We start from the raw sequence: 59,777 nt of genomic DNA, 5'->3' as shown, positions 1-59,777 counted from the left end.
TAAATAGTATCAGAATCTAGACGTTCTAGAACTCTGCAGGCTTCCCCTAAGCTTGTAGACAGAGAAAAGAGCCTTTAAAGGAATATTCCATTTTCTTAAAAGAAAAATCCAGATAATTTACTCACCACCATGTCATCCAAAATGTTGATGTCTTTCTTTGTTCAGTCCAGAAGAAATTATGTTTTTTGAGGAAAACATTGCAGGATTTTTCTAATTTTAATGGACTTTAATAGAGCCCAACATTTAATACTTAACTCAACACTTAACAGTTTTTTTCAACGGAGTTTCAAAGGACTATAAACAATCCCAAATGAGGCATAAGGGTCTTATCTAGCGAAACGATTGTCATTTTTGACAAGAAAAATAAAAAATATATACTTTTAAACCACAACTTTTCGTCAAGGTCCAGTCCAGCGCGACCTAACGTAAATGCGTAGTGACGTAGGGAGGTCACGTGTTACATATATAAAACGCACATTTGCGAACCATTTTAAACAATAAACTGACACAAAGACATTAATTAGTATCAGTTGACATACCACAACGTAGGAACGGTCCTCTTTCTCCACACTTGTAAACACTGGGAAAGAGTTTTGCGTTCGTCTTCTGTGACCTCTTGACGTCATGACGTATTGTGGTGACGTAGTGGGGTCAGCTGGCGCATCACGACCGGATCTACATGACGAGAAGTAGTGCTTTAAAAGTGTATATTTGTTATTTTTATTGTCAAAAATGACAATCGTTTTGCTAGAAAAGACCCTTATGCCTCGTTTGGGATTGTTTATAGTCCTTTGAAACTCCGTTGAAAAAAACTGTTAAGTGTTGAGTTAAGTATTAAATGTTGGGCTCTATTAAATTAAAGTCCATTAAAATTAGAAAAATCCTGCAATGTTTTCCACAGATCTCTGTGTCACAGATCATCTCCCCCCAAACACTGAAATATTTATTTCTCCTGATGATAAAATCATTATGGTTTGAAGTCTTATGCTGCATTGTGATGTGTGAATATTAGACACAAATTACCACCTTGTAATTGTATTTTCAGATGTGTAAATGTGGCCTAATCTGCCATCACAGCTGTTGATGTTAAACTGATGTGTAATAAACAGTCGTGCTATAAAAGAGGATCATTTAGTGACTGCTGATGGTCTTTTACATGATACATTTTTAACGCTAATATGTACAATGTGAAACCTTATTAATAACAAGACGTAATTGTCAAAGTTTGACTTTCATGTTGAATGATGAAGATCATAAAACCCCAATCTCCTAAATGGTGGACACATGTGTTAGCACCACAAATGTCATGGGTTTGGCAGGGAACACATATACAGATAAGTTGCTTTGGATAAAAGTGTTTGCCAAATGCAAAATATCTTAAGGGCTTTTAAAATGTGTTTTAAAGTAAACATCTTTGCTTGATTGTAATAATATCCTTTGTAAATGATTATAGGTTCTCACTGCTGCTATTATAATCAGACTATTTAAACTTTAAAAGGCAGATGTGTTAATGTCACACACAGACGAAGAGCAGCACAGTTTAGGTCTAATTTAACTAAAGAATCTCCTTCCGTGTCTTCAGGCCACGATCTGACAGTTAAAGAGATTATATCCCATCACGCCATTACAATCCCAGAGTCAATCAGTTCAATCAAACTACCCATTCAGCTGCAAATGAGGGTCGTAAAAGACATCTTGTGGAAATGATGATGGAGGAATTGTGTGGCAGAATGTGAGGCTGTGTGATAAAAGAGATAATTCATAAGGCTATATGCTTACACGGCCCGATGCAACATATTTTTGTGAAGAACTAATGTGCTATAAATATCCATCTATTGCATTTAATATTTTGGCGCTTTTGTCATTTTAGTATTGATCATTAGTATTTCTAGTAGTTTGAGACAGGAAATCTTCCAAATAAAGTTGATTTCAGAATGACCAGCAAGTGTTCACCATTAATGACTCAATCATCACTTCATTATCTTATTAACTTCAACACTGATTCAGTGTCACTTAAATGACGATCTGGGTGTGGATTATACATATAACATGGGGATTTTTGTTTACACAACAAGGTTTTCATCTGAAACTGGTAAAGTTTTTATGTGGATTGACTGTTCGTTTATACGACACTGAGGTTTTGGGGTCCTTAAAACGCAAATCTTCAAAGATGGGTTTTAAAATGCTAGTAAATTAATTAAAACGCAAATGTGATAATGGTGACATCATGCGCATGTGTTAATTTAGTCTACAGGCATATGCCAGTGCCTACAGTGGCAGTATATAAAAACAACAGGTGTCTATGGCATGTCCTTATTTAGACCATAAATTGTGTGTATATGTCAGTGGGCAATCGATGGAGCATGGATTTTTATTACGTGTTAGTAGTCGGTTTGGTAATAACACAATTATTTGTTTGTGTGTGTGTGTCTGTGTGTGTTTGCTGCTCAATGATTTATGGAGAAGAAGTCCACAGTGGCTTTAACACAGTGATTCCCAGAGACCTCCATATGAAACAGTCATTACAGTAAAAGCAAACATATTTACTTTACAGCCCAAGGCAAGGAGTTTAATTTGTACAATCTTTCTTTATGTTTCTTCTTTAACTCCTTCTCTTCATCTTATCACAAGCAATAGTGATATACACATACAGTGGGCCATATAAACTCTTTCATTATGAACAAATGTACATTCAAATGAACTAGGACTCCAAACATAGCAAACTCCATAATGTATTACAGACACGATTTAGTACGCTGTTAAACAAGCTGAACAACATCAAACCTGCCAAACTTATCTTTTTCATTTCAACAACTCAAGCTTTACATTTAAAAATGGTTGGCAACATTTTTAATACTGACCATAATGCATCATTAACAGGAATGTAATTGGATTTAAAGTAAACAAACCCGTTTCGTCTAAACATGGAAAGATTAGGCATGTAATTTTCCATAAGTAATGATTCTTACAGTCGCTCTGAATGCTGTCTGAGGTTTTCCATAATCCCACAAGCCTTCCTGGCTCACGAGGGAACCATAAGGAAACATTCCTGAACAATCTCAGTTGAGTTATTTGAGGGCAGCTTTGTGTGTTGAATGGCACTCCAGGGTAGCTGATGCATGTATGTGAGATTAAACCCAGTATACTGTTAGATTGTCTGCTTTACAAATGACTTTCAAAGTTTACAATGAATTCGACACATGTATCAAAATGTTTTTCCATAATACAGTCTATTATGTCATATGAAACTTGAAGCACATCCATATTTATCACGAGCATCTGATGATGGTTGACTGACAGCACTGGTAGCCGGTCTCTCATCTGAAGATCTGACTGCTCCTGAGGTCGAAGGTTCTGTGGAAGTGGATCTGAATTATGGATGTTCTGTCACATGGTTCAAAGTTTATTCCCTTCTGCTTTATATGAGTGTGAGAGGTTTTGGTGAGCAACTCGTTGAAAGCGGATTTTACTGCAAGGTGGGTAACTAAAACCAAGAGACTCTTACCTAACCCCAACCCTAACCTAACCCTAACCCTAGTGGCATTTACTCTACAACCCAGCATCTCTATTCTGTTGGAAAGATATTGGTGATGAAGAGCTTTAATATGGTTACTGGTTTTAAGCAACAATTTTGTAAGCTTTTCAAGCAGTAACAGCCGCCAATAATGCTATTTTTGTTGGGTAATTACTAGGGGTGTCAATTGGAAATTTCATTGCAATACGATACCATCGATCATCTCCGCCAACGATGCGATATTTGTCAAAACAACAAACATTTTGTGGCTATTTTAATTTAATTTATAGATACTTTAATATTACGTGCCTCGTTAAGCAGTTACATTTTTAATAACTCACAAATGCAACCAAAATATATAACATTAACATTTAATTAAACTCTTTAAAAAAAAGGAACAATATCTGTCCCAATTGGGACATTTACTGTACAAAAACAAACTACGCAAAAATACACTTTATAGCGAAAAATAAATAATGAGGGAAAAAATGTCACATTAAATCAAGCTCATGATGGCAACAGTAATGGTCTTTAGTGTTTTGTCTGGTACTGGCAAAGTTTTCTGTTTGTTCAATCCATTTTGCAAATACAAAATATTTCCAAACCCACGATTTGCGTCCAATAGCAATCACAACGTCTTCTGTCTCTTTTGCTGTGTTTTCGTGGGTACAACCGCTTTGATGCTGCATTGCATTCACTTGCTGACACTAGCACACGAAAATAAACAAAAATGCACGATTGAACAGAAATGCGTAGATGGACGTTACGTCAAGGAATGAGGACGCAAAGAGTGTCAAAATAAAGGTACCTCATATCAATATTTTATGTGTGGCATCAATGCATCGTATTGTAAAAATAAAGTAATCTATGCATCGATCCGTATCGATGTATTGTTACACCCCTAGTAGTTACCAGTTATGGTGAATGAAGTTCAACTTTAAAGCTTACTAGATAACATTTCACAATTGTTCCCTGTTTTGCCATGATGATTTCAAGATCTTGAACGTAATTTCATCTCCATTCATCATTCATACTAGTGTTGAAAAAGCCGTCAACTCTCAACCTCAGTGACGATATCATTTCATCAACATGTGGAGATCCTTCAGACCCTGGTTTCCGTTATCAATTCTTTAAGCGGGCGCTCTTCCAGGCAAACATCTTCCGTCAGAGAGCTGCAGTTACTGCCGCCCTCCTCTGGCCCGGAGGTCAACTGCAGCCTGACCCGGCTCTGGCTCGCCCCGTTCTGAAGGGCGGTCACCAGACGCTGGGACTCTGCAGAGGGCGGAGCTGAATTCACCAGTTCTGGGGTGTCAGGACATTCATGTGCCATGGCCAGAGCGATACTGCCACTCTTGGCCTGGTGTGTCTGGCTGTGGGTGTGGCGGTATTCTTCCTCAATGTCGTGCCCGAGTTTCCACCTCTTCCACTTTTTCAACATCTCACTCTGAACCTTTATGAAATAATTTAGGGATTAAAGTTTATTTACACTAACATAATGTGCTGAAAATTCACATCAAAATTATTCATATTGGAAATCAAACTTTCATGTTCCTTCTAATCGGATTATAACAAACTGTGGGTCACCACCTGATGTCTACCTTAACATTCAAAAGTTGTGAAGCTGCTATAATTCAGAACAGTGGTTCCCAACTTTTTAGCCCCCCCCCCAAATACATATTCAACAGTCTGAGCCCCCTCAACCTCTACATTTATCTTTCCATTTGATTTTGCCATCACGCCGACATGAATGTTGAGATGGAGTGAGTGATATTACCTTATCTTGGAATTGTAAGCATATGATTATGTAAGTAAAATATTTTTTAGAAAATTAATTTTGGAACATTTTATGCAGATTTATTTGAGCACAAAGCATATCGTATCCTTCACCCCCCCCCCAAATGTACTCTTGTGCCCGGAGGGAAACAACTGCTTCAGGACATGTCGCTGTGATTTTTGTGGTGATTTTAAGCCATTTGTCCCAAATATCTAGGGAAAAATGTAAATATCCCTCACCTCTTTGTTGACAAAGCAGTACAGGATGGCCACGAGAAGACCCTGCGATTTCAAACAAAACACAAGACTTCAAAAATCCTCATGGTAAGCTCATATGACGCTAAGATCTTACTAAAATATATAATTATATATCAAAATATATCACTCTCACTACGGTCAACATCGTAGGTTAAGACTGAAATGATGTGAATGCTAATGTGAAGCTGGTGGGCTTCGCTGGACCTCTGACCTGGAAGGAGCTGAAGAGGAGGTCGTAGAAGAGGCGGATGAGCCTCAGTAGAGATTCCTTTGGCACGGACTCATCGATGACGAAAGTGAAGAGGATGGCGTGAATTCCCAGCAGCGGGATGAGGGTGAGAGTGGACTTCGCCAACCTTTAAATAAAAAGAGAGGGAGAGAATCGCTAAATGAAAGATCGGCGTCTGTCCTCCAGATGAGGATGAGAGGATCAAGTTTTTACCTGAATTTATAATCAGTGTATCTCATCTGATGGGCCTTCAGCTTGGACATCAGAATCTTTATTATACGAATGAATATGAAGAAGTTAATCTATACACGAGAGAAAGAGAGAGAGAGATAGTTTGAGTAAGTACTGTGTGTATTACATTATATCAGTTCACCTGTTATGTGAATCTTTTATTTGTCTCATGGGCACATGAAAACTGATTTTAAAAGACTTGATGTTTTTGCCACTTTGGCACCACAACGGCATTAGAGTTTCACAGTTTTGTTTTATTATGTCCCTGCAGCAGTATGTCTGTTTGTGAGCTCGCTGTACAAATGCTCAGTGACATGCTGAGTTCATAAAGCCTTTCTGAGCCTGCGGCATTCACAGTACGTGCCTTACAATATGACAGCAGAAAACCTTAGAAACACACACACACATACATACACGCAATTGATTTTGTATTTGGATTAGATGCAGCTGCATGATTTTGTTATTTTGGATGAATCAAATGAGATCAATATCTCTTACCAGATATGCAAACAGAATCGGGGAGCGGATTATCCACCAATAACCCATGTTAATATTTCTCTCCCAGCATCTGTATGTGATACAGAGAAATAAAGAGTGTTTAACTTGCGTGTTTAAAGTCAACATCAATATGCATTTGAAACAGAAAATGTGGGTTGTTATCTTTCTGAAAATGACTGGATGTTATAAAGTAATTTGAAAGTCATTTCAGAACCGAAGAAAGTTATTACATTTACACAAACCTGATTTAATTTGAATGATAAATCATGTGCAATAAAACCAGAAAAGTGCATTAGGTAAATTAAGTCCTTTTTAATTTCGTTCACTTTAAAATGCTTCACCATGTCCTTTACTTAGATTATTGTGGATTCAGGTGTCTTTACGTGTTACCATGGTAACAAGGTGATTAATTTCTTTGTGAATAGAGTTTGTCTCATAAATACACCGTGTATATGAGTCATCTTATTAGATTTCTCAGGTACGTAAGTAGATTATTTTTACATTTTATTTCTGACAAGTAAACAGTTTAACATACTGTTTGCAAGTCCTCAAATAATAGGGATGAATTTGCCAGAGCTTTTTGAGGTTAATCGACCGCGTTCCATATTCAGACTCAACCCTGACTGTTATTTGTCAATGAAAAATGAAGTAATTTTGCCAGAGACCTTTTGATAGCATGATTATTTATAAATGAATTCATCCGGGGCGGCACAGTTTGTACAGCACAGTCATAAATGCTCAACAAGTACCTAGTTATTTACTTAGCTATCTTTAAAAGACGACGTTTGCTAAATATAAAATAAACGTGTACAACATTTAAGAGCTGTGAGTCAACCAGTCTATCTCACTTCCTTTTAAACAGAACAGGAAAACTATTGTTAGGGGAAATCAGCAGGTTAAGTGGGTCATAAAAATGATAGATTTACACCTGTTTCTATAGATCCTTCACAAACACTTTTAATACTGTATACTCAATCAGGATTTGATATGCTGGTTGTCTTTTATAGACCTGCATTGTACATTTGTGAGAGATCTGAAAACATGGTGTCTTTATACACCAAAAATTCTTACGTTAACTGTCCTTTAAGAAAACTGTACAGATTATAGCATCTGCAGTAAGGAGTTTAAATGCAAAACACTCTAAGTGCATTTTGTCACTCCTTTGGACAAGACATAGGAAACAGTTGCAAAATCACTCCAAACATTTCATACTGTATAAACAGTGGCCCCAACACTTGTTTTAGCAACACTTAAGATCTTTGCACACTAACGTCCGACATTTTTGCGTTTTTTTTTTTCGTATTCGTCAACCTAAAAATTTGTTATGCGTAGAATACGCACACTTTGTCAGATATGTTGCGAAAAAATGCGCAAAAAATTATCATCTGCAATCTCTTTCTTTTATTTTTTCATAAAGTTCATAAAGTGCTTTGTGCTGCGAGACAAAGTGGATTAAACTTGTCAGACGCTATTGTGTAATTCGGCGTTCGCTTGTGCGGTCTTGAATAGTCAAAACACCTCACGAAATTCTTACTACAGATGCGGAAAATGCAGAAAATTGAACCTGATCCGATTTGTTTAAGGCAGACTAAAGTTTTGGGAGCCGTGTGTAAGCATGATTGGCTCAACATGTGGTCGTATTTTTTTACGTGCAAAGATTTCGTATGTGTTTTTTAAAGCACTTGTACGGTGGCCCTGAATGGTCAAAACACCTCTCGAAATGCTTACGACAGATGCGAAAAATGCAGAAAATTGAACCTGATCCGATTTATTTAAGACAGATGAAAGTTTCAGAGGCAGCATGTAAATGACGTATTTATTTTTTAACAGAGAATTTCTGACCCAATTTGAAAATATCTTATTACGTATTTATTTAATTGTTATTCATTATTTAAAGATAGTTCACAAAAAGACATTTGTTAGGGTTGAACTATAAAATATTTGTAATGTCAAATTATAAACTACACCTGTGTGAACTTGAGAGCAACTAAAATCACCAGCTGGTTAAAATTCTCTGCAAAAATAGCTTGATTTTTGTTTAATGCAATGTTCACTTCATGTAAAAACGAAACAAATAGAGACATACTCTTGATTCTCATACAGGTATTTGACTGCGACCCACGGTAACACGAAAATAAGAGGTGCACCTGCAACACAGAGACACAAGAGTTACTGCAGCAGATATTGTGTTTCAGTCAATGATAACACCGAGATGCTCACAGTCATTACAGGATTGGTGCTGAAAAAAATTGTGTGAAAAGAATCACAGTCTGAGTACAAATACATTCAGTTTCAAGTGTTTTTTGGGAATTTTAACCAGTACAGATCTGATTTGAAAACCGAATCAGATTTGTGTGCAGTGTGAACACAATTTTAGTGTCTCAAACACACCCCAGCCGATGCACAGATATATATAGAAGTAATTCCTCTCGGAGAAAACGGCGATGACCAGGAGACTGTGTAGATACAAGCCCTCCACCAGCAGCCAATAGTTATTTGCAATGACGCTGTACTGCATCATCACCACGGCAACACGACACCCAGTGACGGTCTGAGAAACACATACAAGAGATACAAGTCTGCATGTGACCTGCGACAAAACATGACATCATCACTATTATTTCAAAACGTCTAATCTATGGCAATATATATCACATTACAAACATGTTTATTAGAAATTACTGTTAAAAGCTGCAATCTGTAACTTTTTGCTCTCTATTGCCATCTCTGTTCAAACATATGATTGCAGGTTACTTTACGTACTTAATGTGAGTTAAAGTCAAATGACCTCAATCTGACTTTCCTGTGAAATTATACCAATATCATAAATATATGCTTACTGTTTAGCCTGGAGTATAGTTAGTTTTTTTACGTGTATGCTAACGTACGCACACGGGCAAATGCACCGCCTTACAAAGTTTATTTGACTCAAACAGACGTTCAACACACACACATTCGAACAAAATGCAATGCATCTCTTGAACTACATTCTACAACCCCAAAACAGAAAAAGTTGGGACATAGTAGAAATTGTGAGTAAAAAATGAATGGAATAATTTACAAATCTCATAAACTTATATTTTATTCACAGTAGAATATAGATAACATATCAAATGTTGAAAGTAAGATATTTTGAAATGCCATGCCAAATATTGGCTCATTTTGGATTTCATGAGAGCCACACACTCCAAAAAAAGCTGGGACAGGTAGCAACAAGAGGCCAGAAAAGTTAAATGTGCATATAAGGAACAGCTGGAGGAGGACCAATGTTTAGGAATAGGAATGTTGTCCTATTCTTGTCTAATACAGACTTCTAGTTGCTCAACTGTCTTACAGTTTTTTACAATCACTTTGCAACTATTTTCAGAACCTTGATGTCATTTTTCACAACTCTAGATACAAAACTCAAAACGGTAATCACTTGTAACACAGGCTGTCTAGTGTTCAAAACATTGCATTGTGCATTCACATCTTTAAAGACATCTTGCACTTGCACAATCATTGTTTCAAAACACAAATTTACTGTGAAATATCATGGAAACATAACTATAGATCACCCACACACAAGCAACTGATAGTTTCACTAAGTCATTGTTTGTACAATCATTAAATATTGTAGAACAAAATTGGTGATACAGATTTCATTATGGTACATGTAGAGCAAATACATATCTGTAAAAGTACTGCAGTAGTAGAGAGAATACGACAGACACATTGGAATCATTGAACAAAGTTTGTAATGTATTGATGAAAACACTACAGTACAATCACAACATAGGTCACATCATTTCACAATCTGCACTCAATCATCAGTAACAAGTTGGCAGAATTGGACAAGCAATTACAAGGGCCTGCATCTATACAGTACAGTGATAATTGGTTCATGCTCCATGCTTATTGGTTACAATGAACCTCATTATCTTGAAACTTTCATGATTTTCAGTAAACATGGAAGATTCTTTGTCTGTTTCCATACAACTATTACGAATAATGCAACAGTTACTTATCATTTTGAGCAGTTGTATTGATTGATAGTTAGATCATTGTAAGAAAATGAATAGACACTTATTTGAAATGTGATGTGTGAATAGCCTTTTGAAATAGTAGTACTTTGATGTTAAGTTGTGTCATATTGAACATGTGATTTTGGTTGAATGAACAAATGATCCAAGTTTTATGTGTATTGTATCCAAGCAATTGAGAAAAGAGTTAAGAGTTTTGAAAAATGTGCATTTTGATCTTTGGTTGTGAGTTTTGTGTCTAGAGTTGTGAAAAATGACATCAATGTTCTGAAAATAGTAGCAAAGTGATTGTAAAAAACTGTAAGTCTTCTTTGTCGCATCTTCCTCTTTATGATGCACCAAATGTTTTCTTTGGGTGAAAGATCTGGACTGCAGGCTGGCCATTTCAGTACTCAGATCCTTCTTCTACGCAGTCTTGATGTTGTAATTGATGCAGTATGTGGTCTGGCATTTGTCATGTTGGAAAATGCACGGTCTTCCCCGAAAGAGACGACGTCTGAATGGGATCATATGTATCTAGAACTTGGATAAACCTTTCAGCATTGATGGTGCCTTTCCAGATGTGTAAGCTGCCCATGCCACACGCACTCATGCAACCCCAAACCATCAGAGATGCAAGTTTCTGAAATGAGCGCTAATAACAACTTGGGTTGTCCTTGTCCTCTTTAGTCCGGATGAAATGGCGTCCCAGTTTTCTAAAAAGAACTTCAAATTTTGATTCGTTGGACCACAGAACAGTTTTCCACTTTACCAAAGTCCATTTTAAATGATTATTGCCCAGGGAAAACCCCTGTGCTTCTGGATCATATTTAGATATGGCTTCTTTTTTGACCTACAGAGTTTTAGCTGGCAACAGCGAATGACAAGGTGGATTGTGTTCACTGACAATGTTTTCTGGAAGTATTCCTGAGCCCATGTTATGATTTCCATTACAGTAGCATTCCTATATGTGATGCAGTGCCGTCTTAGGGCCCGGAGATCACGGGCATCCGGTATGGTTTTCCGGTCTTGACCCTTACGCACTGAGATTGTTCCAGATTCTCTGAATCTTTGAATGATATTATGCACTGTAGATGATGATAACTTCAATCTCATTGCATTTTTTCTCTGAGAAACTCAGAAAACTATTTTTCGCTGCAGCATTGGGGGAATTGGTGATTCTCTGCCCATCTTGACCTCTGAGAGACACTGCCATTCTGAGAGGCTCTTTTTATACCCAATCATGTTGCCAATTGACCTAATAAGTTGCAAATTGGTCTCTCAACTGTTCCTTATATGTACATTAAAATTTTCTGGCCTCTTATTGCTACCTGTCCCAACTTTTTTTGGAATGTGCAGCTCCCACGAAATCCAAAATGTGCCAATATTTGGCATGACATTTCAAAATATCTTACTTTCAACATTTGATATGTAACTATATTCTACTGTGAATAAAATATAAGCTTATGAGATTTGTAAATTATTCCATTCCTTTTTTACTCACAATTTCTACTATGTCCCAACTTTTTCTGTTTTGGGGTTGTACATTATCCTCTACATGCACGCATGACCTACGCATAAAAAGTATGCGCAGTTACAAAAATCCAGTGGTGCGTGTGCAGTTTACGCGTACTCTTTGGATGGCGAAATTTACGTCACGCGCACTGTACGTGGACCTTCACATATGCATAAAAACTATAGTTCTAGCTTTATAAATGAGGGATTTTTTTCATATTTGAAAATTATGGATTGCAGGTCTAAAGCAAATGTAAATCTAGGTCACATTTCATGATTTTTATATAATAATAATAATAATAATAATAATAATAAATTGACATTACAAAATATAATAAAATAAATTAGCTATAATAACATAAATAAGCTTGTTATTTTACTCCTATGATAGCAATATAATATGTTGACAGTGGATGAAGCATTACTGAGTGTTTGTACCTGCATGTCGACCCAACGCTGGCCCTGATAATGATGTGGTCCGCTTTGAGCGCTGTTCATTTGATCCAGCAGAGCGTCTTTGAGGAGAATGGAGAGCGCCCGCAGGATGAAGGAGCCAAACAAATTCATGTGGATGTTGTTCCTCATGCAATGCAACTTTCTGCAGAGGTGCATTATGAGAAAGCATTGTTTCAAATTTGTGTGATTTCATTGTGACACACTTTTAACGTATTGTCTTTGTACATGCCGATTTACACACTTCATACACATGGTTTAAAATAAATCGTAAGGATCATGAAGACCATGTCATTAACGTAGCAAAATGACTCAATATGTACTGTTTCATGTGGACTGGTTGTACGAATGCTCCTTCAAGAGCATAAAATTCACTTTTGAATGAGTTTTTTGCCAGCATGTGTCTGTGTGTGCGAGATGGTCAGGTAGTTACCGAAAGGTCACCAGAATGCCGAGGGCAAGAATTAGCGCTCCCAGAGACAGTGAGTATCCCACGGTGTACATGGCTCTGAATTTACTGAGAATCTGACCGTACTGCCTCTTCACAGAGAAAGAAAAAAACGTTTCATCGTCCATTAGCATCAACCTTCGAAAACAAGCCATTATAGGTGACAACAAAAGCAAGTGTGTCACCTGTCCCGGATCATCTTGTTCACACTCGCTTGTGTTTTTACTGTGAGTCCATCTGCCATCAGCACCACACACGCGATACACCAGACCCTGCCGAACTGCTCCGGACACACAAACGCATGCACATAAACACAGAAACACACACACACATTACTATTCAGATCAGAGAATTGAAATGCATAAATTATTAACAAGCCTAAAGCTAAACAAATAAATCATTTAAACATATTTTCATCCCATTCCCATGTGATCTCATTAGTATTTATAGATATTTGTTATTTATGTTCGGATACACACGATGTGTCATCACACCGATCCTATGCCATTTTATTTCTGCATTACTTTAAACACATACAGTATATTGTGCTAACCTCCAGGACAGTTGTGTGGACTGAAATAGAAGTACTTAAAATCTGTTATAATACAATATTATAATTTGCCATACACTGTAAGCCCGGATAAGTTGAATATACTTAAAAAAATGAAGCAAACTTGTTGCCCTAAAAACTTTAAGTAATGATTACTTAAACATAAACTGTTCTAACAACAATTTTAAGTTGAATAGACTTCTTCCAATATTCCTGCACTCTTAATCCAGATTAGTTGACATTACTAGAAATTTGTGAGGAAACCCCTTGCATATAACTTTAGTTTTTATATTACTTTATATTACTTTATATTACTTTTGATGTTACAAATGGTATTATAACACAGAATTGATGACTGATTTTAAGTCAGTCATTGAATAAACGTGATTCTCCAGAAACACACACAAAACTTTGTTTTTGACATGCATTGTCAGTACTGTGGAGAAAAATACAATAACGTGTTCTGAACAGGGTTCATGTACGGAAACACTGATCACCTGAACGGTGACTTTACAAAATTATAATTTACAACAAAACAACATCAATAATATAAGAGCTTAAACCTATATGACAATTTATTAACAAATATTTAAGTAGTGAAAGTTCTTATCAGTTTTATTCTGTGAAAAAGCAGAAAAAAATCAAAGTATTCCGGCGCAAAGGATTATGGGTATTCCTCACAACATGAACTAATAATTTTAAGTTCATTCTACTTGAATGTTTTAGTTTAATGGATTTTGTAGGCTTAAAAGTTAAATCAACTAAACTTTTTTAAGCTTTGGCTTCAAAACAGAAAATATTAAGTGATGTTTATTTGATTGTTTAAGTAAAGACAATATCAGGGTTAACGGTGTACATAAAGTCTGGCATACTGTATTTTTACTCTAACTGTGCTACACTTCTTACACTGGCACAAGTTTAATGGCTTTTTCGCTTTGCATGTGGAGTACATTCATCTATCCTGTGTGTCTCTTACCTTTATGATACCAGGGTAAAAACCACGGGCAAGAAACATTAACAGTAGTGCCTGGAGAGCCATCGGGCCAGCACACATATTGATCAAATGTTCTGTTACAGACCAACCCTGAGCAAGAGAGAAAGAGAGAGAGAGAGAGAGAGAGAGAGAGAGAGAGAGCGAGTAAGCAAAAGAGCACGAAAGAGTGAGCGAGCAAGAGAGCGAGACAACGAGGGCTTTTAGCATACTACTTGTAATATATGTGTAACAGTGCATTTCAATTTAATTTATGATTTTGCATGAATTATACAGATGCAGAGAGATCATTGCGTGTGTGTGTGTGTGTGTGTGTGTCTGTGTCTTACCTGAAGCTGGTGGAGAAGTGATAAAGCTCTGAATGCATTCATTCGTGTAGCTCCTCCATTGCTCATGCAACAGATTCAAAGACTTTCCAGAGGACACATATACAAACATTACACATTCACATCACATCTGTGTATGTATTTTATTACATTACATTACAGGTATATATCTTCAATGTAAGGTAAACCCAGTAAACTTAGTAAAAAAAGAATCAATTATGATCAAACATTGGCTTTTCTCAGCACAAAGCTAAATGAAAATGTTGTGCTCTCAAGCCGACGTTTCTATGATGTGAGAGAGACTTAAAAGAGAGATGATTATAATTGACTTTCATGTAAGAAAACCTTTGCGGTTATTAGAGCTTGCACCGAACACAGGCCAAGCGTCTTATAAATGCTTGCCGAGCACATAATCCAGTGCTCGTAGATAAATTACCTTTTACTTGAAAGCATAATTTTCATATAAAATCTCATTCAGGATAATTACGCCGTTTTAATCATGCAGAACCATTAGATGTACTTTGATTTTCAAGGACGTGGATCAAATCCTTTGATGAGGATTAGATTTGTCTTGTGTTTTCTCATTTTCGATAAATAATATTAACATGATACTTACAAAAAGAGTTTATGTTTGCAAAAGAACAAGTGGACTTATGTTTTTTTTAAGTTAGCTGGTGATTTTGTTGTTTGAGCAACCTGCTAACTAGGTTTCACGTGCCTGTTGATTAGATATAATTGTTGAGCGCTCTTGCTCACGTTATTTATGTGCATTATTTTCATGCTACATTAGTTACACTAGAAGAAAATATGATGCACCATGTGTCAAAAATTATGATTTATGGCCTTGATTTACGATCTAACACCTTATGAGATGTTTGCTTCCTGTAATAAAATATTATGGTGGCAATTAATGTTTATACTCCGGAAATTACTCCGGAAATGACTCAGGAAATGATGTTTGTCCAGGTGTCCTATGGTCTCTGTTGTTTCACGCCTCCCCTCTCCTGTGTGAGTGTTTAAAGAAATCAGAAGATAGTAAAAAAGATAAGTTAGAATTGTATGCCAGAATGTTTTGCTTTTAAGCATAATGTCTGTGTATAAATCAATACATATGATTAAAGAAATAAGAAGACCTGATGAAGAAACAATGTTAAATAAAATAATTGTAATAGTATTTAGGTAGGTTTTTTAAAAAAGAGGTACCGGTTAGGAGCTCAATTGAATAAGCTGTTGTCTTCCTGTCTTGAAGGTTGTAGTGTAAATCTTTCCTTCCAAGCCAGTCATCGTCGTCTAACTGGGTCACGCCCCAAGACTTCTGATACGTCGGTACAGTTCAATAGAATAAAAGTTTAGGAACTCGGTTAGGTGTTAAGACATTTCCTTTCCCCCTGCAGACTAAGCGTCTGCTCACGCCAAAGGTCCTTGCTTGATATTCAAATATTACTTCCTTGCAGACTCTGTCATCTCACACAAACAAGGTGTCATGGTTTTACAATAATCTAGTCCAATAGATCTATACTTTACGACCTATGCGAGGTGTTAAGACATTTCCTTTCCCTGCAGACTAAGCGTCTGCTCACGCCAAAGGTCCTTGCTTGATATTCAAATATTACTTCCTTGCAGACTCTGTCATCTCACACAAACAAGGTGTCATGGTTTTACAATAATCTAGTCCAATAGATCTATACTTTACGACCTATGCGAGGTGTTAAGACATTTCCTTTCCCTGCAGACTAAGCGTCTGCTCACGCCAAAGGTCCTTGCTTGATATTCAAATATTACTTCCTTGCAGACTCTGTCATCTCCCACAAACAAGGTGTCATGGTTTTACAATAATCTAGTTCAATAGATCTATACTTTACGACCTATGCGAGGTGTTAAGACATTTCCTTTCCCTGCAGACTAAGCGTCTGCTCACGCCAAAGGGTCTTTCTCGATATTTGAATTCACCCTTTCTTAAACACACACACCTTTTTCTTGGGGAAAAAAGATCTTTTGATTTGTAGTGTTTGAATGTAATTCAATTAAAAAGTATATTTAAGTATAGCATTGCTTATTCTTTTGTGCTTTAGATGTCTACACATATAAAAAGTCGTATACATATCATTATAAGTATGCGTGGGTGAAATGTTATGTCATTTGTCTTATACTGTTTAAAATGTTAATATATTAAATGTATGATTTAAAATAAAATTATTCTTTTAACAGTGATAAGTAATTATACTTTTAACTACAGGCTTGTCTAGTTCATTCTTTTTACCCATCAGTTTTCATGAAGATATATTCTTTACATTATAAATGTATAAGTTTCTATAATTTACTAGAGAAGCTTATATTTCTAGTTGATAATCTTATTTGTAAAAGGTTTAAAAATTAAATAGCCAAATAAAATATAGGGTGGGGTTCGTGTCATGTAAATATGTGGGGTACGGCCTCCTGAGTCTGGCAAGACCCGCCTCCGTAGTTCAAAAGGTAGGATTCTCATTTGGGCCCTTACATCAGTAACTGATTTTCGCGAGGACATCTCTTTCTCTCAGTTATATTAAAGAGGCCTTGTTTTATTTTTCTCAAACAATGGATTCAGGACTTGCTGGTAAGTTATTTTATTTGTTTTTATATGTTTTATTTATCATGTTTGATATACCAAGTTATCTTCATTTGTAAAAACAGTCTTATTTTGTTTTTATTTTTAACATTTAACAGGCTTTTAAATGTGTATGTATACGATACAGGAATTTTTAAATCCCTACCAACATTTTGACCAGATCGACCAGCTTTGTAAGTGTTTTAAGTATATTTTCAAGTAAATTTCCTGAATGATCATATGAGCACATTTATCTATGTATATTTTATATTACACGTTTATTCCAAATTAGTGAATTCTACTTTGATAAATATTGAAGAGCAAAGCGACACTAGGAACAGCGATCTGCAAGGTAATACTGTGTTTTTTAATTATACAATCAGATTTTCTGAAAAACGTTATACTTACATTTTTTACACTTTTATACCCATAGTTAATAACCCCGCAATAAATGAGGTTTCTCAAGGCTTTAATGAGGGCTGCGAACTGCAAGGTGACTATATTATTTGATCTTTACATCTCTTTAATGTGTATTATTGACTGTTACATGTGTCGTAATTCTTTTTGAAAAAACTTTTCTTTCTGTTTTATACATGTAGATGCCGCATTACTAGTCACACAACCAGGATTTGTACCACAGAAAACCTCTACAAAATCTTCAAGACTTAGTCTTAGTCGGAAACGTAAGCAGGCCTGTTCTATTACCAGTGATAAAAGGACATGCCCGGACCATACACTAGTTTCTGATGTGCAACCTCTGGATACTACCACAGATTTCATTAAAACAATTGGTAAGTGTGCTTTATATGACCACATATTCGATTTTTAAATACTGTGGTGTTGTAGTATACTAATCTTGCTGTATTTAAACAGATTTCTATACAGAAAACCTGTTAGGAGCTGGAGATGTCACAAATTCATGGTCTGCAGCGTTGGCAAGGTCCTCAGAAGCTAACGGTGATGCAATAGTACCGGTAGTTACTACCGTACTGCCATCGTCTTTGGACTCGCAGACATCTGTGACTGTTAATCTGCCAAATGTGGTTGGTGCCGGTGTTGAGGATGGATCTTCTGTGATTTTTGAAACATCTCTACCTACAAACCAGGAACATTTCATCAATGAGTTGTTGCAGGAATTGACAGCTCGAGTGAGAAGACTGACTGAAGGCGTCGCAGCCATAATTTCGTGGTCTAAAGATCAAGAGTTATTGACCAGACTTATATTTGAAGCTCACAAAAAGACTTCTGAAGAACAAAACTTGGTGAACAGAGTGCTGCTTGATCGCTTGATGGACGTTGAAAAAGCCCAGAGAAAGGAGTTCGACGTACAGCGAAGCACGGTAATACTGATTCAACAAGTTAAAGATGCTGTTTCACACAATAATGGTTTATAGTTGAAATAAGTGTTGTTGTTGCTGGGTTTTTATTCTACTATTTTGCAAAGTTGTTTTAAATGTGTTTTTTAAATATGTTTTGATTATTTTTGGTGTTGCTGGGTTTTTATTCTACTATTTTGCGAAGCTGTTTTAAATGTGTTTTTAAATTTTTAGCGAAGCTGTTTTAAATGTGTTTTTAAATATGTATTTGGTTATTTTTGGTGATGCTGGTTTATAGTTGAAATACTTGTTGTTACAGAGGTTTTCTACTATTTTGTGATACCGGTTTAATTGCGATATATATATATATATATATATATATATATATATATTTTGGATTGCAAGTTTTATTACGGTTAAGAGTAATTTAAGTGTTTTTTATTTTTTATTTTTGTTTGGCTATATCGACATTGGCTAACGTTAATTTGTAATACTATTTTGGGTATAATCAGAGAAAATATCTGTGTAATCCTGGAGAAGTTCTAAATATTTTTGAAAATGGCTGGTAAAAGAGTGCATTCAGATGATGATCTACATAGCTGTCAAGAAATACCTACTGTAAGGGCTAGGCATGAGACTGAGGCTGAAATGTTTGCTGCTGCACAAGACCAACAGAGGTGGAAAAAGTAATAAAATATTGTACTCAAGTAAAAGTAAAGTTACTTTAATAATATTTTACTTAAGTAAAAGTAAAGTTACTTGTCTAAAAATCTACTCAAGTAAAAGTAAAAAGTAAGTCATTTTAACTTTACTCAGAGTAAAAGTTACTTTTTTTTACAGTGGGAAGAGGTGGAGGATTCTAGTATAGTTCAAAAACGACAAGGGAATATACATCTCAAACTAGCTGTTTTTAACTGTAGGAACATCTTTACAATTAGAGTGCAATAAAAAAAGTAAATAAAATAAAAAGCTTTTTTAAAGTAAGAAATATTTATGGAATTGTTTAATGATTTTTACATGTGAGTTATGCACTTTTGAAGGTGGTCAGCAGCTTGTAAATACAATCACTATAGTAAGGTTGTAATTGATGTATTGCTGGTAACATACATTATTTTATTAAACTATATATAGTTTAAATTAGCATATAATGAGATGAGTGTCTATATACATTTGACACGTTTATTATCTTCTTACTTCCCTGACCTGGGTACCTGATGACCTTTATTCTCTCTCTCTCGCTCTCTCTCGCTCTCTCTCTCTCTCTCTCTCTCTCTCTCTCTCTGCAATGTCTAATGACCTGCGCGTTCTCGAGGACGTTTTGAAGTTGTGTTCGACTTGACGCGAAGCTGCTACTCGGAAGATAATGCGCATGGTATTAAAAACGCGTCGTGCAATTTCGTACTTAAGAGCATGAATCCTACCTTTCATAGAAATGAAACACTTGCTTCGCGTCAGTGGAAAGTGGTCGCTTAAATATGACCAGGGGTTTCTTTCATAAGATTTGAACTGAGGCGGGTCTGCATTAGCGCGCGCCGGTCTCGTCCGTCTCCATGGTTCTTTTTGCGCGTTCCCCCGCGGGCCCCGCCCATTTACATCCGTTGTGCGTCTTCATCACCTTGCTTTTTAAAATATTTTTTTACTCAGTAATGGATATGATTTAAAATGTAGCGAAGTACAATACTTTAAATAAAACATACTTAAGTAAAAGTAAAAGTACAGATTTTAAAAACTACTCAAAAAAGTAAAAATACACAAAAAAACTACTCAATTACAGTAACGTGGGTAAATGTAATTCGTTACTTTCCACCTCTGAAGACCAATTACTTGAAACGGTAAACGAAATGATTCGGTCATATGAACAAAGATTTGAAACAAATTTGTTACAAACAGGCTATGGTGTAGTAAATCCTAACGATAATTCTAACACGACAGACACCCTTACGGGTTTAAGTCAGAGTGACGTAGACACGCTAGTGCGTGATGGAGGGACAGTAAGTGATTACACAATAGTCCCGAGACCCTATTTTAATGGTCTAGAAATCCACAGAAATCTAAATTTGCGCGAGATCATAACCACAGATTTGGCAGCGTACACTATATTTGTTCAAAATATTCTGTCGGAAATGGTCTCATTCTCCAGGCAGATAGGAGGTGATAATTGTTTCATTAATATCAGTCTAAAAGGCGACAGTCTCAAATCTGACGTTAACGCTATACTGTGTCCCGGTAACGACTATGATGAAAATCGTTTTATCGATCAGTTTGAATCGGTTGCACAAAGTAATGAACAGGTGTTGGCAGATGACAGTTTGCAACTGCATGTATCAATAGCAAGAAGTATGAATGGAGGGGCTCGTATGTCAGAAATAAAAAGAATTTCACACTGAAAAACAAGTCAGTTGTTAAGAAGTTCCGTGTCGTTTATGACAGAAGCATCTTGCTTACACGTCGAGACCCTTTGGATATTGAAACATGTCTTACGGTAATCGGGGTATGCAAGGTATAGAGGGGTTTGATTTCAGAATTCAACATCCTTTCTCCATGGTAATCGCGGGTCCCTCATTCTCTGGAAAGACATTCTTTGTAAAAATGCTGTTACAAAACGCTGAGAAAATTGTTTCTAAAAATATTGAAAATATTGTGTTAATTTATGATTGTTGGTTTGATGAAAATGTTTGACATTAAATTTATTGAAGGAATTCCACAGAATCTAAATGACGACTCTTTGTTTCCGCCAAACAAGATAAATTTTTTAATTTTAGACGATGTTATGAAAGATGCTAGTGGTAATTCTGAAGTTGAAAGAGTATTTACAAATTATGTACACCACAAAAATTTAAGTGCATTGTATATTGTCCAGAACTTGTTTTGTCAAGGTAAATCCAGCAGGACCATCAGCTTGAACACCAATTATATGGTGCTGTTTAAAAACCCCAGAGATAATACCCAAATTAACGTGTTAGCCAGACAGATGTACCCTCGAAATACTAAATTTTTCATGGAATGTTATGAAGATGCTACCAGCAACCCCTTCGGCTACCTACTGATTGACTTTAAAGCTAAAACTCCAGAACAGTATCGTCTCAGAACAGATTTGCTCTCACAAAATCCTGTTGTATACATTCAGAAAAAGAAGCGCTGAATTCATCGAATATTTGAAAATGTCTGCTAGACTTTTAAGAAACCTATCTCTTTTAAAGCTATTATTAAAGGCTACACCTCGACAAAGACGTGTTATTTTAGAGGTTGCTACAGACGAGTTCATTGTTACATTGTGCGAAGTAGCTTTAAATGTCCTTCATGGCAATATACCACTCACCCCGCTACAATATCGGAAACTGAAGAGAAGAAGTAACGAAATCAAAATTGTTGCAGATAAGAAGGTTGGCGTTGGTAGAAAAAGAAGGTTAATCAATCAACAAGGAGGTTTTCTGTTACCACTTTTAAGCGTAGCAATACCTTTCATTACCAGTTTGATCACCTCTAAATAAGTATTTGCTGATGGAGTATGCAGAGAAAATGTTTTTAGTTCCGCAACACCAGCTGGATAAGTTGAAAACTGCTCCTCCTCGTGAGTCTATTCAACATACCGTGGAAAATGACTTGGACATGACCATAAGAAATATTCTATACAGATCTGATCTGGACACATATGAAAAAGCTAAGATGTGTATACAGGTGTTTTGCAGAGATTTTTAAACCTTTCTAGACAAGCGGACAGGGAGACCAGCACATTAACATTAACTCTTCCACAGCCTGATCATATTGAAAATGAAAACCCTGTTGTGACGGGTCCTGTGAATCCGCCGGATACTTTGTCTAATGTTGCTGATGATATTTTAAAGAATGTTCCACAGAGAAGTGTTAAAAATGTTCGATACATTTTGGATAAATTATCTAAAACTAAGGATATCACATCATGGACTGATTCGGGAGAGTTTGTGTTTAAAGGTAGATTGATTCCTGGATCACACATGCTCGATTTAGTTAAAAGCGTCACAGCCCCTCAAAAGGTTGCTGATGAACGGAGACCTATTGGATGGAACGAGTTTCTGGAGGCGTTTGCTATTTTAAATGTACCTTTCTCTACTGTGCCTAACCACTATGTCAGAAGTGTAATTAACTCTTTCAAAAACAAGTCTACTTCAGTTATTACAAACTCGTCTAAGAGGAGTAATAAAAGGAAAAAGAGTCATCAGGGTACACCTCCAGAAAAATCTAATTCTTTAGAGGGGCATGTATTTTCACCCCCTGTTCTTGACAGAGGTCAATGGCTAAATTTTTAAAAACACTGTGAATGTTTATTATTGTTGTTATCTGTAATGTTGAATGTCGTAAATAAAACCCCCCAAAAGCTGTAATACTTGTCATTGGTAGTTATTTATTAAGAAAATACAGACATAAACATTTCCCCTGTTTGTACACACTGAATACATTTGAAAACATTTTCATTACAGTTAGATTGTTTTAATCTTTTCACAAATGTAGACACTTTTTTATCATTTTTAATTAAATCATCACTATACATTTTCAGTACATAATCATATTCAAATCCCTTTGTCATATGGTAAAGAAAAAACACACAATGCTGTCCGCATGTGTCTGATGTAAAATCCTGTACTTGCACATTCGAATGTTGAATCTCCTTAGAATTGAGTTTTAAAAAGTTTTTGATAATTGGTGGAAAACCTTGGTAATCTGGTTTATTGCCAAAACTGTCAAAGAAACATCCTAAACGCTCTTCGTTTATGTAGATGGCTAACCAATGTTGGCCGGGGAGTCCAGAAGGATGTGTGTTCAAAATAACCATTGATGGTAATTTTTTTAAAGGCTCTTTCGGTAGATAATCACATGGTAGTACTCCGAGAAAATGAATGTCGCAGGAAATCCGGTCCATAACTGATGTAAGCTGTACAGTATTCATTTTTTGAGTATCAATAGTAGTCAACCAGGACCTGCCGACGATTTGATATTTCTATAACACTGTCAAAAGTAGCGTATAAAATTAAATTTACTGTCCGGGGGAGGGGTTGTCTAAAACGGGCTTCCAGTCTAATATTACCACTCTTAATAAGCGAAATGTGCTGCCCGCACTCCTCATCCGGAGTTAGATTGAATGCGTAGAGTGTATAGCCGTGCAGGAATTCTTCTCTATCAATAGATAGTCCTTGATTTTTAAGATGTCTTCCAGAGGCCAGTGCTAACTGATAAAACTCCCTCACTGCAGAACCGCTTCCAAATTCAGGTTGCAACGGTTTTGAAGGAATCTGGACACCGTCGGCATAAATGGATAAAAATTCAAGGTCGTAGTTTTTAAATGCAAAGGGGTTCTTATCATACGCCCCCACAAAGGCATCATTATCAACCATCGCTACTACGATAGATTTTGGTAGAGTTCCTAAGAACAAGTTTTCTTGATTGCAGACACGCGAGCCTGCAGGTACTGAGAAATTCTTCAGACATACTCTGTCGATTGGGTATTTGGCAGTGGTCGAAAGCAATGCTTGTGCATGCCCCAATCTTACAGCCGGTGATACTGTCACTTTTTTCACAAATAAAGATGCTGACAGGATGTTTAGCTTGTAGGCCGTAGCGTCGCTTCTCATCAAACAAAATTCATCTTTTCCTCTGGTCATACGAACTTTAATATCAACCCCATTAAGCATCAGTTTCTCTTGAAAGAAAATGTCGCTGTGAACAGGTGAGAGAAGTTCGACCACATTACTGGCGTTGGTGAAGGCAGCCCTCTTTGTTAACCCTCGATTTGCCCCCGCAGGATCCGTTACGTCCATATGCCCCGCGGTATCTTTATAAAACAACGCAGCGCTGAAGAGTGTTTCAAGAGCATCTTTCCCATAATTGGTAAGACATTCTATTATCCCGCGATAAGGGTATGTACTAGTACTTTGTGATATAAGTCGGTCCCCCAACGACACATCCACCTGCCCAAAAATCGAACAGCTCGGATAGTTTGTAAGGCCCACAGGAGCTCCATCTGCAATATCTGTGCCATCTGGATTTGTGATTTTGAGTCGTAAAAATAACAATGTATTGTTTAGATCCACATAATCCTCCCCCGTTCCGGAAATAAAAAATTCCAGAGGTGTAGAGTCTGAAATCGCTGATAATGGAGGTATTTCTATATATGTATTTTTCTCAATAGCCATCTGAGTCAGAGGTACTGTAAACAGATCCAGCTCTGATTTTAAACATTCTTCTGACATACTGTGTAGTAAAGCCATGGTCTAAAATATTGTCTTTCTTCTCCTTTTTGCTGCCGGACACTTTCCCGACTCCTTACGCTTGCGTTTTACAACTGAAGTTTTTTTCAGATGTCGTTTTCTTTTCTTCTGCGTCTGGCCACTCCTCCGGGCACCTGGGGGTCTAGACACTCTTTTGCGTGCCATTACCATCAGACCTGATCCTTCTTGACTATTATTGTTATTGTTAAAAGACTGTGACATTGTATGGCTAACAACATCACTTATTATGTTCTTTGCAGCTGATTTAAGATGTGGTTTAGCTATGTTAAACCCACGTCTTAGTAATGGTATAGCCATTCTAAAGAGCCCGCGAAAAAGGCCTCCCAACCCCGCTCCGTACATAACCCCACCCCCTGCATAGCCAGGAAGCCCATTGCCTGCCTGATTCTGATAATAGGCAACGTAACGCATGGGGTCAGTATTATGATTGTTGTAATATGCCATTTTTTCCAAGCCCCTTTAAAAAAGACGTTGTTTCACGGGTCTAAAATGTAATTTAGCACACACCTTTCCGTAGCTAAAACTTATGTCTTGATTTTGATTGTCTTTCACCTGTATACTTATCTCAGTGATAGAAGATTTATTCACCGGTACGTAATGCGGCCTGTCGTATCTAACATTAATAATCTTGTTGTTCTCACCGTCTATATGGACACACCTTAGTAGTGGTACATGATAATCACCAACTGATTGATATTCTATTATATCTGTGTATATATACATAGTGTAGAATCCTCCATTTATATCTGCTTGATGGGGCGCATACGTCACAGATGTGTGACCGATACCATGGTTATCATGAGTTGGAGGGTTTGTTTCTATTGCAATCCCCGGTTTTAAACCTAAAATTACTGCCAACTTTCCGAAAAACTTTAGTGACGTCTTTGGGGGTCCTTTTAGAAACACCTTGTTTTTAACGTGGTCAAATCCAAGACTCACACCCGATGGTAGATTTGCATTGATCTCCCTGATCAAGAAAACAATGTCATCATAATATCCGGATTTTATTCTGTAAAGTACGTTCGATGTCTTTTGATCGCCGTTGATGAAGATCTCAATTTCTTTGCCTTCAGCAGGGTAATCAGTGATATGTTTTATACCATTGTCGAGAATAAAGATAGCATCTTCCTCATTAAATGTATACCATGACGTAGGATACTCAAATTCTATCAAGCCCACCTCCCATTCACCTTTCAGATGCATAGTTCTTGCTAAGCTGGTTGTATAATTAGATATTTTATTTCCCGGATAGGCTGCTAACGAAGCATTGCAGGGCAATGTAACATAAAAGCCACCCTCAGCCATGGTAGGTTTTTACACAAATGCATGACATCTATGCCGGTCCTTTATTTTATTGACGGCTGCACATCAACCAACTCTTTTTCATCGATCCATGATGCAAATTTCGCAGGCCATCCGAGCCATTGTACCAGCAATAATGTTTTGTTTCCTTGCTTCTTCTTGTCTAATATTTTTTCAACTTTAAAGGCTTTGTTTTCACTTACAAGTATCTTTTGTAACTCTTCCTCATAAAAAACGCCTTCGATGACATCTCCATCATAATCACACAATCTGTAAACAGGTGGCTCTCTTGGGATACATGCTGATATAGTGAAAAACTCCTGCGTATAGTTTTCCTCATACCCTCTTGCAAAAGGACCTCTTACTTTAGAAATTCTAACTACGTCGCCAACTTTGTATTTAAATATGGGGTTTACACTGTGAGATCGGCTATCACCGTAAAGATTATGTAACACCTCGGATTTGTTTTCTTCGTTTACATCAATCGGCCTCATCTTTATACTTCTATGATAGCTGACGTTGTAACCACGTGTTATGTCTTGAAGTATATCAATATAACGCTTTGAGTTTGTAGCCGTTAAATATCTCCACATCCTTCCTCGCAGAGTCCTGTTAAACCTCTCAATTACACTTGATTTTAATTCACTGGATGTTGCAAAATGCGTAATGTTGTAATTCTTCATAAGCTTTTGGAAATGTTTGTTAAAAAATTCCTTCCCCTTATCTGTTTGTATTTTCTCTGGTACACGTCCCTCTTCCAGTATTGATTCAAAGGCTTTAGCAACCTCTACTGCGGACTTGTTTTTTAACACACGTGTCCAAGCATATTTACTAAACAGATCTATACATGTCAACAGAAAATGATTGTTGTCATTCTCCTTAGCATATGCAGACATATCAACTAGATCAGCCTGAAACTGCATATCGATACCATAGACAAATACCCTATTCCTTTTGTATTTTAAAGGTGCAGTTTTATGTAGTGTGTAAGCATCTTCGCCAGAGAGCCATTCCGATACTTCATCATTGGTTAAGCGAACACCCGTTTCTTTCAAAACAGCATCTTTTAAACGTTGTTTACCACCTAAAGAACCTGGGTTTGAAGGCGTGTAATAAATCCTTTTCATTACTTCTTCAGACATATTGTAACACCAGTCTCCACAAACGAATAACACAGAGGTTCAAAGTGATACAAGTATTTATTGTGAAAGATTTTACATCATAAGTCATCAATGTAGTGTAGAAACTTTATACACATCACAATATTTTTGTCAAGAAGGTAATCAACCAATGTTTCAATAATTTCACAAACATAATCCTTATCATTACTAGACATTGTAAATACACATAAATCAGTCACATATGTACATATGCATAATATATCAGTAATTCTGATAATGGCACCATATTCAGTCATCAAGTCTAAAATTTTTTTAATAGTTACAGAAACTGATTCGTCCTTGTTAATGCATAAACGCATCAGTGCAGACCAATCATTAGAAATATTTCTTACAACAGACATTTGGTTCTCGAGATTTGTAAGGCGTTTAGCATCCACATCACATCTGTTAACAGATACATTTACATCAGAGTTTTCATTAACAATTTTATAAAGTAAGCTGGTCATCTCACATCTAATACGATGTTTAAGTAGACACTTGACCAATCCAGTCACAAAGCATGTATTCCCCATGGTTTTTGGTAGACTCAGTCAATATGAATGATACCCTTCCAACTGTCCACAGCGTCACGGACAATCCTTTCGTTGTCAGGGCCTCCAAGTTTTTCTCTGATCCCAGAAAGTTTTTCCACAATAAAAATTTCCTCACGCAGCTCGTGTAAGATGCTGTCAACTGACCCCTGAACCCTCAGAGGATGAATCCTTAATCCACAACGGTTCAATGCTTGAGAAATGATATGTTTGAGTTCTGGCTTGAACAGAGCACGTGACAGTTCCTCAAAGTAAAAGTCAAAGAAATAGGCATTAGCCTCAAAAATACAGCTGTGCCTAAGCTGACTAGGGTGATTAACCTCACAACCGCTACAGAGCTCTTTCAGCTTTTTGTCAACAAGATGCTGCAAAAGTGCCACGACGATTGTCTTTATGAGCTTGAAGCCGTCAGTCCGGATACATCCGTCGGTGGAGTCGACCCCCGCAAAGTGTGCTGCTCCAGCTACTGAACCAGTACAACCATAGGGAGTCGTAAGGAAGGTCAGGTTGTGATACCCCAGGTCCATGCAAAATTTATCCAACCAAGAGTTGTCAGAAATTGGCATAGTAGTATCCATTGGGGATGACTCATCGACAGGCTTTCCATTATCCGTCTCGAGGCTGTGATCGTAGTGTACTGGAAACCCTTCAGGCGTTTCCGGAGCAGTCCCAAGGATATTGTTGTAGCATGCTGGAACAACATCAGGTATTGTAGGGACCGTCTCAAGAGGTTCGCTGCCGCTGTAGGGTGTTGCATTGTCATCAGGCATCGCCGGGGGTGGCTTGAGGGCACTGGTCCAACTGTAGGTTCTTTCATCTTTATCAAGTCCTGGTACGGGGAGCGCAAAGGTACTGGTGTAGCATGGGGAAGCCATGGTTTCTTGAAGCCTGTTAAGCAAGTGTGTTGAATGATCCAAACTGGTACCATTTTAATGCCTGTAATAGGTAGGCGGGGTTAGGAGGCCGGCCCCTGAGGGTGGGACACACCTCTCTGGGTGGAACAACTTCACTTTAACGGATGTGTAGCGATCATAAAGTTCACACCATCTAAACAGTTTATCAATGCATGAAAAAATGTTGTCAAACATTCGCACATCTTTCCATTGAAGCAGATATACCAAGTTGTAGTACTTGTAATGCTCAGACTCGGGAATCGGCCAAGTATATTCCATGATCTTCGTCTTGTCGTCGCAGCGAAAAATATAAACAAAGTCATCTGGCAGCTTTCTACAATGATCTCCAACCACCCGGTATCTTGTTTGAGGATCCTCGCCGTCCCACTCCGCGATGTACAAAGGCTCGTCGCCACAGTTGTTCAAATCGTTCCAAACATAGTTATAAAATATGAACCAGTCTTTAGCAGGGAACACCAGACTAGGATCCTCCGAAGTAATTCCATCTACCAAATCGCCCGCAAAGAGCCTGACGAACCGCGACTCCTTGTCAAACAGATATCTTCCCACACGTCTATCAGACATCGAGAAATCATGTCTCACAAATTTCTCATTTTCATGGAGAAACTTTGTCAAACTAACACTCTGTTTTTTCTTAGGAGCGAAAGTAATCCTTTCTTCCATTTCCACAATACCTCTTCCCGGAGAAGTACAGAACACTCGTCTCGCCTTTTTAGGAGTCTTTGGAGCAATCATTGCAACGCTAGAACCACACCGTCTTCTTGTTTAAAATACAAACTACCAGACCTTATTTAGTCACTCACACAGGAAAGGGGAGGCGTGAAACAACAGAGACCATAGGACACCTGGACAAACATCATCTCCTGAGTCATTTCCGGAGTCATTTCCGGAGTATAAACATCAATTACCACCATAATATTTTATTACAGGAAGCAAAACAACTCATAAGGTGTTAGGTCGCAAATCAAGGTAATAAATCATAATTTTTGACACATGGTGCATCATATTTTCTTCTTACACTCCTTTAAGATGATGTAATTAATGTTAAATAATCAGTTTTTACAATTTTTGCGCCATCTATCATCGTTCGCCAGACATTCTACAACATCTGGTTTAGTTTGTGTTTATTAACCCTTTAGTTTCACTTCATCACGCAGCTATTCCCGTTAGAGGTTAAAACATTTAATTCATTTATAATTTAGTGTGTGTTCATTTTTTGTCATAGTTTCTTCAAAATTAAGTTTTATTTGAGTGTTTTAAATAAAAATATTTTCATTTTCATCATGACGCATACACCCGCCCCTTTGATTGCCATGCCCTCGACACATACCACCTTAACCAACAAATTTTCTGTGGGAAATCCTGTAAGGGTTTTTCGAATAAAAGAACAATACACGTAAATGGAAAGTTTAATTATGATTTAATATATTACATATATAAATTGCAACATTTACATTTCTATTTGATAGATGCTTCATTTCAAGGTCCATTAAAGGGGCCATGGCGTGAAAATGTTAGCATTGCCACTTTGTAGGTGTGAGCAAAAATAGGTCATTGAAATTTGGCTTTCCTTATGATGTCATAAGGATATCTTATTAGAATAATACCGCCCCCTTAATGTACACTATCCAACCACAGCACTGCCATTTAGTGCAGAGAGAAAGAAAGAGAGAAAAATAATTGACAGCACAATTGAGTTTGAATTGCATCAAACCACCATCATTGTAATCAGTGTTTGCACTTCATCTGCTCATTTGCATTTTAAAAGACACCCAAAACGACATTTTTTTTGATCAAACCTACAAAGTGGAATGCCAACACTTTCACGCCATGACCCCTTCAACATCAGTATGTGTGTTTCCTGGGAATCGAAACCACAACCTGTTGCACTGCTAATGCAATGCTCTACCAATTGAGCTACAAGAAAATGATTGCAAATAAACAGCATCATGGGTGATTGTGTGTATGATGGTGGTTTCACCTCAGTTTGTGTGGTCAGTGTGAACAGGGCCAGGATCAAACAGACAGTCATTCCTCACCAGCAACCCGGCATCACTCATTCCACTTTCACACCACCTACAGAAGAAAACACACAACCATTACATCCTTCACATTGATTACTTTCTTAAGAAAGTGTCGCTGCTTTCCCTCAATAATGTTAGAGTGTTCTGTAGTTGCTAGGGCATTGTTAAATGGTTGCTAAGGTGTTCTGTGTGATCTTTTGGGACTGATGTCTCTCCTTTAATGTAAGCACACAATGTTCGTCGCACATTTTATCCCTGACAACTAAAACTCTGATCTTCTTCATACTCACCCACACAATTATAATAAGATGATCCAGCTCATCAGACATCAGATCTATTTCAGTATTAGTTTTTTAATGAGCATTCCAACATGGAAGTTATGATAATATCAAATGTTTAAAGTCCATCAAAATGAAGTTCATTAAATTTTAAAGTTGGCAAAACCAACAAGGAAAATAACATGCTGTTTGCACAATAACTATTTCAACTGTAAACAGAAATGTTTTTATGTGGATTGGCTGTTTGTTTACACAATGACTGAGTTTTTGGGTCCTTTTGAAGACAAGTTTCAAAGTGCATAGTTTTGATAATGATGGCTTGTCATCTCCTTGTAAACTACATGTAAAATTGTGAATCTGTGATAACAGTGACGTCACGCTTATGTGATAATGTAGTCTAAAAGCAAACGTGGGTATAACCAAACAACAATGGCTGCCTACTAGGGTTGTGCCGATAAACAATAGTATCATGTATTGACAATAGCAGGCTTTCATGGCGATAGTTGGCGATGGTTATTATTATCGCATAAGAGGGTTGTGGCATTTACTCTGTGCGAGAGAGCTTGTATCGCATGCAGATACCTTCTAGCAAGCACCTGGACTTAATGCATGTCTCTTGAACTCTTGCTTGGTCAGATCTGAATGTGTGCGGCATGGACTCCTTCTAGCACCTAAACTTGTAATGCGCATGATTCAGACTCTTCTTCGCACATGAGCTTGTAATACGCAGCTCTGATATTTCCTTGCACTGAAGAGGTTTGTTAGCTCACAGAGGGTTAAAAGTGAGTGTGTTGTTCCTGTTTCTTAGCACGCAGGAAATTTGAGAGCGCTGGGGTTTTAATGACGCTTGGATTAATGGCACCAGATTTAAGAAGGTTGCGGTCATGACAGTGTTGCCCTTGCTTCTTTTTTTGCCTTTGAGTAAAAAATTAACAACAGATAAATAAATGATTCCTACTGACCCCCCCCCAGATAGGATGATCTCAAAATGGGGCGTATCGCACAACACTACTGCCTACAAGACTGCATTTGTGCCACTCAAGATACTGAGCGCTTAGTAGCTCTCCTCCAGAAAAGTTTACATTTTGGGGGCTTTGTAGTCTAGTGTCACTTGTAGTAATAAACCTACATCATCGTCCATGTAAACAAAATGTCTTATGCATCTTATCACTCTGAAGAAGAATGCATATGTGAGTAGACATATGCTGCGTACGAAATTGCCTACTACTATACTAAATAGTATGCTAAAAGCACTACTTTGCCTACTATATATGTAAGTAGAGGGTTTCGGACGCAGCGATAGTGTTTCTTTACAAAATAATATTGCCATCTACTGGTCAGACATGTGTAATACAGTGTTTTAGTCGTTTTCACAGAACCATTTAAATACAGATCTTTTTGACAGTGTTGTTGTTGTGTATATGTAATATATTCACTGAATCGTTGTCATGTGAACATACATACCACATTTACGACTGATCCAATCTGTATGTAGTGTGGTTTCTCTAAGTCCTCGCAGAAAGGATGGCCAACCACAGATCCCAATTTAACCCATAAAGTTACTGTAGATAACTTATCATTGCTTTTGTGTGATAATCCATCAGTGAGCCAGCAGGGTATGGTTTGAAAAGATGTAAATGTATTCCAGGCACACACACAAACTCTCCCATTCACTTCATGCGTCAGAGAGGATTTGTGATAGTTATGAATAAAACATCTGAATTAAACTGATTTCTCCATTAATGGTTTCTCCATACAGAAATGATCATGATCATCATCATAAAGAATAGACTCGTACCACAAGCGTATGGTTTACGAGATATCTGTAAACTCCTTTTTTTGGCCGAATCCCTGCGGACCAATCCAAGAGGAAGAGATTAGCTCCTCAGATTTCCCACACTGACATTCCTCGGGTAACATGCCATTATTTCCTCCTCTATCCCACAAACACACACACACACACACACACACAATATATTTTGTCTGGTAAACGCCAGTGATAATCTGTTCCAGAAAGATCCTCTTTCTCTGGTTTCCCTTCTTCTGAAGCAGGAGAACAGGACGAAATCTGAAACGTTTCTGCAAAAAACACCTTTAGCATGGCAACATTTTTAGCTAAAACGTTTCAAATTCCATTCTGTTCCAATCTCTCTACTGGATTTATTGGAGGTGATATTCTCAATCCAAAAGGCGTGTTTACATGTATCCTAAAATGAAGAAAGTTAGAATGTAGTTTGCACACATCGGTTTTTCTCATTTAGGGGATTCCTCCCAACTGTCAATGATCTGTCAGAGAAATTATGAAGTCACATATGTCCAAATTCATCCAAGTCAAAATGATCGGAAACTTCATTTTCAAAGATTTTTCCTTATGTAAATTTTGGAAAAAAAAAAGTTTTAGGCTGCATTTAAACTGCATGTTTGAAGTGACTCGTTTTTTACCTCATGTGGCACAGATCAGATATGACCCATGGAAGTGCATCAAGATCTGCAGTGTAAATGAAGAAGAAGATAGTAGACAGGAACATGTCAAAAGTTAGAACGTTTAAATATGAAAATCTGCTTTTCGGTTTCTTCATTCAGTTCGTTTTCTCATTTATATAATGGTAATGTTTACAACATCAGCGCCTGTCTTTTAATGAGCAAGACTTTTAAGTTTTAATGAGCAAGTTTAACTATTATTGCTGCTTATATTCAAACCAACGATTTTAACCTGTCGGAAGATTAAACAAGTAAACACATTTATACAGGGAGATAGTTTCTTTCATATCTAGAGACCAGACAGTCTTAGCATTGCCCTAACAATACATCAGAAAACCTTGGCAATACACCTTACTGTAGCAGGGAAAGTTATCACATTTAATTGTGTTGTATCCTTATTGTGGTTGTGTTTATCTAATGGCTTTGATTGTGTTTCTGTACTGTCTGTATTTCTTTGTGTGTGTGTGATTATGGCAGGAGGATGTTAATGCAGTATTGATCAAGAAATTGAGTCGACCTGAGCAAAGACAGAGTCATTAACCGGGGGTTTATTTTCTGTGTAATCAATCACATGATTTACACAAACCTGTTCACTCACTTGAGACAGAGAAAGAGAGATGGACAGAGATGTAATGAAAACAAGAGAAAGAAAGAAATAAAGAGAGAAAAACAATTGGCAGCAACACTGAATAAAGCTTAATGGTAAAAAAGTGCTGGCAGGAAAAACACTGTTGTTGCAGTTTGCGGTTGTGTGTGTGTGTTTGTTTAATGGCTTGAAGTTGAATTAGGATTGATAAAATGATGTGGACAGTGTGCTGAGCCTCTTAAGTTCATTGCATTTTAAATACTCCCATTAAAAGTTAATTGGATTAATAAATTAACACCAGGACTGAATGCTTGCCACCTCATGCTTTTTTAAAGTGGTTTAGGACTATTCACACAGTGTGTCAATAAACAGCAACTAAATCAGTTGAGTATTGAAAACACGTCTTTCTTTTACGGCGGACATTAATAATCCTGTTGCATATATTTGTAACGTGCTATGTTTATATGATGAGAGAATAAAATGTATGTCACTCTGTCCCTGTATGTGCAAACACAGCTAAAGTCATTTTTTTCTATATAAAATCATCTCTAAGAAAAAAGTTACAAAATGCTACCTGGGATGTTAAAAAAGTCCTAATAAGTTCTATTTATGTAAATATATGTATCTTTGAGGTACCAATATGCACATTTTAGGCACAAAAGTACTGTACCTAAAAACAGTTAGTTTTGCAAATGTGAATGCTATTTACGTGTACAAAAGAATGGAGACGTGGACTAATTAGCATATTCATATCCGAGATGTGCGTATGAGTAGAGGACCAATTTGCATATTCATATATCCGCGTATACTAAATGAGGGAATTACATTTAAGCAGTTTTGAAGCATGTAGAAATGACTGTTAGAGTTAAAACATATGCATATGCTTTTATAATGCTTAAAGAAAAGTTTTAAGGTATACAATTACAAATGGCTGCAGTGAGACTTTAAGAAAGAAACTGTGATGCATCTGTGGATAAATGTTTTTTTTCCCATTACTACCACTATGTAAGCCACTTCAGATAAAGCATCTGCTAAATAATTACTGTAAATGTATCAGAATTTCTGTAGTGCTACATTACTGCTCAGATGTTTCTAGAGGAAAGACTAATGTATGTCTATCATCTGTAAAAATGTTAAAAAACATTGTTTTTCTCTCTAAGTGCTTTATTCAAGCCTCTTGTAAATAATCCAAGAGCTGTGTTTCTTCTCCATGGAGGTTTCTCCCTGCGCTTCATCAAAAATTCACCACCATTAGGTTTCGTTTCGCAGTCCGAGTCATTATTTAATGGATCTTGTCTTTTAATTGAATGTGAGACCACTGATAGTCGTAATGACTTACTGGGTGACTGGTTAAGCCACGTCTGGAAAATTGAAAACTGTTCTAGTCTAATATTCTGTTCCTGTACGCCAATGAAAATGCTGTAAAAATCCAAATAGTTATAATTATTATCTTGCACTTAAATCTGTATTACTCAGAGACACATGAGACGGAGCTTAATGAATAATCTAAAGCAATAAAAGTTAATGCCCTTTATACAGTTTCAGCTTGACACCCAGTTTCCATTTCCTTTAAACAGAGGTTATGCAAGTCATCCGTGAGGAAATTTGGACATATAAAGTGCAATTAATTGAATGTTACATGACTAAGACTGTACAAACGTCTGGCAGTGCAACATTTTAAAAGCTGCTCTTCTGTGTCATCGGATGGCTGTAGTTTTATATGAATGGTGGTGTGAATCAAAGGTTATTACTTTAGAGGTGAAGGTTAAAATGATGCAGAGAGACATCATTCAGTTTAATTGGATTTAAAGGCAAAGTTCAGCTAAAATATACAGCTTAGATTTGTGTAAGGAACAGACCAAACAGTAATTTATTATTTATCAATAATTTTCCTGTCCACTGCCCTCGAATCTCATTTACACTTAAACATATTTACATTTAGTGTGATGCAATCATTCACGCCATACGTAGCAAGAAATGCCATTTGGCATCATATCAAATACAGTAGAGCTGTTCAGCCATGATGTCAATTGCATTCTGTCTTTTCCCCACTAAAGGCAAATTCACTAGGAATAAAGGTTTTTAAAACAGATTCAATCTGAAAAAAAAGGTAAGCATAGAGTACACAAAGAAACATTCATACTGTATATCAAAAAGAAGCTTTTTTGTTTAACATCTCTGTTATATTCAGACTGTAAATTTTTGTGGATGGATGCAGAATAGTTTGAAAAACACTTAAATTCAAATGTAAATCCATCTTTCCCACTTCTAGTCAACACCAAAAATCTTACAGCGCTAATCTCACACTTCATTTGTCCTGGGATTAAACACTTCTGAATGTAAACATATGCCGCAAGCTGAAGTAAAAATTATTCACCAGTAAACTCTGAAACTCTCTCGGTGTGACAGAAGCACAGGACAGCTCAAGACTATCGGTCACCGAAACGCTGATTGTCTATACATCACCGGTACAAGGTTAATGTGGGAGCTTAGAGTCAGAAACAGGCCGCAGGACAGGACATGAGAGAGATGAATGAGCTGAAAATGTCAAATGTGAACAGAGATTAGACAACAAGGAAAGCTATTTTCTGTTCTCGGATGAATGATGAAGAAAAACATTCAGAAGTATGTTAATGTGCCATTCTACAATCTAATGGGTCAGTTTATACAAAAACGATTGAGACTGCAAACAGTTAAGTTTTATGTGGTTTGGCTGACAACATTTTGGGGTCCAGAAAATGCACTTTTTTGAAGACTTACAAGTTTTAATTGCAAGTTTTAAAGTGTGAGTTTTTGATAACGACACCTTGTTTTATGTGTAAACTACAAAAATGAAAATGTGTAGTCATGCGCAAGTATAACCAAAAAACAATGGCAGCCTACAGAAGTGTCTGTGCTGCTCAAGACACTGAATTTATTAACGCTTCTCCACCAAAGTTTACAAAATTTGGTCAATTGTAGTAATAAATATGCCTTATTGTCCATCTAAACAAAACTGCTAAATGTTTTCACCGTCTTGACTGTTTGTATTTATCGCTCTGTAAATATTGTTTATGTGCGCAGACATGTTTTGTTAAGCTAAAAGTATAGTTTAGTTTTTACGCATACGCAAGGGTACACATACAGTGCACGTGATGCAAATTTCGTCATCAGACTAGTATGTGCGCACTGTACACCCACAGCCAAATTTTTGTAACTGCGTGCACTTTGAATGTATTATGTACATGTTGTATGTAGAATGTATTATGTCATCCAGTAGATGCATTGCATTTCCTCGCAACGCACATTCGGCGAATGCCTGTGTAAACAGAAGAGTCAAATAAACTATGTTCCCTTTCAGTCGGTCACTACGACGTCACGTCGTGACCGACGAATTGGGAACTCGCTTAGAGGGACCAATCTGCTTCGATAACTACTAAAACGGCAATGAACTTGGCATTGAGATATTTGCATAATGCTGAATTTGCATTATGTATGTGAAATTTTGTTATAAACGCATAAAATATTTTTTTTTTCACTACATAAGCAGCCTAAGTAAGTTTACTTATAGTATAACAAACAAAACAGATTGTGTGTGTATCCAGATTATTAAGTGGTCTTAGTGATCCCAATATTCCTCCGACTTTTTTCAATCCAACCTCAAAAACTGCATTTATCTTGAAACTTTCTATCCCCCAAAAACGACCCGTGCACATATTGGTTAGCATTTTTTTTTACATTAAAATAGGTTTAAAATGTTTATTGACCCACAACTATGTTTGGAGACTTACCTTTAATCTTTCAACGTCGATTAGAGAACAAATAAATGGAATAAATAACTAAATAGTGCACAAAGAACGTTTTAAAAGTAATTGTCGCAGGCTTGTGTAAGATACAAGAGTTAATGTGCTGAACTAGACCTGTGTTATCTTGTGAACAACCAACTTCATCATCTACATTACCTTGACACCAGTTAAAGTCAATACAAAAACATTTAAGCATTCCCTTGATGAATCACTGGTTTTGAGATTTTGTTACATACTGCAATACCATTCAGATATTTTGAATAGGTTAAGTGCTGAAATACTTCTCAAGGTCGCTGTAGATTGGATTGAAAGTACTGGAAGGGGTTGAGGTCATTACCTCTCTGCTTCTCTGTTTTGTTCATTGATTTTTTTCAAGCACGAATCGGGAAGTTTTCCTCTGTTAACTAAATACTAAACTGTGTGCATTCAACTGCTTGTTTAGGAGTGTGTGTGCAGATGGTTGGAAGATTCTGGACTGATTCTCAGAGGTTCTCATGGGTGTTTGCTGAATACAGTGTGGGCATAAATCCAACAACACCCAGCTGAGAGCCATTAAACTACAGCCTCTATATACCCGCTTCAATTCTCTATGGAGCACCTCAAGAATGTGTGTATAAACAACTGTACACATCCAAATCCCATACACATTTTACATTAGATATGGCTGGATATGTGATGGTGTCCCATACACATAAAATCTGCTAATTCATATATTAAAGTCCATGTTTCGAAACACATTCTAGATGTTAGAAATGTATTTCTGAAACACTTTACAAGAATGTGAAACTATGTAGTACTGAATTCTGGAGTTACACCGTTAAACAGTTTTTCCACATTTGTGCGTTCAGAATTATCTGGGCGGGGTTAAAACGGTGGCTTGATGATGCACTGGAGCCACAAAGCATGGCCCCGCCCCTAAAACAATTTCGAGCATCTATTCAAGTAGTAGCGGCAAGGTTAAAAGAGACAGCAGCTTTCCCGTGATTGGGCGTGGTCTCCGCAGGGAATCTTGCCTGTTTTTCCAAAATTTTGACAACTTATTTTATTTATTTGAATTTAATCATTCAAATTCGGCTAGGTGGTTAATATCACATTTTTCTGTGGTGAACACATTTAACATCAGACATTACTTTAATGATGCATTCAAATCATGTCGTATATATTGTATTAATGAGATGAATGGCATGAATGACACCACAAAGGCGTCTTTAAGCCCAGAGTTCAGTCGTTGGGGACGTCTCAGCAAGAAACATACAGGATGCAATAGAAGCAACGGCTGTAGTTGAAGGATGTAAGGCTTTAATTTACAGCTAAATATAAGCTGTCTATACAAAATATGATAGCACTGTAATATAACAGTTAATATGTATTACGCTACAGGTTACAGTTTATACTTTAAAAAAAGCAAAACAAGCTTGATGCGCATACTTTGTTTTTCATTTTCTAAGAGTAAAGTTAACAAACCCTGCTGTATTTTGGTGTCATTCGTTAAAATCAGCTACACGCCATCTTGCGCCAAAACATGCTTGCGAAAGTGACTTGGACGCCACTGATGTCGTAAACAAGACTTACCAGCTCATAATTATGAAGGATAACTTTCTGTGCAGGTGTGTTCATGCAAACCCCAAAGCTCCAATATTCTTAGTCACAGCTGTAATTAACTTCCAGTCTCACATGTGAACACGTGACGCAGGTGCATGAATTATTATTCAAAAGTCTGATAACCAAACACCTGCCTCACAAACCAAGAATAAATGTGTCTGAAAGGAGGTCAGAACCGGGTTAAAATCAAATTTGAGATGAGCGGATATGGCTCAGCATGCATCACCTCAGAATTACAATGTCTTCATCAAATACTGATTATTACAAAAGTTTTATATTGCTGCATTATTACACCAGCATTTTTTTACATTCCAACTTTTTTGTATAGATCATTTCATTGATGGTGTATCTATGTGAAAAATTAAGACTTTAAATGAAATTTTCCACACCAGAGATTCCAAGAGAAAATCTGGGTTCGACCTCAATTGTTTTTTATGTTGGCTCATATTATCATGTAATGTGTAATGTTTACTGATTAAATCTTACAGTTTCAGTAAAAGAATCACAAGGCCGATTTATATAAAAATGCAATCTTCCTTCTAAATAAAAGTTGAAGTATTCGAGACATATTTGCCAATGTATGGTAACACATTTGGAATGCAGTGAATACATTAAATGCAAATAGTGAATCAACACCCATCCAAAGCAGTGGGCAGCTATCACTGCAGTGCCCGGGGAGTAATTGGGGTTAAGGCGTCTTCCTCAAGGGCAAACACAGTCGCAACCTGCCAGTCGTGAGTCCCGAACCGAGTTACAAGCCTCACACCCTAACTATTATGCTAAAACTGTCCCAAAATGACAGCGATTCACATGCATGTACAGCATTTCCCTGTATTCAGATGCTGCATTCACGTGTTTATGTATTTGCTTTACAATAATCCAAGATGCTCAGTCAAACACACACACACACGCACAAACAGTAAAACCAAACCCTATTCATTCACCAATCAGACCTGATCGTTTCTCTCCTCTCTCTTCCTCATTTGCGGCGTTCTGCTGTCACTCACATAACAACGGTGGCAGACCTACACAAAGTCAGTTTACTTGTTGGATTTCATGAAAAAAGAGAGAAAAATGAGCGTCATTGCGGAAAATCCAGATGGCGACGGAAAGAGTGACAATGCAACAATGTTGGTAATGAAGGCTTTGCATCACTGCCACAAGTTCCCCATCATTTTATTATATTTTTTTGTTGAAAAAATGAGAATCGTAATCTCATTTCCCATGGAGAAAAGTTGTGATTCACATTTTAGCAAGAATCTTGCAGCCCTAGCTTCCAGATATGGTTGCAAGCAAATTAAGGATGCACTGATCATATCAAACCTGTTTTAAGTATTTTCACAATAGCCAATGAGAGATAGAGGTGAATGACAGACCTTTTGAAATAGCGCAAACAAACTCCTGTATGTATCCGGTAGACAGCGGAGAAGATGAAACAGCTTGTGGAAGTGTAGTAACAACACGACTGCCTGAATAACACATCGGTGAAAGCGTATCACGATCGTTGCCTGACAAACAGCTGAGGAGAAATCTTCTGGGTTTTAACACAGCAAACATCCTTTTTAAGCTCTCTTGTGAATGAAACTGGCCTCATAAGAAGCTTATAAGAGCCACTCGGCCTTGAGTTGGTGAATCTAATACACATGTTGATGATTTTTCGGCATCTCAAGTGCTTGTTCACTGTTTAATTTCATTTCCTCACACAATTCCATCACGATCAAGTGCTTGAAGCTTTATCTGTATGTCTGCATAGGACGAGATCACTGAAGGCCAACTTCATTAGGAACTCTCACTGATAGCTTATGTGCATGTGTCATCTGCATTGATTAAGCATCCAATTTGCTAAAGAAATTATGCAAATCTGGTTAAAAAATGCTAAAAATTATAGCTACATGCAATTTACATGCTGCCGTTTCTCATCAAGAGGATCGGGTCTGAGCTCAGGAGGTTTTGGTCATGACCTGAAATACTTTACTGGGATCAAACAGAATCACTTCACAACCGGCTCTTCTAGTATATGGAGATGGGCTCTTAGCTGTACAAGTTTCTACATGAACATCATAATAATATAATTTAATACATTAATGCTGCCATGATCTACATAACTGGCTCCTTATAGGTCACGTTAACAGACAGATCTGTATTGTATAATGTTATTTGTCTGTATTTACAATTAGTTTATGTAAATGTAAACTAGGGCCCTGTTTACACGAGAATGCTTGAGGGTGAAAACGTAAAAATATTTTATCGGATGTGCCTTTCGTTTACACGGTGACTGCGTTTTTTTGGGGCTTAAAAGCGCTAAAAAGTGAAACCACCCTCTAAAGTGGAAATCTTAAAAATGCTCTACTGTCGCATTCCCGTCTAAAGAGTGAAAACGCAAAAGTCTGCTCACGGTGGCTCTCGTCGGGTACGCGTTTACGTCACAGGAAAATTACAACAAACATGTCGGATTATTTCCAAACATGTCGGACCTTTAAATTTCCGTAGCAGGCTTCGTGCACTTTACCAACCCAGAAGTCCTTGCGAAAGAGCAATCAGACCAATCAGACAACGGAAGGGAGGAGCTCACACTGACGGGCAACTTCTCTACCTATTTCCGGTGTGACGCTCGAGTCTGTCCCAATATACGACTCCGTTGCACCCACGTGGACCCGCATTAAGGGTCGCTAAATTCTGGACTACGTGATGTCATCAAAGTGTGGACTCTGAGGAGGACCACAAGTCCGGAGTGTGCCATTTGGGACAGGACCAAGGAAGAAAGTTGTATGCAGGCATGTGGACTTGGTGTTGCTGTGTGTCAATGCTTTACATTGCATTCTAGCCGCCTGGAGTGCATACTGCATTGAATATCACACACTTTTGCATCACCATATGCACACAGATTCCCAAACGCTCGTATAAACACGAAATAAAAAGTAATAATGCAACACCACTTTTGCATTTTCTCTTCAGATCGTTTCTGTGTAAACGTAGCCTAGGTTATAGAGGAAAATTTTGATTCTTAGATGCATTGCGATACGGACATGAATCGACAGTCAAAAATAGATTTGTAAAAGTTAGTTTACAAAATAATAACGTGACGTTATCGAAACCAAAAGCGGAGCGGTGCAGCACACGGACAGTCTAGAGACCGCACTACGCACAATCACCTACAGTGAAGCCTATGTGAGCAGTGAAAAACAGAAAAAACATCACAAATATGCTTACTAGATAATCAAGAATCGATTCTGAATTAATTCAGGACGTCCAACGATTCCCAACCCTAATGTAAACTAAAGAAATAATACACCACCTGTAACATGAGCAAACTGAATATGAAATCTATTAGTTCCAATTAATTCCTTAATTGATGAATTCCCTGAGCATCAGGTGTAAATACCATCTGGATGGGGTTAAACATAAAACACGTCACAGTATTCCACAACATATGGCATTCTGAGATCCTGACCCTCCATAGAGTCAATAAACAGTAAACATTCTGTATGTAAATCAGTTTCTGAAGAAATGGAAAGACTTCACAGGTTTGTGAGCAGATTGCTTGCTCCCTAACAGATTGGGGTGGGCAAAGTGCAGAAATGAGAGTTTGTGTGCACACCAGTGGGACTCGTACCCCAAACGGCCACATTACAACATAACACAATTACCCACAATTCCTCAAAGAAATCCACTGGGGAAATCAAAGAAAGGATGAATGGAAATAAAACTCAATGGCACTGAAAGTGCTTCTAAGGTATTACAGCACTCATTACTTTAATATGATTCACTTTATTCAGATGTCAAAGAGACATGGTCACATAACTCCTTCTATATAATATAAGCTATGTTTGAAAGAGATTGGAGTATGACATCAAAGTACATCGAGAGAGATTCAAGAGCCTATGAAGCAGTTTTCTCTCTTATGTTAATCGATCTGTGTAGCGCTGCAAAAGTAAAAAAAAAGAAAAGAAATAAAGCTCTGACTTATAAGTACAGTTGTTTGCTCAACTCATCAAGTGTTATTGCAATGTATTTAAAGTTAAAGCTTGTATTATTTTATATATAACTTTACTTATAGACTTTATTGCATACTACATTGCATAGTTTGATATTTCAAGCGAGCCTTGCTTGTTATTTTCTCAGCATATGGTAGTACATAGTTGTGTGCATGTATATGGCCATGTAAGCATATGTAATGCACATATATTCAGATGATAAGCCCATTTAGCTTAATTATAGAGAACAGAATTCACAATTCATATAAAAGGCTCATTCCCTTGACAACCATTGCTATGGTGATGGGATGCAAAGGAACTGGTTGAGTTGGGAGGAACCAGTAGGGTATGATCAAAGGGCTGTATGGTGAACCAAGTATGAAGGTATCTAATGGAAGACAACAACATCAACTCATCACTGCACAGCTCTTTAATGTGAGACAGACAGGCAGAGAAAGGGAGACAGGCGGACACGACTAAAAGTTTTAGAGGTAATTCTGTCTGGTCACTGCAAATGGTTTTGGCAGGAAGTGAAAGATCGATGCATGTTGGTGTCAGAAACCATGAGCAGGAGAAACTTGAGACTTAAGAAAACCCGAGGGTGTAAATCTAAATGCCATCTATCCATTAAACTGTCACACATACACCCAAGACCATTGCTATGCAAGCGAGAAAGAGGGAGAGAGAGATAAATGATAAAACAAAGTCAAAACATCCATCATGTACAGCACAGCTCTTTAATGTTAGCATTAAAGACAGACAGACAGGTATAGAGAGGGAGGCAGGTCGATAGTTTTAATAGATTTAGTGGTGTTCAATAAGGTAATACTGTCAGACCACAGCAAACAGTTTTGGCGAATCGATGTGTGTTGGAGTTACAAACGGCCAGCAGAAGAAAGCTGAGCCTTTAAAGAAATCTGAACTACTGAACAATACTGCTAAACTCTAAAAAAGAGAAAAGAAGCGGCATAAAAATACTCCACATGACACCCAAGTCGACAGAAAGAGACCAAAGTCAGTTTTCAAAGCACGTTTCCATAGCTGTATGTGTAAACTGCATGCAAAAACTTTCAATCTTCAAAATATTAAGCAAGTGGGAGTCACTTCTATCAAACTCTTCATGAGTGATCCACTGCCAATGATGACAGCCCATTGGCTGATTCAACAAACTGAGATGAATCATTTACAACTTCAGCTACCAGCTAGATAACAGAAGACCATCTGTGGGAGAATATGGCCAAGAAACATTATATAAACAATCAATACTTAACACCCCAGGTCACGGTACAACCACAGAGACAACAGAGGAAATAACATGCATGACAAAAGCTGTGTTTTATATGAAATAACACATTCAGAAATACACATCTGAGAATGTCAAGCTTTTAAAGAAGGCAAAGTACAGCCTCAAGGGGTAGGTTTTTTTTGTTTGTTTGTGTGTGTGTTTCTACAAACAAGCAATAGAGCCTGACATTTCCACATGCCCACAATAATATATGGCACTGTGTTTGGGAGTAACTAACTAAAAGCAGCATCATTTTTTTTCTGAATTAACCACATTTGTCTGTAACATCACAGTTAGTTTAGCTGTTTTAATACTAATATGCACCTCAGATTGTTGCTTTTCCATGAACAGTAGTTGTGTAGCCTGACACAACAAAAAAATACTTGTCACAATATTGCAGAGTTTAAAACTGAGAACTTTTAGTTAATTCAACCTAAAGATATTTTAAGGCAACCATTTTTTTTCAGGTTGAACCAACTCTTTTTTAACCACAAAAAGACATCTACATTGCAGTTCTTAAAGGTGCAATATGTAAAATTTGGGAGGATCTATTGCACAGCAAAATCCCCGGTGTCAAACACACACCGTGGGTGCACACACAATCCACTCCCAGATGGGTGTGTATAAAGACTGGTGTTAAAATTTAAAGGGGTCATATGATGAAAATGTTAGCATTGCCACTTTGTAGGTTTGAGCAAAAATGTGTCGTTTTGGGTGTGTTTTTTAAAATGCAAATGAACGGATGAAGTGCAAACACTGATCACAATGATGGTGGTTTGTTGTAATTCAAACTCAATTGTGCTGTCAAGTCCTCCTTTTCTCTCTCTTTCTCTCTGCACTAAACGGCAGAGCAGTTCAGATTAAGGAGGCGGTATTATTCTAATAAGATATCCTTATGACATCATAATGAAAGCCAAATTTCAATGACCTGTTTTTGCTCACACCTACAAAGTGGCAATGCTAACATTTTCATCATATGACCCCTTTAACACTGAAGCAGTGTTGAAGTTAATGAGATAATGAAGTGATGATTAAGACATTAATGGTGAACACCCGCTGGTCATTCTGTGTCAAACTAACCTTAATTTTAGAATTTTCCCTGTCTTTAATTTTTTATTTTGATGACTCTTTTTCTGGATAAAGTAATACTAAAATAATGCAGAAAGACAAAATATTTAAATGTAATAGATGAAATCCCCACAGTTAAATAAACACTATCATCATCTCTGTTTGAAAACTAAAATTACAACTTGCTTGCAGAGTTACATGGATAACTTCGATACAACTGCTGTAAATCTGGTTAATAAAGTTAGTCACCATTGCTCCGATTAGTGTTTCCTTTAGTTGGGTACTTGGGTCTTGAAGTTTATTGTTAGTTTTTTTCTGCTCATTGTGGAAGTGTGTTAATTAAACACTTCTGTTAGAGCAGAGAAAGATGAGAGAAATGAAGTCTATAACTGTTACTATGTTAATTATTATGAAAACATAAGTGTTGTGATTCAATATTCTCATACAAAAAAAAAATCACTGTGTATAATTTCGTATTCGGTCAACCCCATGAAATCCATATAGCCTTAAGAGTTAATATTTTTCACCGAAATCTAATTTGTGGTGTCAGTCAGACACACGGAGACATCAACAATCAGCCTATAAAACACAATCATGGTGACAATCAACAACAAAGCTTCATGCCGCAATGCATGCTGGGTACCAGGATTGTATAAAACTCATTCATAACTCCCATCATGCATTGTGACATGACAAAATTGTGCAAATTTCTTACCATTTACTGTCACCCTTGTTGAGATTTGTATCATAAGTTATGATGTCTCTCTTAAGCAAAAAAAAAAAAAACCTAAAGCATTACAGCAGTCTTACAGAACAGCGTCTTTCATAGAGCATGTTTGTATTTGCATTGTTGTCTTTATCATTTATTTATGATCAAATGTTTTAATGATTGGTAAAGAATAAAACAAATAACCAATCTCAGATGCTATGAAAAGTTTTCCCTCTACATCAAGCAATGAACAAACAGTCTTAATAAAACAATGTTACAATTGCTAAAAGAGGAAAACTAGTTTAGTGAAGGTTAAAGGAAGAATGCCTAACTAAAGGAAACGTTAATCACAATAATGGTGACTTCAAATGAACTCATAACAAACACAAACTTAAAGGGGACATATTATGAAAATCTGACTTTTTCCATGTTTAAGTGCTATAATTGTGTCCCCAGTGCTTCTATCAACCTAGAAAATGTTAAAAAGATCAACCCAATAACTTAGTTTTGGTAAACCATTGTCTGCAAGCATGTGAAAAAATAGGTCATTGTAATTTGGCCCTTATTGTGATGTCAGAATAAGGTAATACCGCCCCCTTTATCTGCACTATCCAATCACAGCACAACCATTTAGTATGGAGAGAAAGAGAGAGATAAAATATTTCACAGCACAATTGAGTTTCAATTGCAACAAACCACCATCATTGTGATCAGTGGTTGCACTTCATCCGCTCATTTGCATTTTAAATGACACACCCAAAACGGCACACTTTTGCTCAGACCTATTTTAGACTTAGTTTTCATCTTAAAAAAAATCTCATAATATGTCCCCTTTAAGATTCAATGTGATACATTCTGTGATTACATCACGTCAGAAGGAAGATTTGTCTACTAAATCATGTGTGTGGATGCTTGTATTTTGTTCTGACAGTTTAGAAGTTAAACTTCCCAGCTAGAAATGAAAAGTTCTAAGAACGTTCCCTGAAAGTTCCCGAATGTTCCCAAAAACATTCTGCCAATGTTAAAAGCGGCTAGTTTTTTTTAAGTTCTAGGAACGTTTCTGTTGTCTGAACGTTAGAGTAATGTTACATTTTACCATTTTTAAACGTTATGACAATGTCATGTTTTAATGTTCACACAATGTTTAAAACAACAGCTGTTTATTATATTGACTTGTTTGATTGTTATGTAAATGATAGAAAAACATTGCATTTTATTATTTTATAAAACATTATTTCTGAATGTTCAGTAAATATATTGCTGTAGAAAACACAATTCACTTACTAGGTTTAGATGTTGATGTTTCATTTTAAGTCACCCTTATTGTGATTCGTGTTTGTTTTAGTTGGTCTCTTGACACTTGACTTTTTGCCTACTAGTTTTTTCCTGGTTGTGTTAACTTTGTGGTAATGCACTACATTTGTTATGAAAAGTTATTAGTGTATTTCTGTGGTTGTTGGTACATAATGGTAAAGATCATCACCTAGTTCATTTACTAATCAAAAGTTTATTTTCTGCCAATAATGTATATTAGATCCAACTCTTTCACAGCAGTTTGTCATTAAGGAGTTTTAGAAACTTTGGACAAAAAATATCCGCTGTATAGTTGGGATGCCCAAACATCAAGAATCAGACTATGAATCTCAACCATGGTGACAATTAAAATTGTTAAAAAAATCCTTATTTATCCATGCTGCAGTGCATGCTGGGAGTCCTGAATGAGGTTTGTAATTTGTTAATACCCAGCATGCATTGCAGCATGAAGTTTTTCATTTAATTGTCACCATGATTGAGATTCATAGTCTGATTGCATCCCAGTTATACAGCAGATATTTTTTGTCCAAAGTTTCTAAAACTCCTTAATGACAAAATGCTGTGAAAGTGCTGGATCTCATTTACATTTTTGACAGAAAATAAAGTTTAGATTAGTAAATGAATTAGGTGATGATCTTTACCATTATGTACCAACAACCACATAATAACACTATCAACTTGGCATGTTCATAACAAATGTGGTGCATTAACACAAAGTTAACACAACCAGAAAAAAACTAGCAAGCAAAAAGTCAAGTGTCAAGAGACCAACTAAAACAAACACTAATCACAATAAGGGTGACTTAAAATGAAACAAACATCAACATCTAAACCTAGTAAGTGAATTGAGTTTTCTACAGCAATGTATTTGCTGCATACAGAAGTAATGTTTTATAAAATAATAAAATGCAATGTTTCTCTATCATTTACATAACAATTAAACAAGTCAATATAATAAACAGCTGTTGTTTTAAACATTGTTTGAACATTAAAACATGACATTGTTATAACGTTTAAAATGGTAAAATGTAACATTACTCTAATGTTCAGACAACAGAAACGTTCCTAGAACTTAAAAAAAACTAGCCGCTTTTAACGTTGGCAGAATGTTTTTGGGAACATTCGGGAACTTTCAGGGAACGTTCTTAGAACTTTTTATTTCTAGCTGGGTTATCATCCCGGTTTAGAAAATAACGCTGCAAGTTATAGTTTTAGTTTTTTTTAACAGAGATGATGATAGAGAGGCAAACGTGAAAGATTGCAGCTTTTGGAGTCATACACCCAACAATGTTCATTTAATACTGGGGATTTCTCCTTAATTCATCTATTGCATTTTGTCTTTCTTCATAATTTTAGTATTACTTTCTCCAAAAAAAAAAAATCCAGGAAAATTTAGTTAATTTGACACAGAATGACCAGCAGGTGTTCACCATTAATGTCTTAATCATCACTTCATTATCTCATCAACTTCAACACTGCTTCAGTGCCAAACTTCAACACCAGTCTCCACACACACCCATCTGGGAGTGGACCACACACACACCCACAGTGTGTATTCAACACCGGGGATTTTGCTGTGTGACAGATATTGAATATAATATACATAACTATATTATCAGTATGTTTTTTACCTTAGAATGAGCAATTTTTCTACATACACTGCGGGTCCCGTTGCACGGTAGTCAACGTCATGTTCCTACAGTAGCCCTAAACGGACAAAAAACCCTACAAAGTGAAAAGTGGTATCAACTCAAAGGGTCATAGCGTGAAAATCTGACCTTTTCCATGTTTAAGTTCTGTAATTGGGCCCCAAGTGCTTCTATCAACATAGAAACTGTAAAAAAGATCAAACCAGTAACTTAGTTTGGGTAAACCATTTACTGCAAGCATGTGAAAAATTAGGTCGTTCCGATTTCGCCTGTTTTGTGAAGTAGGTAGCAAGGCCAATTACAATAATACCACCCCCTTAATCTGCACTATCCAACCAAACCGCCATCATTGTGATCAGTGTTTGCATTTCATCAGCTCATTTGCATTTTAAACGACACACCCAAAATGGCACACTTTTGCTCAGGCCTACAATTTAGCAATTTTAAAGGGGTCATATGATGAAAATGTTAGCATTGCCACTTTGTAGGTGTGAGCAAAAACAGGTCATTGAAATTTGGCTTTCATTATGATGTCATAAGGATATCTTATTAGAATAATACCGCCTCCTTTATCTGAACTCTCCAACCACTGCTCTACCATTTAGTGAAGATAGAAAGAGAGAGAAAAGAAGGACTTGACAGCACAACTGAGTTGAATTACAACAAACCACCATCATTGTGATCAGTGTTTGCACTTTATCCGCTCATTTGCATTTTAAAAAACACACCCAAAACGACAAATTTTTGGACTTGACAGCACAATAGAGTTTGAATTACAACAAACCACCATCATTGTGATCAGTGTTTGCACTTCATCCGCTCATTTGCATTTTAAAAAACACACCCAAAATGGCACATTTTTGCTCGGACCTACAGGGTGGCAATGCTAACATTTTCATCATATGACCCCTTTAACATGCTATAATAATTCATCTATATGGTATTTTGAATTTAAACTTCACATACACACTCTGCGGACAACAAAGATTTATTTTACATCTTAAAAAAATCTCATAATATGACCCCTTTAAAACACTTCAATTGGTAAATCTTACAAATGTTTCACATTTTCAGCTAAAGTGAAACTAAAGTGAAATTTTAGGTTGAACATTTTTTATTTTTTAAAGTTTTATCAACTGAAGTCATTTTTTAAGTTGAACAAACCTTTTACTTTGTAGATCCCACAACAGAAAAACAAAAAATAAAGGCTACTAAATAATGTCTCAATATGAATTTAAAAGTGCAGAAGTAGAAAAGAAAATAGTATAAGCCAGTATAAGCCAGCGGATAAGGTCCACCGTAAACTGTATCTTCCCTTTCAAATTTTATGATGTGTGATAGTGTCTTTGTAGAGAGGAATATGCATTTTTATGTTCATTATAACATCACAGTATGTGAACTTATTGGATGTTACTTCCCTCACACAATCTCATCACTGCACAGTTCTGTAATCTAATACAAGGTCTTAATTACATATTGTTCATAACAAAGAAACTAAATGATTTAAGATTATACATTCTGCGGCGTAACAGACTCTTTACTATGCTATAAAACTGCAAATACACAATCACACATACAGCAATAGATAGTTTTTTTGCTAATTAATGTGTTGAAATGGCCTGCTATGTGGCTAATTTTTGGTTTAGGTAAAATTGTGAAATCTCTAACATATTCTGGACTCTAGATATGACTCAGATCCATATTTTAATGCAAGTCTATGAAAGGCTATTATTGCCCATCACTTTTCCTAAAGCACAGTTGATTAATCATTCATATAGCAATAACTTTTCCAACTTTTACAATTGCCTTTTCTGTCTTGTGTTTCCATATTCTCTTGAAAAAGAAGAGACTCATGTCTCAGATTTTTCATTATTTACTCATTTAGCAGACACTTTTATCTTACAAAAGAGAGCGCATTTAACATTATGTCTATACACTCAAAAAATCCTGGGTTATTTTCAACCCATCACTGGATCAAAAATGGGCGAGCCCAGCCGTTGGGTTAAATAAACCCAAAAAATGTTTGACCCAACAATGGGTATAAACAGCCCAGCATTTCGAATTGAATTACAACCCAACATGCTGGGTTCATCACTTTATCACCCAATGACGGGTTGAAAATAACCCAGGATTTTTTGTGAAAGTGTAAGGAGCCAACATTGCATTAAGTCAGTGGCTCTCAAACTGGGGGGCGCTACATGTTGCCAAGGGTGCCCTTGACCTTTACCTATTTGATAAAATACATTAATTCATCATAAATTCTGTGTTATCAAACCTCCAACAGCATTACATTGTTTAATTTAATATGTTTAGTTTCATTCTAAGCTTGAGAATTTTCTTTGGGAAAGGGGCGCAAAGGGATGCACCCTACACAAGGGGGGCACACAGCAAAAAGTTGAGCAAAGTTTAACTCCAACCTTAAACAAACAGATCTAAACCAGCTATTTAAGATCTTCGGGAGTATTTGAAAATGATAAGCAGGTGTGTTATATAATAAGTGTTGTAATACAATGAAACAGTAAATGAAATATGCCAAGATTAAATGCCTTTCTCTCTCTCTCTCTCCTTTTCCTGGCTCAATCATTCCCTTTAGCTTTGGCTTTGGCGAAGAAACTTAGTTATTCAAAACAAGTTCATTAACATAAATATATCAGTAGTAACCAAGGCACAACAATGACTATGTCATTTAACATTTACAATTCATTCTGTTATTGCTCAAATCTTTCTCATTGCGTCTGTAAAACAGCTTGGAGCAAACTCATTAATTACACAATAAATTGAGTCCGTGATTAGTTTTGTACAGATGTACTAGCATGGGACTAACTGACAAGACAAGATAGAGAATTCAGATGAGTTAGTTTGACATGAGCCTCATTAGACTTTCAGACCTTTCCTTAGAAAGACTTGAGGCAATAAAATGTGTTGTTTATGAGCATGTGTTGTCTTGGGTTCACAACTGGTTGAGTGAATTATGCAAATCACATGAAGGTGCAAAGAACACCCACAAAATAATGCTGTTTGCAATTTTCACTGGATAACTTTCCAGTTTGCGAGTGCTGGATTCACCCCAATCTGTGACTCTACAGCAACAGTAGTGGTTCTAACATACATTATTGACAGAAAATAAACTTTTGATTAGTAAATTAATTAGGTGATGACCTTTACCATTATGTACCAACAATCACAGAGTTACACTATTAACTTCACATGTTCATAACAAATGTGGTGCATTAATACAAAGTTAACACAACCAGGAAAAAAACTAGCAAGCAAAAAGTCAAGTGTCAAGAGTCCAACTAAAACAAACACTAATCACAATAATGGTGACTTTAAATCAACATCTAAACCTAATAAGTGAATTGTGTTTTCTACAGCAATATATTTACTGAACATTCAGAAATAATGTTTTATAAACTAATAAAATGCAATGTTTCTCTATCATTTACATAACAATTAAACAAGTCAATATAATAAACAGTTGTTGTTTTAAACATTGTGTGCACATTAAAACATGACATTGTCATAACGTTTAAAAATGGTAAAATGTAACATTCCTCTAACGTTCAGACAACCCAGAAACGTTCTTAGAACTTAAAAAAACTGGACACTTTTAACGTTGGCAGAATGTTTTTGGGAACCGTGAGAACTTTCAGGGAACGTTCTTAGAACTTTTTTCTTCTAGCTGGGAAGTCATACAACAGATTTGTGTGGAAAAACAGATCAAAATTAATTATGGAAAATTATCCCTACCACCTTATCACCTTAAGGGGTCAAATCTGCTTTGCGTCGTGGTTGTGCATTATTTTCAAATAATTCAATGGCCTGTCGTCAGTTATTCCTTACATGGCTATTGTTATTTTTAGTCCCAGTCCTAGCAATATACAGTATGTGCATGCTATCCTAGCAGGCAAAATAAATATATTTTAAAGGGGACATATTATGAGATTTTTTTTAAGATGTAAACTAAGTCTAAAATAGGTCTGAGCAAAAATGTGGCGTTTTGGGTGTGTCATTTAAAATGCAAATGAGCGGATGAAGTGCAACCACTGATCACAATGATGGTGGTTTGTTGCAATTGAAACTCAATTGTGCTGTGAAATATTTTATCTCTCTCTTTCTCTCCATACTAAATGGTTGTGCTGTGGTTGGATAGTGCAGATAAAGGGGGCGGTATTACCTTATTCTGACATCACAATAAGGGCCAAATTACAATGACCTATTTTTCACATGCTTGCAGAAAATGGTTTACCAAAACTAAGTTATTGGGTTGATCTTTTTAACATTTTCTAGGTTGATAGAAGCACTGGGGACACAATTATAGCACTTAAAGGGATACTTCACCGATTTAGCATTCAGCTTTGTATCTGTAAAAACCCGGCAGTATTACTGAATCACCATGTTTCCCTCCATCATTTCCCCCTGAGAGGAGAGATATCTGGATTTTGGTTCTGCAAAAAAGTCCTCCGATGATGCAAAAATCGTCATATTACATCATCGGAGGACTTTTTTGCAGAACCAAAATGCAGATATCTCTCCTCTCAGGGGGAAATGAGGGAGGGAAACATGGTCATTCAGTAATACTGCCGGGTTTCTACAGATACAAAGCTGAATGCTAAATCGGTGAAGTATCCCTTTAAACATGGAAAAAGTCAGATTTTCATAATATGTCCCCTTTAAAAGTCCTCAGGCTGGTGACGACCTTACACAGTTAAAATATTTCTGTTCTCACTAGACTTGCATTTCTATATTAGGGAAATTGTATGGACCTGAATACAAATATTTTTTCAATGGCATGAGTTTGAGATGAATATGATTGGCTCACACATGCAAGGGTTGAGCATGCAAGGGTTGTTTTTTTGTGTTTCTGGTGTAAATGACTCGTGACTAAACCTGTGCACTGTGTCTGAACCAGAGATTACAGAGAGCAGATATCAGATGTAGTTCAAAGATAACTGTTTCAAAACATTGTTAGCTGCCATACTGTCTACATCAGCAACTACCATCAAGGCAGCGCTAGTAAGTGAAATCTAATAAATGACTTGTTTGAAAGGCTCTTAATAGGAAGCAACGTTGCACATCACACGAACCAGTGTGTAAGTACGTGTACATAGATAGGGCCATGTCACAAAACTTTTTTAAGATGTAAAATAAATATTTTATTTTCTCCAGAGTACACATGTGAAGTTTTAGCTTAAAAAACCATATAGATAATTTATTATAACATGTTAAAATTGACACTTTGTAGGTGTGAGCAAAAATGTGACGTTTTGGGTATGTCCTTAAAAAGGCAAATGAGCTGATGAAATACAAACACTGATCGCAATGTTGTTAGTTTGTTGCAATTGAAACTCAATTGTGAGGTCAATTATTTTATCTCTCCACTAAATAGCTGTGCCATGGTTTGATAGTGCAGATTAACCAACACTAAGTTACTGTGTGGATCTTTTTCACATTTTCTAGGCTGATAACTGAGGACCCAATTATAGCACTTAAATGGGGCCATGGCATGAACTTTTTCCATGTTTATGTTCATTGCTGTAAAGCAGATGCATTTAAAGTTGTTATTACAAAGAGAACAACTCTTGAAATAATGATTGTTCACGAAAGAAAGCAGGGACAAATTTTGAATTTTTTGATAGACATATGATTTCTACACCCCCAGTAAGACCCGAATGATGGACTTTGCAAAATATATATAATGTGATATGCAATAACTTAATGGTTTTTACACTGGGCATGTTTGCTACTGTACGAGGACGTACTGTACGTTTACATTACGTCAACAGCTCATCACTAACGCGCACCTATAAAAGGATGTAAAACATCACGCGTCTATTTTTTTTTTTTATCCACAGCAGAGTAAGCGACAGCTGCACATATTTGCATCACAATGCACAATTCATCATTTGTGCATTGTGGAAACTAATTACATCATCATCGGCTAAAACGCATGCAATTTAGATGAGTGCACATCCAAGTGCTAAATCACACCAGGTAGTCTTGGGTTCTGTGTGGCTATCAAAAGACTGTCTGAACATTAAATGTTGCAGAGCAAAGTTTTTTGAGTTACAAGCTCAAGGAATGGTGCACGTATAAATGGTACCTATTATGCAAAATCCACTTTTACAAGGTGTTTGGGCACCCTACAATGAAAAAAATCCACCCGTTGCTTGTTTTTTATCCCCATTAAACAAAAGCAGTCTCATTAGACATGCCGTTTTGATTCTCTTATCAATGTGAGGTCACAATGATAAAGCCCCGCCCACTTACACTCTTAAATTACAGTAGTTTCCACCCTCACAATTTGCACTCTGTCTACTACTGTGGATACTATTATCTCAGACTTTATTAATCAGATCTAATTGAACTGAAAGCGCTCACTGTCTGTTGTAAGGGAGCTGTAGCTCATTTCCATTTAAAGGTACAGACATTAAAACATTTGCATTTTTGCTCCCACCCAAATAGGCGCATTTTGGACATGCTATAATAAATGACGTGTCGGGTATTTTAAGCTAAAACTTCACAGACACATTCTGGACACACCTGAGACTTATATTACATCTTGTCAAAAGGCGATTATAGATGCCCTTTAATCTGTTTAACCAACCAATGGCAGACGCAATCAAGAAAAAGTAAAACAACAAGGTAAATGTATGTAAAGCTCCTGATGGAATATATTTCTGTGTACTGTATACCTGTGCTGTGTTTGTAGTTTATCATGCCACACTCGCAGGCACCTTTACCAGTCCAGCACACACACACACACCAACCCAAGCAAATATTAAATCTAAGCATGATTAGTAATGAAATAATCCCATCTCACATCAGCTCCAGTACTGCTATTGAACTACTAAATGATAATCATGTTTACAATGTGTCAAATTTAAACACTCCAGTAACATAATGTCAATTTTATGGCCCTGCAATTCTCCACTGTTTGTTTAAAGCTCTGTCTGCCTGCTCCTAATTACACATCAATTTGCTTTACTAAACTGTCTACACACACAAACACAGTTTATTATTCACAGAACAGCAGGCCACCCCTTAATGTGAAGCACACCCAAGGGAAATGACTTCCACATCTCCAGAGTTTAAATAAACACTAAGCACAATAAGACCAGTCAAATGAGCATTACCCAGAAATTGTCTTGTTCTGCATTCATGTGGCATTTAAAGGAATCATAATGTAATCATTCATTTTATGTGCACTTTAACTTTGGACAAAAAAAATATCTGCCATGAATGCTTCAATAACGAAGAGTGCCTTGTTAATGGCATGTATTTGTACATTGGTGTAACATTGTATTACCATGGTATTCTTTTTACCATGGACTCAAAAAGGAAAATAGATTTAGTAAAACTTTATATTATGGTAATATTTTATTCAAATGCAAAAATGTTCGATTGCAATAAAATTGTCCTAAAGCAGATATCTTTTGGACATATTTTATGTGAGATTGCCCTGGGCATTAATATGACACTGTAAAAAATTAAAATGGTTATTACTACCTGATATGACCCATTAATATTACATTGCTTTTTCCCATATTTACATTGATTCAGTTAAAACAACATTAACGCAAACATATCAAAACACTTAAGCGTGCGTGGTACCATAGTATTATGATGTTATGGTATGGTATTACCTCAAAAAAGATTATTTTATGTTGAAATGTGCAATTTAGATTTCAATTGTGCTGTAAAACAATATTTAGATATAAAAAAGTGCCATGTCGTGTAGGTGACTGTTTGGACACATGCGCAGTGAAATCCTCTCAGCGAATCACTTATTAACCATGGTTTTATTATAATAAATGTGTAGTTTGCCTGGTTGTTTAGCATTGTATTATCATACTTTTACTACAAATACACACATCATACTACAAAAACACATCACAAGCGTATGTTTCTACCGCAATAAAACCTGTTAAATCATGTTACCATGGTAAATTTAGGTGAGGTACATCATCTAAGTGGTTCAAACTTCATATTACATAATTAACAAAAACATGTTTTTATCTCTGTGAAATAAACTCAACTCTGATGACTGTAGCAGTTGTAAGCGCGCGCGTAACGGGACCAGAGTGTCTGACAGAGTTAAACAACTTTCATAAATCAATAACCCGCACGAGTGTCACCTTAAGCACTTACATGAGAAGCTTTGTCCAGCAGACGGCTCATCCTGTAAATCCAAGAGTTCGTGCAGTGCGCGTAATCCAGTGATCAGTGATGAAGATGGTGATTTATAAAGGGCACTCTTCGTCCCGTGCGCGTCCTTTCCTGCTGATGAGTGCAGAGCGCGTGCGGGATCAGATTCGTTAGCGAGAGCCCGGCGTGACGTCACCACAAGGTCCGATCAGAGCCTGCGGGCGGTGTGTTTACTAAAGCAGATCAATATCTGTTAAAATGTGATTAAGTCCTCACTCAGCGAACTCACTCACTGTTCTTCCTAAAAATAAATACAACACCAACAGCTCTTCATACATATTTTCATGCGTTTCAATAATAATACAATTTTATATAGTTATGTACTATTTACAATGGTATGGTTTAAATGGTCTAAAATAAATAATGCTAATAATTTATTTTAGTATTGCTAGGTAGGTAGGGAGAGAGAGAGAGAGAGAGAGAGAGAGAGAGAGAGAGAGAGAGAGAGAGAGAGAGAGAGAGTGTTTTGATGCTAATTATGTCATCATTCAGCACTGAATTGAATATCATGTATTGAATATCACACACAATAGAGAAGTACATGGAAATATGATACTGTGTAGCCACATTTAGAAAGTAAAGCTTCGCCCCTTAACACACACAAACAGAGAACAGACAGCTGTATAGTCATGATAAATTAAACATTATTAAGATACAAATTAGAGCAGCTTATGCAAATCTGAGTGATCTTTGACTCAGCTATTAATCATGTTTGTAAACAACCTCAGTCACAGGCTATGAATGATACTGTAAGTATATACCGTACACTGTCTATATTGTTTACAGTATGAATAACAAGAGATGATAAAGGTTATCAACATTAATATAGCTGCCACATGGCCTAACTATGAGTTTTACAAAAGATCACAAACAGATCAGACAAGATACCAACATTTAAATTCTACAATTTTACCAAGAACAAAATATTTGATCCATGCAATCTACATTTTGAATTGCTGTACACTCAAAAAAAGCTAGGTTACTTTCAACCCAACGTTGAGTCAAAAAGGGACGAACTGAACCCCATGATGAATTGTTTCAACCAAAAATTCTGGGCTGTTTTAATCATTTGTTGGGTCAAATAAAAAAAGTTCTGGGTTAATTTAATTTAGAAAAAATGTTAAAAATTGTTGATTTGTTAACGCTTATCCCATTAAATCAATATCACGTTAACACCCTCTAATATTGTAAAAATATAGAAATTTCAATAAATCACCATTATGGTGATCAGTGTTTGCTTGCAGGCACTTGAGTGCTTTTTAGTGTTTAAGTGTTTCAAGGGGACAGAGAATGAAAAACCATTTTTACCTTGTCTTTGTTGAATAATGGTAGTCTACCCACATTCACAAACATACAAAAAAGTGCTAAACATGCTAAACATCTCAGTCTCATAGAAATTCCTCTTTTAGAAATGTCAGCCAGAAAACAGCCCAATCTGAAAAACTGATGCTTATGACATCACAGGCATCTAACTGCCTCTACACTTTAAAATAATTGGTTACATTTTTGAGTGGCGGCAAAGTCAGGTTTTTAGGAAGCTTCTAAGGCATTACAGACCCAAACAAAAACATTTTTTGTCTACATGTCACATCACAGAACAAGGATAAATAGTCTGTTCAATCATTCTATGTCACCTTTAACTAGAAATGCATGTGCATTGAATAAGAAAGATGTTTAAAAAATAACCCAGCATTTTTAGACTGTACTCTTACTGCACAATGCACATCAACAATTGACTCATATGTGTATATTTTTCATTCTCATTACAATTTTTTAGGAGAAACATCAGATAAATAATTATACATTTACATATAGAAATAATTGGAGCAGAGTATTGGAGACATATCCAGTGACTACAAATATGTGACTATGTGTGGTTTAATGCACTCTGGTCTACTCTGATAAAAATTCACAGCACACGTGTATTGCAGGCACGC

At 36.6% G+C, this 59,777-nt stretch overlaps 1 protein-coding gene and 2 long non-coding RNA genes across 5 annotated transcripts; 1 reads left to right on the top strand and 2 right to left on the bottom strand.

The window, feature by feature from the left end:
• Positions 1-2,464: 2,464 nt before the first annotated feature.
• On the bottom strand, positions 2,465-14,938 carry gcgrb (glucagon receptor b). Of its 3 annotated transcripts, none has more exons than XM_055204101.2 (12): positions 14,791-14,938; positions 14,447-14,554; positions 13,106-13,200; positions 12,906-13,012; positions 12,458-12,617; positions 8,895-9,093; positions 8,590-8,650; positions 6,504-6,573; positions 5,988-6,076; positions 5,757-5,901; positions 5,528-5,569; positions 2,465-4,964 (listed from the first exon to the last, which is right to left on the bottom strand). In XM_055204101.2, exons 1-12 carry the CDS (start codon positions 14,897-14,899, stop codon positions 4,617-4,619), a joined length of 1,533 nt encoding a protein of 510 aa, XP_055060076.2. In that variant the 5' UTR covers positions 14,900-14,938; the 3' UTR covers positions 2,465-4,616. The 3 variants fall into 3 exon arrangements, with proteins under 3 accessions (XP_055060076.2, XP_055060075.2, XP_055060074.2); XM_055204100.2 differs by having other exon boundaries at positions 8,895-9,054; XM_055204099.2 differs by having other exon boundaries at positions 12,906-13,006.
• A 2,632-nt stretch (positions 14,939-17,570) lies between these two features.
• LOC129424196 (uncharacterized) lies at positions 17,571-18,156 on the top strand. The gene is made up of 3 exons (XR_012360246.1): positions 17,571-17,723; positions 17,805-17,864; positions 17,971-18,156. It is a non-coding gene; the product is annotated as an uncharacterized lncRNA (long non-coding RNA).
• Positions 18,157-30,365: 12,209 nt separating this feature from the next.
• Positions 30,366-58,116, bottom strand: LOC141356240 (uncharacterized). The gene is made up of 2 exons (XR_012362703.1): positions 57,784-58,116; positions 30,366-30,953 (listed from the first exon to the last, which is right to left on the bottom strand). It is a non-coding gene; the product is annotated as an uncharacterized lncRNA (long non-coding RNA).
• Between the last annotated feature and the right edge of the window lie 1,661 nt (positions 58,117-59,777).

The sequence above is a fragment of the Misgurnus anguillicaudatus genome, chromosome 3, assembly GCF_027580225.2.
Source record: "Misgurnus anguillicaudatus chromosome 3, ASM2758022v2, whole genome shotgun sequence".
Lineage (NCBI taxonomy): Eukaryota > Metazoa > Chordata > Actinopteri > Cypriniformes > Cobitidae > Misgurnus > Misgurnus anguillicaudatus.
Note: the sequence above shows the minus strand (reverse complement) of the source record. Positions and strands in the feature narration are given on the sequence as shown.

Coding starts and splice junctions, on each gene's coding strand:
- gcgrb (XM_055204101.2), bottom strand. CDS start 14,899: ATGTTTGTATATGTGTCCTCTGGAAAGTCTTTGAATCTGTTGCATGAG. Junction 6,574..8,589: donor TACCTGTATGAGAATCAAGA/GTATGTCTCTAT, acceptor TATCACATACAG/ATGCTGGGAGAGAAATATTA. Junction 5,570..5,756: donor TCCTCTTCAGCTCCTTCCAG/GTCAGAGGTCCA, acceptor TTGAAATCGCAG/GGTCTTCTCGTGGCCATCCT.